Source organism: Helianthus annuus, chromosome 12 (assembly GCF_002127325.2).
Source record: "Helianthus annuus cultivar XRQ/B chromosome 12, HanXRQr2.0-SUNRISE, whole genome shotgun sequence".
Lineage (NCBI taxonomy): Eukaryota > Viridiplantae > Streptophyta > Magnoliopsida > Asterales > Asteraceae > Helianthus > Helianthus annuus.
The window spans coordinates 156,272,815-156,344,903 of NC_035444.2; the positions used below are offsets into that span (position 1 = coordinate 156,272,815).

The 72,089-nt window shown below is 35.8% G+C and overlaps 5 protein-coding genes and 2 long non-coding RNA genes across 7 annotated transcripts in view; 5 read left to right on the plus strand and 2 right to left on the minus strand.

Moving 5' to 3' along the window:
* Positions 1 to 19,202: 19,202 nt before the first annotated feature.
* On the minus strand, positions 19,203 to 21,183 carry LOC118484670. Its single transcript, XR_004873926.1, has 3 exons — positions 21,025 to 21,183; positions 20,445 to 20,511; positions 19,203 to 19,477 (listed from the first exon to the last, which is right to left on the minus strand). It is a non-coding gene; the product is annotated as an uncharacterized LOC118484670 (long non-coding RNA).
* A 4,655-nt stretch (positions 21,184 to 25,838) lies between these two features.
* On the plus strand, positions 25,839 to 32,504 carry LOC110909875 (replication protein A 70 kDa DNA-binding subunit E). The gene is made up of 15 exons (XM_022154611.2): positions 25,839 to 26,044; positions 26,168 to 26,292; positions 26,388 to 26,434; positions 29,343 to 29,502; positions 29,583 to 29,850; positions 29,945 to 30,044; positions 30,123 to 30,244; positions 30,337 to 30,421; positions 30,539 to 30,883; positions 30,966 to 31,086; positions 31,180 to 31,359; positions 31,468 to 31,536; positions 31,666 to 31,828; positions 31,910 to 31,968; positions 32,062 to 32,504. Exons 4-15 carry the CDS (start codon positions 29,350 to 29,352, stop codon positions 32,305 to 32,307), a joined length of 1,911 nt encoding a protein of 636 aa, XP_022010303.1. The 5' UTR covers positions 25,839 to 26,044; positions 26,168 to 26,292; positions 26,388 to 26,434; positions 29,343 to 29,349; the 3' UTR covers positions 32,308 to 32,504.
* A 2,395-nt stretch (positions 32,505 to 34,899) lies between these two features.
* Positions 34,900 to 38,501, plus strand: LOC110911246. Its single transcript, XM_022155845.1, has 4 exons — positions 34,900 to 35,296; positions 35,382 to 35,798; positions 35,849 to 36,601; positions 36,838 to 38,501. The coding sequence occupies exons 1-4, from the start codon at positions 34,900 to 34,902 to the stop codon at positions 38,499 to 38,501; spliced, it is 3,231 nt and encodes a 1,076-aa protein (XP_022011537.1).
* A 4,836-nt stretch (positions 38,502 to 43,337) lies between these two features.
* On the plus strand, positions 43,338 to 44,439 carry LOC118484671. Its single transcript, XR_004873927.1, has 2 exons — positions 43,338 to 43,614; positions 43,815 to 44,439. It is a non-coding gene; the product is annotated as an uncharacterized LOC118484671 (long non-coding RNA).
* Positions 44,440 to 60,625: 16,186 nt separating this feature from the next.
* Positions 60,626 to 61,137, plus strand: LOC118484672. Its single transcript, XM_035980469.1, has 2 exons — positions 60,626 to 60,918; positions 61,013 to 61,137. Exons 1-2 carry the CDS (start codon positions 60,639 to 60,641, stop codon positions 61,123 to 61,125), a joined length of 393 nt encoding a protein of 130 aa, XP_035836362.1. The 5' UTR covers positions 60,626 to 60,638; the 3' UTR covers positions 61,126 to 61,137.
* Positions 61,138 to 61,238: 101 nt separating this feature from the next.
* LOC110911249 lies at positions 61,239 to 62,828 on the plus strand. Its single transcript, XM_022155848.2, has 4 exons — positions 61,239 to 61,271; positions 61,488 to 61,849; positions 62,221 to 62,316; positions 62,417 to 62,828. Exons 1-4 carry the CDS (start codon positions 61,239 to 61,241, stop codon positions 62,826 to 62,828), a joined length of 903 nt encoding a protein of 300 aa, XP_022011540.2.
* An 8,261-nt stretch (positions 62,829 to 71,089) lies between these two features.
* The window catches only part of LOC110909876 (TORTIFOLIA1-like protein 4), a 5,092-nt gene continuing 4,092 nt past the window's right edge, over positions 71,090 to 72,089 (minus strand). Inside the window, exons 4-5 of the mRNA XM_022154612.2 lie at positions 71,897 to 72,089; positions 71,090 to 71,346 (exon numbers count right to left, since the gene is read on the minus strand). The exon at positions 71,897 to 72,089 is cut by the window's right edge and continues 203 nt beyond it. Coding sequence (XP_022010304.1) covers positions 71,903 to 72,089 — 187 coding nt within the window. The 3' untranslated portion in view covers positions 71,090 to 71,346; positions 71,897 to 71,902. The remainder of the gene's footprint in view (positions 71,347 to 71,896) is intronic.

Genomic DNA, 72,089 nt, shown 5'->3' on the forward strand with positions numbered 1-72,089 from the left:
TAGGTGCGTTGAAAGCAGGAACTTGCTGGCTGGAGGGCGCGAGTGGTCATGGTTGCTTGATGGATTTAATATTAGACATTTATTTACTATGATTGATTGGATAACATTTATATTACGATACATTAACGCTTCCGCTAAACTTATGGTTTTTGAATAACTTATGTTGGGATTTCAGTATCTTTAAATAATGAAGTTTTATTTCAAACTTGTGTTTCAATGTAATTGGTGGCTCATTGCTAGTTGTCACACGCCTAGCAGGGACACTCCCTAGGTGGTAATTTTGGGGGTGTGACAAGCTTCACAAACTTTCAAACCACAACGGCCAGAATGGTGGCGCTGGCAGGTGTTACACTTGGGCTGGGTGCCTATGTATCCTTTTCCTTTCTTCCCACTACCAGCTGTAACCTGAGCTGGCGTGCTTGTTTCTCCTTTCTTAACCACACCGCTAGTGCCTTGCTTGAAGTTCGAAAACTTCCGCTTGTTACCTCCTGATGACTCCACATGAGTCTCTTTCTTCTTTGGCTCAGCATCATTGAACTTGTTCAGGCGAATAGCCTCCTCTGTGAGAGCCACGCTCAAATCAATCGCCTCAGTAATAGTCGCAGGCTTGGAGGAGGTCACCATGCTTATGATTTGAGGAGCTAATCCTCAAATAAAACGTTCAATCCTTTTGAACTCTGGAGTGACCATGTAGGGTACCACATGTGATAAGTCATGAAACCTCTAAACGTATTCTGCGATCTTTGGACCTTCCATCTTTAAATGCCAGAACTCTGTTTCCAATCTTTGGATTTCAGCGCGGGAACAGTACTTTTTGCGCATAAGTTCCTTCAGTTCGGTCCAGGTCAGCGCGTAGGCAGCAGCTTCACCAAGTGTCTGTACTTGCAAATTCCACCAAGATAGGGCTCCATCCAAGAATAGCCCAGAGATATAGGTGACTTGCTGATCTAGTGCGCATTTGCTCATGCGAAGAACAGATTCAGTTTTCTCAGCCCAACGAACAAAGGCGACAGCACCTCCTGTGCCATCAAAGTTGACCGGCTTGCAGTCTAGAAAGTGTTTGTAGGTGCATCCATGAGGTGGGTTGTTGTTATTGCCAGTATTGCCTGAGTTGCTTCCACTAGTCACTCCTTGAGAGGTGGCGTATTGTGCGATGGCAGCAGCGATGATTTGCTGGAGTTCTGCCTCATTGGTAGGCATTTGCGGTTGTTGACGTCTTGGCGGCATCTTCTAAAGATGTGTTTACGTTGGTCAGGCCATAGTAAAGCGTACGTATATAATGATAGTAATAGTACATAACATCTCATGTTATCAATATATCATTCATATAACATCCCATGTCACAAAAATATAAATAATCAATCATACATCAAATATGATGAGAATACTGCGATTGCCATATATCGAGACCACATAGTAAGTGTACAAGTACATCACAGTGTCATACAACATCAATCGACTAAGGGCTACATCACCCCAGTCCAAAAACTATATCAAATCAGTGTCAATACATCCCATGTACAAAATCAACAAAAGTCATAATCAGAAAGTAGTCTCCAAAAATGATGTGCAGTCAAAAGCAATCGCCGTCTTCTCACCAATGTCTACCCATACGGTACTGATGAGCTCTAAACGGCTGGCGGTGGAGGAGGGGGAAAGTGAGTGTAAAACAAACGACGCAACTGGAGCCAGTCCTCCTCCATGGCTCTCTGGGTACGCAAGAAAGAGGCAACCTGCTGCTCTAGTGCGAGAAGGCGTGCAGCATAATCTGGTGGTAAAGGTCGAGAGGGCTGCAAAGGAGAGTGGGTCTGACCCTGGCACTGACACGGCGGCGGCTGAGCTCTCTCAAGCTCCTGAATGCGCTGTGTGTGTGCCTCGTGCTGAAAAACAAAAGACATCAAAACGTCCTCAATAGAGTGCACCATATGGAAAGGATGGTAGGGATCGGTCGGTGGCATGATAGGTGGTGATGACCAGAGAAACGGCTCCCTGGCTGGATCAAAAGGTGCCACATGAAATGGAGAAACAGGGGGTAAAACAGGTGGAAACTATGGCATAAAGGGAACAGACGTCGGCACATGCCCAAAGGGGTGGGCCGAAGAACCCTCTCCAGGTCGGGCTGGAGGTGTAAACTGAGGAACTGGAAAAGAGAAATCAACGTGTCGTGCATCAGTGGTATGAGGGGGAATAGGTGGAACCTCATCATCAGCAGGAATCCACCCGTGCTGGGCGTGCTCATCTCGTGGGTCCATGTGGGTCGCGAATAGTGCATGCTCGGGCTCTAGTGGAACGGGATCAGGTGGGGGAGCAACAAGAGGGTCAACAGGTGCATCAGCAATAAGTGGGGGATCAACGTGATCAGCAGCAATGTCATGATCGCCCTCCAATAATGGAGCGTCAACAGGATGGTCATCAACAGGTGGGTCAGCAATCACAGGCTCAATAGGTATGCCAACATGAACGGGGTCATGCTCAGGCACTGGGTCTAGAGCGGCTGCCTGCTCAGGGGCGATGGCAGGCTCGGGATCATCAAAGGCCATCTCAAAATCAAACTCAGGGTCAATGGGATCAACTGGGTCAGCTGGGTCGACCGGATCATCCATAGGCTGATCCATAGGTATAAACTCTATATCTAGATCCGGGTCGAATCCCGGGGGAAAGATAGGATCGGAATCCTCCACATCATCATGGTCGAAAGCAAAGCTAGGAATAGGGGCAACAGAGGATGCCTGGTCAGGATCTGAACCATGTGAAAAGTGTTGTGCACTCAGAGTGTGAGAAGGTGCGGAGGCCACATACTCGAAGGAGTCTGGAGCAGGAGAGTGGGCAGGTGACTCCGCAGCTGGAGCATCTGCGAGCAGTAAAAGTCCTCCGTCGGCTATGAGGGCCTCGCCCTCCTCATCGTCCTCTAGGAGATCATCGTCAAACAGATCAATATCGCCATCAGCATCGGCGTCAAGAAGTAAATCGTAGGCAGGGTAAGCGGCCAATGGTATAGGAGCAGGGATCTCTACAAGCGGTAGATCCCCAATAAGAGGGCCATCAGCGAGCTCATCAGCCTCGTCAGGTAGCGCGAAGGGCTGAAAGTCGTCCTCGTCCGTGCTAGAAACGTCGGATGTGTGGATCTCGCGCTCTGAAGATACTAAATCGTCTGATACGATCGGCCTGGGACCCGTAGTGTCTGAATCACCTGTGCCAGAGGTGTCCATGGTGTCTGTAACATAACCACAAATATGCACAAATAATCAGTCATACAATCAGGTAAACACACTAGTCACCAAGTAAGAATTCACATAATTCTCCTAGTCCCACTAGCCTCCCAGTCTCCTAGACTGACATTCCTAGTCCCACTAGCCAAATTCCTCCCAGTCTCTAAGACTGCTCTATCATCTACCTCGACCTCTTAGATCGAGCCTCGGACTCCAAGACCGAGCCTCAGCCTCCAAGACTGAGCCTACTCTTCTTAGTCTTACTAGCCATCTACCTCGATCTCTTAGATCGAGCCTCGGCCTCCAAGACCGAGCCTCAGCCTCCAAGACTGAGCCTACTCTTCCTAGTCTCACTAGCCATCTACCTCGATCTCTTAGATCGAGCCTCGGTCTCCAAGACCGAGCCTCAGCCTCCAAGACCGAGCCTCAGCCTCCAAGACTGAGCCTAAAAATAATAAAGAAAATGTGCTCAACATTTATTTGTAAAAACGTGTTGGATCTGGACTTAAATGGTATGCAGTAAAAATGTTTTCGTGAGAGCCCTAGTGATCATAGTCTAGACTCGAGAAGGAATCCTAGTTCGCTATGATCAGGGCTCTGATACCAAGCTGTCACACCCTGGCTTTGCGGAAGCGTGGTTAATTTGGTGTGACTTCTTAATACCATAGCTTAACCATAACAAAGCTATATGAATAAAAACCATGCAAGATCATCCATTCAATTAAGTTTTAAAACCAAATACAACAACATTGTTTTAACGGGAAAACACCCTAACGACATAATCACTGTTCAACAAACATAACAAACACAAACATAGCATAAACACAGTTTAAGGACTGTGACTTGTCCAGGAAAGAGTCACATTCCCTAAACCCGGATGACCTCGTAACTAGTGCAGCGGGAAAACGTGTCATACTGCGCCAGATCCTTTAATTCCCTGAAATACATGTAAGTTGAAAAATCAACAATAATGTTGAGCGAGTTCATGCGTAAGTGAGTAAATAAACCTTTGTAAGTATAAAAATCCTGGTATGTAGCAAATAAGGAAAAAGAGATCACCAATGGTTTGCAAGGCCATTGATATGTGTGAAATGCAAGTAGGAAGGCTCAAACCTAGCAGATTTATGCGTTGGGTACAAAGTCACCCAGAGGTCCGTTATGCTGGGCCTGGGGCTGGGCTCGCTACACCCAGATAGATCTATCGCTCCTGCCCCTCGGTCCTATCCTGAGGATTAATGACCTCAAGTTTCCGCCTACCCATTCACATGATCTAAGTAATAACCCTCCTTACGCTAACCATACCATGTAAGAAATATTCGTAATCATAGTAACATGTAGTTCACCCCCGCAGTTTAGAAAACTGAAAACAGTTAAGAGAAAAGGGGGACATGAACTCACAGCGGTGCGTCTCTACCAAGTATGTCTCCAAGTCAAGCAGCTGTGCAACGACCTACATGTACTAACTCTATTAGGCGGACGGCTGTGCCTTAGCTTTATGGTTTAAGTTTTGGGAAATAGTTAGACAACTATTTCGTGTTTACATTCTGTGCATACTTGGTAATTATTTTCCTTCCCAAGGATGGGGGATTTAATACATGTGTGTTCAAAATATATTATTAAGTCTCACTTAAAATATATCTTATTTCTAACTTCAAAATATAAATATTTTTCTCAAAAATATTATATTTTCTATTATATAAGATTTTCCCAAAATAATACCTTAACAAAAATACGTGTTCATAAATATTTCCGTAAAATGCGTAAGTTACGTTTTAACGATCGAGTGGTAATAATAATTACCGGTGTAACTTATATATTTATTGTGAAAGCGTTCGTATTATTTTGGATTCGTTAACGTTCGATAATATTATTTTTACCCTAAAAATAATATTTATACACTTCACAAAATAATTGACAAGTGACGTTGTGAAAAATATATTTACTAAATATATATTTATCACGTTTAATTTTGTGAAAATCCCACCTCCGATATTTGTAAATAAAGTCATGGCAAAACTTATATTTTGAAAACATGTCGAAAAGTATTTCTAACACTTATAGTGAAAATAATTCTAAGTGTTAGGTTTTTGGAAAAATTTCGCCAGAGTTTCCTCTGTAACTGGAGGTGGCCACGCTTTCAAGCGTATCATTTTCTTTTATAAATCAAATCAACCATTTTCTTACTCAATCAAAACAATATTCAACACATCAACTAGTTAATAAATATGTAAATCGCATAAATCACATGAACTTGCAGTTTTTCCAAAACTATGGTGTAAATCCCATCACTTTTAGCGGATCTTTATATAAAGCAATCCGATTTTGTAAAAACCTTGTTTTTAAAGAAATCCCGTCTTTACATCTTCTCGTCATCTTTTACAAAAATTGTTATTTTGTCGAAACTTTGTGCTACACAAGTGTTTACACACTTGTGTCTTCTAAAATCCTTCTTGTTAGCGTAAGATCCGTCTTTAGAAAACATGATTTCTTTAACACTCGGTCCTTTGAAAATACCACTTGTAGATCCGTAGATCTACTAGTTTTAAACACCATTTTGTAAGTAAAATCACTTTTACACAAGTTCATGATTCGTGTGTGGTAGAGTTTCATCTTTTAACCCTTGTCACTTCCAAAACTTCCTTATGTCATGATCCATGATCATGACCAACCCGGGTTAAATGATGATCCAAGCTACCACAGCATAGATCGGGTACAAATATTCACGCAAATCAAATACTACAAGTTTTACACACCAGATAAGCTTTTATCCATCATTACAAGCATTTTTAGTAAACTTTAGTGCATCAACTTGTAAGTTTACGAGTTTTAACCGTTACATATCCTTTTAACCACTTCAAAATAGTTTGAGAGGGTGATTTAAGTAACTTACCACTAGCTCGAGGCTAGGGAAGAATCTAGACGCAAAAAGGGTGGATAAAAGCAAGAGAGTGAGGTCCTTTAAGCTCCGAGTGCATCAAGCCTTCTTATACGCGATCCTTAATGCTTGTGTGATGTTGGAATTGGATGAACTAAACTCGAAAATATGATGGATGTATAGGGGATGTTCGGCCGAAGCCTTTGAGAGAGGGAGAGAGAGGGAGTGTTTGAGTGATGTTGGGGAATGTAAGTGATCTTGTGCAAATCCTTGTTCTTATAGACAAAATTGTGATTATGGTCCATTGGATTATATGTTCATTAGATATGGGACACACAAGATTTAAATAATCAAAATTGTACAAGTGTGGGTCACATTGTGACCGAAATCGGCCGGGGGGGGGGGGGGTTCTAGTTCATTTTCAACCAAAATAGTTAGTGTAAAGTGAGGTTAATCTAGTTAGTTAAGTGATTAACCCGGTTAGTTGTGCGTTGCGCTTTATGGCGGGTGTTAGGGTATTCAGGGACCCTAACTGGCTCAGAAAAGACAAATAGTGTTAATGGCAATATTTTCATGTTACGGGTAAAGTCCGGTTGTTCGGTTGGATAGTAATCCGTTAAAGCGCTTAACAAAGCTTTAAGGTGTCATTAATACCATTTTTAGTGACACAACTTATTCCTGACACTTTGGAATGTGTCTAGTAATATTTTTCTCATGTTTTGGCACTTTATTAGCTAGCTAAAAGCTGAATTGTTTATTAAAGTGCTGAGTTTTGTGCTTAGTGTACGTTTTAGGCACATCCAGTCATTGTAACTTATCCCTAGAGACGCAGTTCTACAACCCTTGTATCCCTACACTCACCACTAGTGTAGTAACTATCTCTGGCTTATACAGGCCTTAGAGGCAGTGTCTGCCTGATGCTGGCTTTATCAGCATGTTCAATAGGTTATCCGTTTGTAGTGCTACAGTGCTTTTGTGCATCATGTTTGTCACTAGAGTTCAGTATGAAAATAATGTAGTGACGGTATGTAAAGTATGATGCAGGAATATGCATGTATCAACATTCAAGTAGCAGTTTGTTCACAAGTTCAAGTAAGCACAGTAATCAAGCAGTAATTAATTATTAATTAAGTCGTACGGATACCTGGTTTAGTGAGGGTTGTCACAATTAAACATTGAACAAACTTACCTATTACACATAAAATCTTTACCACCATCACATTCCCCTTTCCATTTTGAAGGAATAGGACCAATGCCTTCATCACTAAAGCTCTCTGACTCTGGCCATATTCTGGTATCAATGACACCTATTATGTTGTCACTCTCCACTTCAGGGCGTCCCATGAAGTCCCATGACCTTGTTGTTTGTAACAACAACTTTCGACTAGGGAAGACCGAGACGACCCCGACAATTCCTATTGAAGACAATATTCAATCAATATCCGTTAGTATTACATTATTGATTCATATATTATGTATAACTAGATATCCAAGTATGTAAAGTAACTTACTTGTTAACTTATGCTTTTCTTCCTCGGTCAGATATGCACAAACCCATTGAAGCTTCTTTTATAGCTTCGTATCAAAGCATGGCTTGCAAAACTGTTTTTTTTTTCAAAGTATAACAGGAAATAATTATATATAGATTCTAATCTAAAATTTTTAAATAAAAGATAAGATATACCTAGGATGAATAACTTCTTTGATAATTTGTGAGTGATGCAATGAAGACGAGTATTCTCCCTTGGGAAGAGATCCCATGTATGCAATATAAACCTACAAAAAAATACCATTCATGAGCACTAAGAAGGAATATCATGTGTTTTAGGTGGCGAAGAAGGAATTAACCATTTATAATTAATGAATAACTAACCTTTCGTTCTTGATCAAAGGAGGAGACCCAAGAAATAAATATGCATATGCATATGGTCAGAACAATACTTAATGTCTCCATTAGCAACCAAACTACAAGACCCAAATACAAGTCATAATTAACATCATAACCCGAATGAGATAACATGTCAAATGACAAACGTGTGTAATTTAAACTTAAATACAATTTTCATAATTTAAGCCCTTCTAAATTTGTCTTTCTATTACTAAATATATGGTTTGGTTATTTGCAATGTTTTCAGAACCGGACCGGAGGTCGACCCGGTCGCCTTATGGGGTCAAAGGTCACAAGCTACATATGTGTAGCTCGTGGATCTACCAAAAAATCTTGTTTAAAAGTGGTTTTTCGGATATCCAAAATTTCGGATATTTCGGATACGGATTTTCGGATATTTCGTATTCTCGGATATTTCGTATTCGGTTTTAGATACGGATTTTTTTGAACACTCCTACCCTACATTGATTCGACCGATATAACTATATATCTTTTAATAGCCAAAACTAAAAACTAGTACAAGCTTCCTAGCTAGAAAGTACGTAGATGCTAACCACTAGAGTTGCATCGTTCTTGAGAAGGAGCTTATCGACAAATTTTCTATCAATATCACTTGCTGCAACAGTTAAGATCCATGGAGCATAATTTTGGATAGAAGAGAAATCAGGACCAGTATTCCCTGCAGCATTTACCGTCAAAATGCCCTTCTCGATTGCATGGAATGACCCAATTGCAAATGGGTCAGAAGTAAGCTCGAGTGCACCATCTGGATAGCCCATGGAAAGTGATATAATATCTACCCCGTCAGCAATGGCATGATCGAAGGCACTCAGAACATCTATATCGTAGCAGCCTTGCTCGCATACTTTATAAACAACAAGTCTTGCAGAGGGAAACTCCTCCTCTAGCAATTCCATGTGCTAGACCATAATAATTTGCATCCCTCACTTGATTACCAGCTAAAATTGATGCCACATTAGTCCCGTGCCCATCTTTGTCTCTTGCAGAAAGCTCCCTACTTTCAGAGCTAAATGAGCGAGCGCCGATTATCTTTCTATATACAAAATAAAAAACAATTAAAACTATAACAAGGCCTTTTTGTTATAAATAGACAAGTTTTTCAAGGTACATATATGTATATGAATGTGTGTGTGTATTTATAGGTTTTAGGTTCATGAGAAAACCAATAAATACTTTAAAACCGAGAAAATTACTACCAACCAATCAATTTTTTTTACTCTTCCTTTCTTTTAGTTATAAGTTTAGTGTTGTAAAAAACAAATAAATATATCATTTGTATACCTTCACAAGCTATATATGTGTAGCTCGTCAATCTCGATATATATAGCTTGTGAAAGTACACATATGTAGTTCACAAGCTACATATGTGTAGCTCGTGGATCTACCAAAAAATCTTGTTTAAAAGTGATTTTTCGGATATCCAAAATTTCGGATATTTCGGATACGGATTTTCGGATATTTCGTATTCGGTTTTAGATGCGGATTTTTTTGAACACTCCTACCCTACATTGATTCGACCGATATAACTATATATCTTTTAATAGCCAAAACTAAAAACTAGTACATGCTTCCTAGCTAGAAAGTACGTAGATACTAACCACTAGAGTTGCATCGTTCTTGAGAAGGAGCTTATCGACAAATTTTCTGTCAATATCACTTGCTGCAACAGTTAAGATCCATGGAGCATAATTTTGGATAGAAGAGAAATCAGGACCAGCATTCCCTGCAGCATTTACCGTCAAAATGCCCTTCTCGATTGCATGGAATGACCCAATTGCAAATGGGTCAGAAGTAAGCTCGAGTGAACCATCTGGATAGCCCATGGAAAGTGATATAATATCTACCCCGTCAACAATGGCATTATCGAAGGCACTCAGAACATCTATATCGTAGCAGCCTTGCTCGCATACTTTATAAACAACAAGTCTTGCAGAGGGAAACTCCTCCTCTAGCAATTCCATGTGCTAGACCATAATAATTTGCATCCCTCACTTGATTACCATCGAAAATTGATGCCACATTAGTCCCGTGCCCATCTTTGTCTCTTGCAGAAAGCTCTCTACTTTCAGAGCTAAATGAGCGAGCGCCGATTATTTTCTATATACAAAATAAAAAACAATTAAAACTATAACAAGGCCTTTTTGTTATAAATAGACAAGTTTTTCCAGGTACATATATGTATATGAATGTGTGTGTGTGTATTTATAGGTTTTAGGTTCATGAGAAAACCAATAAATATTTTAAAACCGAGAAAATTACTACCAACCAATCAATTTTTTTTTACTCTTCCTTTCTTTTAGTTATAAGTTTAGTGTTGTAAAAAACAAAGAAATATATCATTTGTATACCTTCACAAGCTATATATGTGAAGCTCGTCAATCTCGATATATATAGCTTGTGAAAGTACACATATGTAGTTCACAAGCTACATATGTGTAGCTCGTGGATCTACCAAAAAATCTTGTTTAAAAGTGGTTTTTCGGATATCCAAAATTTCGGATATTTCGGATACGGATTTTCGGATATTTCGTATTCGGTTTTAGATCCGGATTTTTTTTAACACTCCTACCCTACATTGATTCGACCGATATAACTATATATCTTTTAATAGCCAAAACTAAAAACTAGTACAAGCTTCCTAGCTAGAAAGTACGTAGATACTAACCACTAGAGTTGCATCGTTCTTGAGAAGGAGCTTATCGACAAATTTTCTGTCAATATCACTTGCTGCAACAGTTAAGATCCATGGAGCATAATTTTGGATAGAAGAGAAATCAGGACCAGTATTCCCTGCAGCATTTACCGTCAAAATGCCCTTCTCGATTGCATGGAATGACCCGATTGCAAATGGGTCAGAAGTAAGCTCGAGTGAACCATCTAGATAGCCCATGGAAAGTGATATAATATCTACCCTGTTAGCAATGGCATGATCGAAGGCACTCAGAACATCTATATCGTAGCAGCCTTGCTCGCATACTTTATAAACAACAAGTCTTGCAGAGGGAAACTCCTCCTCTAGCAATTCCATGTGCTAGACCATAATAATTTGCATCCCTCACTTGATTACCAGCTAAAATTGATGCCACATTAGTCCTGTGCCCATCTTTGTCTCTTGCAGAAAGCTCCCTACTTTCAGAGCTAAATGAGCGAGCGCCGATTATCTTTCTATATACAAAATAAAAAACAATTAAAACTATAACTAGGCCTTTTTGTTATAAATAGACAAGTTTTTCCAGGTACATATATGTATATGAATGTGTGTGTGTATTTATAGGTTTTAGGTTCATGAGAAAACCAATAAATACTTTAAAACCGAGAAAATTGCTACCAACCAATCAATTTTTTTTTACTCTTCCTTTCTTTTAGTTATAAGTTTAGTGTTGTAAAAAACAAAGAAATATATCATTTGTATACCTTCACAAGCTATATATGTGTAGCTCGTCAATCTCGATATATATAGCTTGTGAAAGTACACATATGTAGTTCACAAGCTACATATGTGTAGCTCGTGGATCTACCAAAAAATCTTGTTTAAAAGTGGTTTTTCAGATATCCAAAATTTCGGATATTTCGGATACGGATTTTCGGATATTTCGTATTCGGTTTTAGATCCGGATTTTTTTGAACACTCCTACCCTACATTGATTCGACCGATATAACTATATATCTTTTAATAGCCAAAACTAAAAACTAGTACAAGCTTCCTAGCTAGAAAGTACGTAGATACTAACCACTAGAGTTGCATCGTTCATGAGAAGGAGCTTATCCACAAAATTTCTGTCAATATCACTTGCTGCAACAGTTAAGATCCATGGAGCATAATTTTGGATAGAAGAGAAATCAGGACCAGTATTCCCTGCAGCATTTACCGTCAAAATGCCCTTCTCGATTGCATGGAATGACCCAATTGCAAATGGGTCAGAAGTAAGCTCGAGTGAACCATCTGGATAGCCCATGGAAAGTGATATAATATCTACCCCGTCAGCAATGGCATGATCGAAGGCACTCAGAACATCTATATCGTAGCAGCCTTGCTCGCCTACTTTATAAACAACAAGTCTTGCAGAGGGAAACTCCTCCTCTAGCAATTCCATGTGCTAGACCATAATAATTTGCATCCCTCACTTGATTACCAGCTAAAATTGATGCCACATTAGTCCCGTGCCCATCTTTGTCTCTTGCAGAAAGCTCCCTACTTTCAGAGCTAAATGAGCGAGCGCCGATTATCTTTCTATATACAAAATAAAAAACAATTAAAACTATAACAAGGCCTTTTTGTTATAAATAGACAAGTTTTTCCAGGTACATATATGTATATGAATGTGTGTGGGTGTGTTTATAGGTTTTAGGTTCATGAGAAAACCAATAAATACTTTAAAACCGAGAAAATTACTACCAACCAATCAATTTTTTTTTTACTCTTCCTTTCTATTAGTTATAAGTTTAGTGTTGTAAAAAACAAAGAAATATATCATTTGTATACCTTCACAAGCTATATATGTGTAGCTCGTCAATCTCGATATATATAGTTTGTGAAAGTACACATATGTAGTTCACAAGCTACATATGTGTAGCTCGTGGATCTACCAAAAAATCTTGTTTAAAAGTGTTTTTTCGGATATCCAAAATTTCGGATATTTCGGATACGGATTTTCGGATATTTCGTATTCGGTTTTAGGTCCGGATTATTTTGAACACTCCTACCCTACATTGATTCGACCGATATAACTATATATCTTTTAATAGCCAAAACTAAAAACTAGTACAAGCTTCCTAGCTAGAAAGTACGTAGATACTAACCACTAGAGTTGCATTGTTCTTGAGAAGGAGCTTATCGACAAATTTTCTGTCAATATCACTTGCTTCAACAGTTAAGATCCATGGAGCATAATTTTGGATAGAAGAGAAATCAGGACCAGTATTCCCTGCAGCATTTACCGTCAAAATGCCCTTCTCGATTGCATGAAATGACCCAATTGCAAATGGGGCAGAAGTAAGCTCGAGTGAACCATCTTGATAGCCCATGGAAAGTGATATAATATCTACCCGGTTTGCAATGGCATGATCGAAGGCACTCAGAACATCTATATCGTAGCAGCCTTGCTCGCATACTTTATAAACAACAAGTCTTGCAGAGGGAAACTCCTCCTCTAGCAATTCCATGTGCTAGACCATAATAATTTGCATCCCTCACTTGATTACCAGCTAAAATTGATGCCACATTAGTCCCGTGCCCATCTATGTCTCTTGTAGAAAGCTCCCTACTTTCAGAAATGAGCGAGCGTCGATTATCTTTCTATATACAAAATAAAAAACAATTAAAACTATAACAAGGCCTTTTTGTTATAAATAGACAAGTTTTTCAAGGTACATATATGTATATGAATGTGTGTGTGTGTATTTATAGGTTTTAGGTTCATAAGAAAACCAATAAATACTTTAAAACCGAGAAAATTACTACCAACCAATCAATTTTTTTTACTCTTCATTTCTTTTAGTTATAAGTTTAGTGTTGTAAAAAACAAAGAAATATATCATTTGTATACCTTCACAAGCTATATATGTGTAGCTCGTCAATCTCCATATATATAGCTTGTGAAAGGACATATATGTAGTTCACAAGCTACATATATGTAGCTCGTGGATCTACCAAAAAATCTTGTTTAAAAGTGGTTTTTCGGATATCCAAAATTTCGGATATTTCGGATACGGATTTTCGGATATTTCGTATTCGGTTTTAGATCCGGATTTTTTGAACACTCCTACCCTACATTGATTCGACCGATATAACTATATATCTCTTAATAGCCAAAACTAAAAACTAGTACAAGCTTCCTAGCTAGAAAGTACGTAGATACTAACCACTAGAGTTGCATCATTCTTGAGAAGGAGCTTATCGACAAATTTTAATTCAAATGTTTGTCTGTATGGTCCGAATGTAAAGTGAAGTATATAGTTGTCTTATGTTTTGCCCAAAGTATTCATCCAACATGTGCTGTATCCCTAAAGTCTGCGTGTATATTTTCAAGATGTGAATGATGATGGGCATTTAATTGATTCACTTAAATTCTGAATTTGTTAGAATGTGGGGAAGGTCTGAACATGTGATGATTGGAGTTATCAGAATTAATTAGGATGGTGCATGTGTTCGATAGGTGTATAATAACTTTTAAAAAATTTAAATGGACCAACTATATACATATTATTCAAATGGGAGTTTCAAATTAACTCCAATCATTTCAATTATGGCCGTATATGTTGTTTAGGAGTACCCATGTGAGCCACTAAATGGTGGAAATGATATAATAGCCAAACAACTATTAACTTTGTACTATCTTACTTTTAATTGTTATGTAACAATCTAGATTACAAAAATGCATCACATGCAAACTTAATTAAACATTGAACAAACTTACCTATTACACACAAAATCTTTACCACCATCACATTCCCCTTTCCATTTTGAAGGAATAGGACCAATGCCTTCATCACTAAAGCTCTCTGACTCTGGCCATATTGCGGTATTAATGACACCTATTATGTTGTCACTCTCCACTTCAGGGCGTCGTTCGATTCTTTGGGATAACCCCATGAAGTCCCATGACCTTGTTGTTTGTAACAACAACTTTCGACTGGGGAAGACCGAGACGACCCCGACAATTCCTATTGAAGACAATATTCAATCAATATCCGTTAGTATTACATTGTTGATTCATATATTATGTATAACTAGATATCCAAGTATGTAAAGTAACTTACTTGTTAACTTATGCTTTTCTTCCTTGGTTAGATATGCACAAACCCATTGAAGCTTCTTTTATAACTTCGTATCAAAGCATGGCTTGCAAAACTGGTTTTTTTCCAAAGTATAACAGGAAATAATTATATATAGATTCTAATCTAAAATTTTTAAATAAAAGATAAGATATACCTAGGATGAATAACTTCTTTGATAATTTGTGAGTGATGCAATGAAGACGAGTATTCTCCCTTGGGAAGAGATCCCATGTATGCAATATAAACCTACAAAAAAATACCAATCATGAGCACTAAGAAGGAATATCATGTGTTTTAGGTGGCGAAGAAGGAATTAAGCATTTATAATTAATGAATAACTAACCTTTCGTTCTTGATCGAAGGAAGAGACCGAAGAAATAAATATGCATATGCATATGGTCAGAACAATACTTAATGTCTCCATTAGCAACCAAACTACAAGACCCAAATACAAGTCATAATTAACATCATAACCCGAATGAGATAACATGTCAAATGACAAACGTGTGTAATTTAAACTTAAATACAATTTTCATAATTTAAGCCCTTCTAAATTTGTCTTTCTATTACTAAATATATGGTTTGGTTATTTGCAATGTTTTCAGAACCGGACCGGAGGTCGACCCGGTCGCCTTATGGGGTCAAAGGTCGGACTGGTCCGACCGGTTTGACCGGATTTAAGACCCGGTCGCCTTATGGGGTCAAAGGTCACAAGCTACATATGTGTAGCTCGTGGATCTACCAAAAAATCTTGTTTAAAAGTGGTTTTTCGGATATCCAAAATTTCGGATATTTCGGATACGGAATTTCGGATATTTCGTATTCGGTTTTAGATCCGGTTTTTTTTGAACACTCCTACCCTACATTGATTCGACCGATATAACTATATATCTTTTAATAGCCAAAACTAAAAACTAGAGTTGCATCGTTCTTGAGAAGGAGCTTATCGACAAATTTTCTGTCAATATCACTTGTTGCAACAGTTAAGATCCATGGAGCATAATTTTGGATAGAAGAGAAATCAGGACCAGTATTCCCTGCAGCATTTACCGTCAAAATGCCCTTCTCGATTGCATGGAATGACCCAATTGCAAATGGGTTAGAAGTAAGCTCGAGTGAACCATCTGGATAGCCCATGGAAAGTGATATAATATCTACCCCGTCAGCAATGGCATGATCGAAGGCACTCAGAACATCTATATCGTAGCAGCCTTGCTCGCAAGTTGTGGTATGGTCCAATATTCCTGCGCAAGGTTTTTGGGACCATACCCCTTCAAATACTATCATCAATTTATCTAGCATCGGTTTGCAGACGCGGTTCATGAGGCCCATGAAAGCGGCAGGTGCATTTGTTAATCCGAAAGACATTACTAAGAATTCGTAATGTCCATAACATGTTCTGAACGCCGTTTTCGATATGTCTTCTTCTTTTACCTTTAACTGGTGATAACCCGACCTTAAGTCGGTCCTTGAAAACCAACTCGCGCCTTGCAGCTGATCAAATAAGTCGTCGATCCTAGGAAGCGGGTATCGATTCTTTACCATGAGTTTATTTAACTCCCGGTAACCAATACATATTCGCATGCTTCCGTCTTTCTTCTTTACGAATAATACCGGCGCTCCCCATGGAGAAACACTCGGTCGGATAAATCCCTTGTCGAGAAGGTCTTACAATTGCGACAACAATTCTTATAGTTCTGATGGCGCTAATCGCTAAGGAGCCTTGGCTATCGGTTTCGCGCGCGGAACTAATTTGATGCCAAACTCCACCTCGCGTTCAGGTGGTACCCCCGGTAGATCTTCAAGGAAAACATCTTCAAACTCCCGTATGACTGGTACGTCTTTAATTTCTAGAGACTCTTTAGTTGAATCATGTATGTAAGCCATATATGCCTTACATCCATGTTGAACAAGCTTATAAGCTTTAATAAACGAGCAAATTATGGGGCTGCAACTTTTCTCCCCATAGATAGTAACATGTTTTCCGCTCGGAAACATTAGTTGTATCTCCTTACGGTTGCATATTACTTTCACGTGATATCGAGCTAGCCAATCCATCCCGATTACCACTTGAAGTTCTCCCATTGACATGGGAATTAGATCGACGAAATATTCTTCATCGTCAATGCTCAATTTGCAGTTCCAGCACATATCACAAACAATAAAACTTTTATTAGTACCTATTTCTACTTCTAGAGGCATAGGTAATTTCGTTAACATGAATGTAGGGTGTTGAATAAATCGATATGAAACAAAAGAACTATTCACACCCGTACCAAATAAAATTCGTGCTGGAATTGAATTTACAAGAAATATACCTGAAACGACATCAGATTCAGCTTTAGCCTCTGCGGCTGTCATGTGAAGACCTTGCCCTCGCTTTCTGCGCATCAGACTTTGCGTCAGCTGTGTCTTTGGTTCCAACCAACTCCGGACATTCAGACTTTTTATGTCTCGATTTATAACATTTATAACACACCGACACCTTCCCCAGGCAATTTGCAACCACGTGTCCCACTTTTCCGCAAGTAGGACATGGTTTGTTTTAAAAATAACATTCGCCCTTGTGAGTCTTTCCACATATTTTGCATTGAGGTAGTCCCCCTTTTGCAACTCCTTTCTTAGGAGCTTCATTCGGCTTTGATTTCTTTGCGGGGCTAGGGTTCACATCAAACACCCTCCTTTCACCCCTTTCGATCTGTTTCTTCGGCTCGATCTCTCTTTCACGTGCGGCATTTACTATCTCTGTAAGATGCCCAATTTTCGAAGGAGTCATAAACTCCCGATATTCTGTGCTTAACATGTTGTAGTAATAGTAAATTTTCTGTTCTTCATTTTGCACCAGCTCATCACAAAACCTGAGCTTGTCAAGAAATACTCCCGTGATCTTTTCTATCGACTCGCCACTATGCCTCAGCTGAATAAACTCTTCTTTAATCATGTTGATCACAGCTTTTGGGCTATGGTGTCTAAGGAACGGTGTCTTGAATTCTTCCCACGGCATAGTTCTCGTGGCCTCAATTCCTTGTTCCTTCTTCAGATTATCCCACCAATCCTTAGCGTGGCTTCTTAACTGACCGGTTCCGTGCGCCACGAAATCGGTCTCATCACAATGGATTCTTTCAAATACCCCTTTCATATCGCTAATCCATCGTTGACAAACGATCGGATCAACTTCGCCATTATAGATCGGGGGTTTGCATGCCATAAATTTATTATATGGACATGCTTTCGATTACCCATATCTCTTTCTTTCATTTCGTTCATCTTATCATCTATTACCGATAAGAGTGTGGTTTGTAGTCTGTTGGTGCACTTGTGTCTGTACTTTGTCTGTATTCGGTCACGATGTAAACGATGTTTCGTAGTCTTGTAAGTTTGACCAAGTCAACCATCCTCCGGTTTGACTTGGCCAGACAGTTAGAAGATGTTTGTATATGGTTGTCTGTCTCGAAGGATAAGAGATCGAAGGATGATGTGGATCCTTCGATCTCCTCGAAAGATATGCTTCGATTAATGGACCTCGAAAGATCATCCTTCGAGGTCCCTGTGAATCCTTCGAAGGCTTTGTGATCGATAGATGATCCTTCGACCATCTATCGGATCCTTCGGACAAGGCAACCTGTGCTGGGTATATATATACCCATGCAGTGTGTTAGAAAGATAGAGATGCACACAGAAGGATAGAGAGACACTTGAGAGCATTCTGTCCGAAACACACACACACACTTTGAGAGTTTGCAAAACACATTTGTGAACATTGAGCTTGTAACCGGAACCTTTCATTCGTATTAATACAAGTGGTGTTAATCGGTGAACCTTGTGTGTTTGTGTTTATACTTGTCTCATCCCGGTTTGCTTGCTAGCTTGGATTCCGCACTTGCTAGTGGGTTAGTATAACAAGGTTTAGGTTCGTCATCCTCCGAGAGGGACCTACATAGTCTATCGACAAACTGCGGTAGACTAGCTTCTAATGCCTTTCCGACTTCCTCGGAAATTGTAGCTTTCATCTCTTCAGTTACATGAGATGCAAAATCACCTCCGATTGCACCGGACATTTCTTTAACTGAAATGTTCATAATAGTTAATCAATAACTATTCAAATTCATTTCCATTTCGTTACATGGAAATTTATATCACACACACTTAATCATAAGTAACGTATTATTCTTTTTCGGTTTGGTCAAGTATATAACTTGTCTTACCTTTCTTAGTGTATTTCCCGGGTTCGAGCATAATAATACACTCCTCCCATACACTTTTGACATATTTTACATCATTTAAATCTATACACTTAGACTTGTTTATAAATAACTCTTACCAGATGTCTTGATCAAGCTTTGAACCGAACACACTTTGTCTTAACGAGGCTATGATTACCAACTTGTAAGACCCTTATCACCCATACAATATTTCATATAATATATAGCACATTTATAATGCCAATATTCCAAAAACATCGATAACCAATATTTACATAGTGTTCAACCCTTTAAACGAGGTTTACTAAGGTTTCAAAAACATATTGTTATAACAAAACATACTTAACTTTCAAAACATGCAAACCATATTTACAAAAGTTTGATAACACAACACCAAAGTGTTTAGTGACAAAAGTAATAGTTTTCATTTGCGGAAGCTTCTTTTAAGCATGTGTTCGGTTCTTTAGCCATGCTTGATCGTCATCCGCAAGTTCATACCCTTTACCTATAACCAAAATCATCAATTATTAGTTATAAGAAGTTATAATGTGCATTTACAAGTCCCTAAGCTGAAACAAATACACAAAAACAACTTTTGCTGGCATTTTGGTTTGTCGTGGGGTGCGACAAGGAGAGCTTTGGCTCTCGCGGGCCGCGAGCAACGTCGCGTTGCGCGATAGGCATAGGGGTTTGCCGTCGCGTGGTGCGACTCCCTACTTTCGACAGAAAGTTCAGTTCCAAGACCTGCATTTTTCCAGCTCAACTAAACTTTACGTAAAAAATCATAATTTCTTCGTTTTTTATCCGAATTGGGTCACGTTTCTTCCTACGTGATCGTAATTCGATCCTCTATAACATAGAATTAAAATCTAACATTTACATGAACAAATTTCTTGAATTTAAGCCCTCGGCTTATAAAAATTTTCATAATTATTCGACCCGTTCACAAGTATGAACAGTAAACTTAGTTTTTAACTCCCAAACTTCTATACAACTAACATATATAACATACCTAAAATGACGGTGCGTTATACATGCAATTTATGTACCCTTACTTATATGGATATGTTTAAATCCGGTATCATTTCGACGTCTTTATTCATGTAATCTTTCCAGATTACATCAAGACATCCTATTGACCTGTTTAGCTTTATTAGCGAAATTCATCGCTTCAATTCACCAAAGTTTCATTACTTTAGTTGTTTTGACCCGCTTGGTTTCCTTAAAGACATCCGTCGCTTTATCTTACCAAACAATCACCAATTGAGTCAAATTGACCCGTTTAACTATTATAGTGAAATCTATCACTTTTATTATATAATCATAACTTTAAACTCTTATTTAAATTGTTCAGTTTGTCTATACGGAATCCACCGTTTTGACACTCTCTGAGCTTCATAACGATACATTTATCATTCAATAGAATTGGAATTAAATAACTAACAATTTCTACGAAGCGTATAGCCACGTACCTTTAAAGCTTTCCTTTCAACCGATTATCCGCTCCTCCTTGATTACTAGACGATCCACCCAAATTGCCTATAAAATTCCAATTCGGACATATCGCTTAGAATTCATATTTCTATATTCAACATCCAATGCTTTCAACTAGTCAAATAAGTGATTATTTCATAATTCTCACTTAATTCAAATTCATTCAAGCATTTTATCAAACATCTTGTGTGCGTTAGTATCCTAACACTATCATGTTCATGATTAATGACTTTAACTATGTTAAAGCATAGTATTTAAAGTCATATGTCAAGAATACTATAACCACACTTAAACTTACTTCCAAACATTCTGGTAACACTAAATCATCTGTACAATTCAAGTGTTCTTCAGTCTATTCACAAAACCCATATAATCACCCATAGGATAACATTGAAATCAATAGATTATAACATGAATCTATCAAATTCTTGTCTAAGACTTGTTCTTAGGATTGTAATCAACTTAATTTAGTCATAACATCAATCAATTCTTCAATAATTTCAATTATGAGAATTCAAGAATAATCAAAACATCACCATATATCAAAATTGAGCATACCTTGTGATCTCCTAAGGTTGGTGACCATGATTTTAGCTTAGGATTGATTCCTAATTGAATTCCTTCTTTGATTTTTTTGAGAGTATAGAGTGAATTTAGGGTTTAGATGAAGAACTCTGTTTCCCTGTAGTTCAGATCGAATACAAGACACACACACAAGTGTGTGTTTTGTAGTTATCTTGTGTTTTAAAAACAAATTTCCATTTTGTCAAATTTGCTCCCTCTAGTTGTAAGGTTTATAATTAAGATGAAATTCCCTTGTTTCTTTATCATTTATCATAGATATTAAACTAAGTTAAATACCCTAGTGTTATTTTCACTATTTTTAATATTAACAATATTAATTATACATGTTTACACACATATATAGTTTAATATTTTTTTAGGGTGTTACAAGAACCCATGGGGATTCGAGTACTTAGCGGGCGTTCAACTGTTTAGAAGTCTTAGCTCAAATACTTCAGCTGTGCAATGAAGATACCATTCGGATCACACCTGGCTCTGATGTAATCGATTTATCGGGGTGTGACAGCTTCTTGTTCTTCATTACTTAATTCTTCGGTGCTTGGTTGGCTCATATCCTTGTAATACTCGCAAATTGCGCGTCCCTCGTCCTCCCAAATCATGTTATGCAAAATAACGCACGCGTACATCACATATTGAATTCTAGGTTTTTTCATAATTCTACATGGCACTTTCAAAATGTGCCATCTTGATTGCAAAACACCAAACGCTCGTTCGACATCCTTTTGTGCCGCCATTTGAGCCTCTCTAAACTTACGTTACTTTTCGTCTAACGTCGTTCCTCGGGTAAATGATTTTATGAACACAGCCCAATCCGGGTATATACCATCGTTAGATAATAACCATATTTATACTTCGCACCGTTAACAAAAAAGGATCCTTTTAGCCCCAACACCGTTAACAAAAAAAAATCAAAAAAAATGTTTTTCGTGCATAGATTAAAACTAAACGCGTATCCGATTTTTTGAATTTCCAACATTGAAAATGAAAAAACATTCGTAAATCCACATCCGAATCCAATTATATTTCAACCTAAATATAATGCTCATATACTAAATATATTTATAAAAAAAAACTAGTTTTCGGATATCGGATAATCGGATTATCCTAAATTTTTGAAATTCATATCAGGATCCGAAAATTTGGATTATCCGATTTTCGGATATTCAAAATTTCGGATATTTCGGATTCGGTTTCGGATCCGAATAATTTTGAACACCCCTAAAGCTAGCTAACATGTTTAAGTTAAAAAGCACTTGTATCTGTTGTTAGAGATAAGAGGACACTAGAAAATGGCTACATTTTTATTTATCGGATCTGTATATGTATATTTAGCGATACTAGGCACAGTTACAGGTGAAAACGATAACAATAAAATCCTAAACTAAGCTAATAATTCACAAAAAAGATAAAGACTATGTCTAACTTATGATTTGCTCCCTGTTGGAAGGATTATAGAAAGAAATTCTGGTTTTTAGAAGTCAAATATAAAAGTCTAATATAGTAATGCCAGCTGCATGCCCTTTTAACATTTTGGTTTTCTTTGTTTCCATCTTCATATTCCCCACATGAACCCTAGCTACCTTTATCTGTGATAGTTTCTCCACACGACGAACCCTGGCTTTCCATCAAGCCATCTTCTCCGCACGGTCCATCTTCAACTTTGTGAGGTAAACTTAACTTCCTGTTCACTTAGATGCAATCAAAGCTAGCTAACATGTTTAAGTTAAGAGAATATTTTGCAGAAATAGGTGGTTTTAACAAATAAAGATTGCTTCTAGGTGACCTTAGATTATCAAAGTGTTAATAGGTAAATCGTTGATTCAAACTAAGACTTTAAGAAAGTCGCTGATTGAATCTGCCATCTAAGTTCTCATAACTCGTATGAGCTTTCCCTTGATCCGAATCCTATATATATTTTTAAACCATAAATGATAGCTCGGTTTAAAAAGTCTTAATTACTCCACGTATTGATAAACAAAACACTGTGCCACATAAAGTTAATGACTCCATTTTAACTTATGGTTGAATTAATCCGAATATAAAAGTAAATATTGGTCAAAACTTACCGAAAGTGTGTTTATAAGAAATCACTTTATTTTGGTAAAAATGGAAAGATTTTGTTTCCACTAAGCTAAAAATGGGTTATTTTAACTAAGCCTGTGACTGCGTGTATGACTGGTTTGTACAACTTCCAATGCAAAATGCACTTAAAATTCAAAATATCAATGTATAGAAAGCAAACGGTAAATATCAGCTTAGGGTTGAGTTAAGTGTTCTGCACAACCAACGTTATGCATGTCTAATATAGTAATGCCAGCTGCATGCCCTTTTAACATTTTGGTTTTCTTTGTTTCCATCTTCATCTTCCCCACATGAACCCTATCTGTGATAGTTTCTCCACACCACGAACCCTAGCTTTTCATCAAGCCATCTTCTCCACTCGGCGAACCCTAGCTAGCTTTCCATCAAGCCATCTTCTCCACACGACGAACCCTAGCTAGCTTTCCATCAAGTCATCTTCTCCACACGGTCCATCTTCAACTTTGTGAGGTAAACTTAAGTTTCTGTTCTTGTTGCTGTCACTTAGATGCAATCAAAGATAGCTAGCATGTTTAAGTTAAGAGAATATTAACTTAAAATCACACCAAAAATGTCGATTTCATCATCTCTAGCAACACCCATATTCCCATTATGCAACTCTTCCTCAATTTCTCTGACACCCAAGTTTTCTACCGTCCCATTTCTCCCAAATGTCTCATCACCCTCAAGAATTCAGCTTCAGTTTCAATCTTCTCGTTGTTCTTCCACCAGATGTTTTGCTGCTACTGAAGCTTTGAACAAACCCTTGAGGTGTGTTTTTGGATAATGTTGTGTTGGGTTATGTTATTGATTGTGTTTGAATTGATACGAGGTTGTTTCGATAGATTGAAGGTGCTGAATCGACGGCTGTGATTGAAAGTTCTGATTCTGAAAAGGTAATTTTGTTACTTGTGATTCTTCGTTTGGGTTGTTGAAATTTTAGAAAATTTAGGGCGTTTGGGATTTCAAAAAGAATGTGGTACTTATTTCAAAAAGAATTTATTTTGGTAAAAATGGAAAGATTTGTGTATCTACTTAAGCTAAAAATGGGTTGTTTTAACTCAACCTGTGCCTGCATGTATGACTGGTTTGTACAACTTCCAATGCAAAATGTACTGAAAATTCAAAATATCAATGTAAACATCTATAGAAAGCCAATGGTAAATATCAGTTTAGGGTTTAGTTAAGTGTTCTGCACAACCAATGTTATGCATGTCTAATATAGTAATGCCAGTTGCATGCCTTTTAACATTTTGGTTTTGACTTTGGATTTCTTTCTTTCCATTTTCCCATCTTCCCCAAACCCTAATTACCATTTGCCAGCCCCATCTGTGATCGTAAGTTCTTTCTTTCCATCTTCTCCGGTCTCCACGAACCCTAGCTTTCCATCTTCAACTTTGTGAGGTAATAAACCCGTTATCGTTGCTCTTACTTAACTTCCTGTTCTTGTTGCTGTAACTTAGATGCAATAAAAGCTAGCTAAGGGTGTTCAAGATCGGATTATCAGGTTTTTGGATATTCGAAAATCGGATGTCCGAAAATTTCGGATAGTAAATATTAATATCAAAATTTGTATCCGAAATTTCGGATACAGATTCGGATATCCAAACGGATATTCGAATTAATAAAAAATAAAAAAAAGTTTTTTCATGCATAGATTAAAACTAAACGTGTATCTGGTTTTCGAATTCCAACATTGAAAACGAAAAACATTCATAAATCCACATCCGAATCCAATTATATTTCAACCTAAATATAATGCTCATATAATATATATATATATAAAACTAGTTTTTGGATATCGGATAATTGGATTATCCGAAAATTTTGAAATTCAAATCCGAATCCAAAAATTCGGATTATCTGGTTTTTGGATTATCCGATTTTTGGATATTCAAAATTTTGGATATTTCGGATTTGGTTTCGGATCCGGATTATTTTGAACACCCCTAAAGCTAGTTAACATGTTTAAGTTAAAAAGCACTTGTATCTGTTGTTAGAGATAAGAGGACACCAGAAAATGACTACATTTTTATTTATCGGATCTATATATTTAACGATACTAGGCACAATTACAGGTGAAAACGATAACAATAAAATCCTAAACTAAGCTAATAATTCACAAAAAAAAGATAAAGACTAGGTCTAACTTGTGATTTGCTCCCTGTTGGAAGGATTATAGAAAGAAATTCTGATTTTTAGAAGTCAAAAATAGGATTAAAAAGTCAAATTGTGCAGATTTGGAATGTGATGATCAAGCAAATGGTTATGAAGGTTTATTATGTTAGGGGTTGTTTAGTAGCCTCTTAATGACCATTCAGATGCTACCTCTTAATGGTTTAAAACATCTGAATGAATAAGAGGTAACCTAAAGTCTGAATGGTTAAGAGGTAACCTCTGAATGGTAAATCATCACATGTCACATTCTTCTACCTTCTCATTGGTAAAATTCTTAATGGTTCCATTAAGAGATAGCCTTTTAATGACCATTCAGAGGCTACCAAACAACCCCTTAGTTAGTTATAGAACGGTTATTGAACTGCTAATTGTAAGGGTATAAATACCCCAAACTAATCTCATTTGTTAGTGCGATATATATATATATATCTTCCTATATAATAAAGGAAAAGATTAACAGGACACGTGTAAGCATTACAAGCCCCCCCATTTCTTCTTCCCACGTGTCGTCTTCCCGTTTTTTTTTCTTTAACCCCAAAATACATATTTGACCGGATATCATACGTCGCTTTCTCTCTTTCCTGCAGGTCAATACCTCACACGCTGATAACCTTCTTTCCCTTTTCTTCTCCTCTTCTTCTTCCTTCCATTCTTCAACCTTCTGTATGTATTCCACTTCCAGCTAGGTTTCAAAAAAACCCAAAAGATCCGTTATGTGTCTCACTTTTTCTCTGAGGTATGTTTCACACAGTCCCATCTTTGCATAAACGCCAATTCCCTTTCAAGAAACACAGATCTCACACAAGAAACACAGATCCTACGGTTATCCCTGGTTTTTAAACATAATCTGACGGTGTAGATTAGCTTTCACACGGATCGACCTTCGAATTTGGGTTCATCTTTGCATATTAATCTTGTGATGGAGTCTATAAAGTCATACTACATCATACTCTCTCTTCTACTGGATCTGGTTTTGTTTTTCTGGTAAGTTCTTGTATTTTTTGTATTTTTTATAGATGTTTAATTTTAAATTTTATTTTCTGTAATTTGTCAAGTTAATTATTGAAGTGTATTTACAGGTTGTTGTTTAGTGAAGGAAGTTTTTCTGTTTTTTTCACGAAATCAGGTTCGTCAATTTCACCTTTCACCTAATTTTTGGTTGAATTTGAATGTTTGTTTCACTTATTAGGGCAAAATTAGCATAATAGGATTTGTTAATGAATCTGCTAGAGCAATTTGTTTATCACATATATAGGCAATGGGTAGTGATTGGTTTCGAGGAGCAGAACACCAAGTGGGATAACCACATGAATGAGAGAGAAACTTTTTGAGTGTTAGTTTTGAGTGTGGTTTTGCTGTTTCCCAAATGTGTATAGTGTTTCCCAAATGGATATGAGTTTGATTGTGTTGAATGTGTGATGTGATGGTTTGAATTGAAGAATTAAGTTCTGTGGTTTGCAAACGGTTTGATGTGTTCCTCTTTAAGTTCTTTTTTATTTCACCCATTTCAAACGGGTATGGGTATGAGATTACCAATACCCGACCCGAACCGAGAACCCGACCCATTGTCATCACTTTCCTGTGCGAGGATCATGTGGCCAAACTGTGTCCCACCCATTCTGCACATTATAAAGTCTTCAGACAAAAATTTACATAATGGAACATATAGCATATAAAACTAGCACATGATTATGTATTATTTCAAGGACTCCTCAACTTTGTTATTCTCAACTCACTATTTTATAGATTCACATTAATAATCATAGTTAAATTTTTTTTATATTAGAACGAACTCTTTATGAGTTCAATTTAACAACAGGCAATGAAAGGTGAAAGAGTATACATAGCTGAAAAAAAAACCTCTTCAAAATTAGACCTGGCAAACGGGTCGGGTTGGGTCATGGGTCAAAATGGGTCATGGGTCAAAACGGGTTAGTTACAAAAAGGGTTGTTTTGGTTCGGGTCGTAACAAGTTTTGGGTCGGGTTGGGTCGGTTTGGTTAAAAAATTGGTTTTTTTTAAAAGAGAGTTTGTACATCAAGGGGCAATTTTGTCGGGTTGAAACGGGTCCGGGTCGGTTCGGTTCTGGTTGAAACGGGTCCGGGTGTGTTTTTAAATAGATCTTTCTCATTCCACCATGATTTGTTCAAGTAAGCATCTATCTCTACACATATACATACATATACACCACTTTATTATCATTTCACTTGCTGTTTACCTTATCTATGCACTAGAGTTAGAACAAAGTGTAGGGAGTTTGAGAATTGTTACAGCATAGATTTAGAATTGAACTGGTTAAACCAAAACGTGGATACCAATTGCTGTTTTATGCTAAATTTTGTTTTAGATAGTCCCAAAATTTCAACTGTTATAGAACATAGGGAGTTAGTTTCTGATAGGGGAGTAACGTAGCCAAACCATGAGATTGTCTTGCTACAATCTTGAGTCGAGCCGAGATTAAACGAGTTGGAGCCTAAAAATAAAGGATGGAACTGAAACACGTCTCATGCTAAAATCCGTCCCGACTAGAAACTCGCCCCGTGCGAAAACTCATGTCGGCCCGAAACCCGTCCCGTGAGGAAACCCGTGCCGACCCGAAATCCGATCCGAACCAACTGCGTTCCGTTTCGATCTGAAACCCGTATTGGCCGCCCGAAACTCAATCCAAACCGAACCCGTTTCGATCCGAAACTTGTCCCGTTTCTTTAAGACACCAACCCACTTGATCCATTTCTTTGAAGTTGTCGACCCGTTTTGACCGGAAAATATATTAGATGAAATTTTAATTGACCCATTTTAACCCATTGAGGGAAAATATTTTACCCAAACCAACCCATATAATTTAAAAAACAATCCAAAGTGACCCACTTGAAAATCTTTGGGTCAAGATTGCCCCCTCTATTCAAAATTGACATTCATACATCTAGAGTTTGTTATTCCCCATAGATTATGTCTTTAACTACGTTCCTTTATAAGATTATACATGATCAAATAAATATGAAGACTCTTACATGCTATATATTAGAAAACAATTTCATTCAAGTAACATACTTGCTCATGTGAATCAAACATATCCAACTAAACGACCTTTTTTTTTGCAAAATAGTAAAATAGGACATCAATCAATCTTTGATTCCAAAAGCGTCATCCATGTTATAGATGATTGGCCCATTAGGAATGGGTCCCAAGGCCAAAGTCTCGAATGTTCAAGTCAGTATATTTGTCATGGATCTAAACATGTGTATGTATATGTCAAATAGTATCTACATAACAGATGTGTACGGGTAGATAAGGTAGAGTGAGCTTCTAAAAAGAAAAGAACCTAATTTCCTTTTTATTGAGAAGTTGTTGGATCCATTCCTAATGGGCCAATCATCTATAACAGTTAGATTTTAAGATTTAGTCACAAAAGATTTTTTAGTGAATTTAACCCTATAATTAGTATAGTTCACATTTATACTATATAATAAAATGGCTGTTGTATGCAAATTATATGTTGAGCCTTAAAAAGATCCATAACCATTTGAATATAAAAAGTCTTATGTTTAAGTTGAAAATTATATGTATACCTCTTTTTAGGGGTGAGCAAAAGGAAAAACCCGACCCTACACGACCATTACCCGACCCGACCGAGAACCGATCAAACATAAAATAAAGAATCGATTCAGTACCCTAAATATAGGGTCGGTTCCGGTCCATAGGTCCAAGTCGGGTTTCACCATGAAAAGAACCGAGAACCGACCCGACCCGACCCTATTTTATATGAAAAATTGGAACCGACCAACCCTATTTTTAGTGTGTTTTGATTAAAAGAATTCTCTTTAGTTGGTTAACCTCAATGGATTAATGGATTTTGAGTTAAATTGATTGTGTCTATACTAGCTCAATTATTTCGGTGTTCTGTTTTATATTGAAGTTCTGCATATGCTAGGGTATTTACCTTTGGAATCTGCCTCATCTTGGTATATTTATAACTTGGTAACTTTGTAAAAAGGCAGTTTCTAATTTAATGTATTAAAATATTTAACTATAAAGGTCAACAATGGTGGATCCTACCATTACCTCTCTTAATCAATTGGATGTAACCAAGACAAACGTGACTATTAAAGTCCGCATACTCAAGCTTTGGAAGCTACTATCATTTAAAGTGAAGAATGCAATTCATGCTGTAGAATTGATCCTCATGGATGAGGAGGTACTTTATAAATTTATAACACATTCATTTATATTAATTTTATATTGTAGGTTACACCATAAAACTTTATTTTTTTATAGGGTTCCAAAATTCAAGCAACTGTGGCTGGTAATTATCTCGTAAAGTATGGAAAACTACTTCAAGAAAAACGTTGTTTCTTGGTTACTAAGTTTGAAATTGGCGACAATGTGTCTCCGTACCGTCCGACTAACCATCCACATAAACTGTTTTTCAATTTCTCTACCGACATCATGAATTGTGATGACTTTGGTGGATCAATTCATGGATTCTCTTTTACTTCTTTTGATGTTCTTCGCAATCGTGCTATTCCACAAAACTCTCCTGTTGGTAAGTGCATATTCATTTGATGTTTAGTAACAAATCTATTTTACTTATATTACTCCCGTTCTATTATACTAATTATTTTTTTGTTTCTTTATAGATATAATTGGTTACGTTGATGGTTGGTTTCCTATGGTTGATCATACAAGCAGAAATGACAAACTGACCAAAAAAATGAGCTTACAACTTCGTGATTTAGAGTTACATATATTCTTTTTTTGAATTTTTTTATACATTGATCAATTACGTCAAGTTTTATAGATTTTTTTTTTGAATAGGTACCGTAATGTTTATGTCACTTTGTGGGGAGATTGTGCGGTGCAAATGTCAAAGTTTATGGAAAACAAACCGAGTGATGTTTTTGTGATACTGCAGTTTGGAAGATATACCTTTCATGAAGGTTTTTTACTTATTTAATAACCTTATCTTGCTCTTTAAGATTCTATATAATTTTGCATAACTTTTTTTTATAATTTTTTCTTAACTATCTAGGTAAGGCATATGTCTCCAGTTCTTTTCAAAACAGCACATTGTATCTGAACGAAAGCATTGATGAGTTAATTGATTTCCAAAAGAGGTAATGCACACAGTTTTGTTTTTTTTGGAAATTTATTTGTTTGATTTTATTATTTTATGTCACAACTTTTTAAGTTTTCATAATTTATTGACCAATTATATTTTTAATCATATCAAGGTTACTTGAAAGAAAATCGGATCTCGGTTCTTCAGGCCGTCCTTTGGGTTCATCTCAAGCTGGCAAAAGTATTCATGATGATTTTTTGCTTGAAACTGAGTTCAATAACATTGATGAGGTTAATAAAATCAAACAGCAAAAGAATGTGATTGTGCTTGGTACAATCATAAGTTTCCCTCCTGGTGTTGAGTGGTATTACAATTCTTGTAAGGATTGTATGAAGAAGGTTACTGTCTTGTATTTTATAAGTGATGATGATGATGGATTAGATTTAAGTGAGGACAAACAGACCATTCGATGCATAAATGATGTTTGCAATGAAAAAGGTGTTTCTGTGGTTCCCCGGTAAATTCATAACCTTATGATAACTTTAACAATTTTATACTTTAGAATGTATAAGTTAACTTCTTTTATTAATTTGTTTTAGGTTGAAACTTCAAATTAGGATACAAGATGGTACAGATATTGCATCTCTAACTTTGTTAGACCATGTAGCTCGAAAATTGCTTGGAAAGAGTGCTCAAGAGTTGGTTGATAAGTTTGTTGATGTATGCGTTTTGGTTTTACTGTTTTCCCATTTACTTTTAATTTATAAAAACTCATACCTTACCACTGTTTTTGTATCTTTTGTTTTTATATAGGGTGAAACGGATAATTTGCTCCCTGATGAAATTAGTAATTTGGTTGGCAAAAAGATGGCGTTTAAGATTGAGATTTCTCACTTTAACGTGGAGAATAACTATAAGTCATTCACTGTCAAAAGATTTTCTGATGATCCTGCAATAATTTCCCAGCTTGAATCAAAGTTAGGGATTGACCATGTAATTATCTAACCTTTTTTATACTAAGTCGTTACAGTTATACCGTATTGGACCTACATTCTTGCTTCATCAATTTTAACACTCCTTTTATTTGTTTACCAACTGTAGGTTGACCTTTCAAACTCGGTGAATATCACATCTGGTGATTTTGAAAGTACCGAAACTGTCGATCTGAAGGTATTTTTTTCTAAACAAACTATTTGATAAAGCCTATTTATTCTTTTACTTTCATATTTAAAATTACATATTACGGATTGTGATTAGCGATTTTAGCAAATAATATATTATCTTCATATCAATATTAAGGATGATACCCCGATATCACTGATTGGTTCAAGCACTGGATCATTATCTGCTGCTGCAAAAAATGCTGAAAACATAAGGGTACATTCCGAGCTGAAGCGTAATCTTGCGGAATCATATGATCATGACGAATCAGCAACAAAAGCTCCTTTAGCTTGCAATGAAGGTCTACATTTTGTATTGTTTTATCAGTCTTTTTTTATTTTGTAACTTTATATTTCTAATTCAGGTTTTCTATTTAAATTAGATTTCAACACTTATAGCAAAGAGAAGCGCAAGACGAGAAAACATACTACTTACTCGAAGGTATTATGTTTTTTTTTATTATTTTAAACACATTGCTATTTCAAAATACAAACTCTTATCTATATTAACAAATCTATTTACCTTGATATGAAGGATTCTATATCAGTCACCACTGATTATCAGACCCCAGTTTCACTGATGGATACAAGGGGTTCGTTGATGGATTCAAGTGCTGGTGGTATGGCTTTGCGTAACAAAAGGGGAGGAAAGATAAAGACACCACTTGAGCTGAAGCGTACTCTTGCGGAAGAATTTGATTGTGAAGAATCTGAAAGTAAAGATCCTTTATCTATAAATGAAGGACCTAAGTCACTTTTGATTCCCAAGAAGGAAAAATGATCATATCTATCTATTGTTAAGACTTTTATTAATCCATGTTTAGGATATCTACTATCTATCTATTGTTAAGACTTTTATTAATCCATGTTTAGGATATCTACTATCTGTTTTTGAAAACTTATTTTGTTTAAGATCAGCTGTATTTTTGGAAACTTATGTTGTTTAACTCAGTCGTATGAATGAATGTTTAATGTTTAGATTTGGTTGTTTAAATTTATCCTAGGTTTTAAATCTAAAAAGTTGAGTTTTGAACAATATTTTCTAAACTTGTCTTCATTTTATTATTGACATGTATAGATTTTTTACCGGTGTCTACAACCAAATAAATGAACACAAGTTTAGAATCTCAAAGATAATATCTCCAAAATTAAATCATTGCTATTTTAATGTAAACGTTAATTACTAATATGATTCCTCTTTCTCAAAGTTAGGATATATAATTTTTTAATTAACTACTTTTTTATTATTTTCACATATATGCATCATTATTCCAGCATAAATACAACAACATTGTCAAATATTACTACAATGTCTATTAACACTCATCGTAAGTTATTTGTTTAATGTTTTATAATATTATTTTTTCAACTAATTTCTTATATCTTATAGTTATAATATTATCTTTTTTATAGGTTTAAACACAGACACTACCAAGTCTGAGAGTCAGGACAGGAGAAAATTACGAAAACTGTATTTGGATTCAAGAAAGGCTAAAAACTGTTCTGTTGCAGATCATGTTTTTAATAACAAAGAGAATGTCATAAAAAATTCACTATCTTTTAGTAATTGTACCAATGGAAGTATCAAAAGCCCTTTCTCTGACATTAAATCAGGTAATATATTAAAATTCTTTTCCCCGTAGCACGTACAAATATATTCGTAATTTTATTTTCATTATCATAGATATGGCCGGTTTTTTTAATGATTTATAATATTATTTTTTCAAGTAATTTCCTATATCTTATAATTATAATATTATAGGTTTAAACACAGACACTACCAAGTCTGAGAGTCAGCAAAGGAGAAAGTTACGAAAATTGTATTTGGATTCAAGAAAGGCTAAAAACTGTTCTATTGCAGATCATGTTTTTAATAACAAAGAGAATGTCATCAAAAATTCACTATCTTTTAGTAATTGTACCAATGGAAGTATGAGAAGCCCTTTCTCTGACATTACATCAGGTACTATATTAAAATTCTTTCCCCACAGCACGTACAAATATATTCTTAACGTAATTTTATTTTCAATATCATAGATATGGCTGGTTACAGAAGCAGAAATAATTCCATGGACATTTGTAACAGTCAGCATAGGCAAAATTTAAGCAAGAGTATTTTTGATGAAAGAAATTTGAATGACTTATCCATTGAACAAGTTCATGAAAGTGATATTAAAAAAGACGAATTTGTCGGCATTTCAAAAGGTACATGTTACATTAATATATAGTGTACAATTAATATTAATTGTAATTTGCATCCAACTTTAAAAATCTAATTACAAGTATTTTTAAAATAATTTTCAACAGATTACGTTGATCACTTTGATCAGAATGTCACTTGCCAAATATGCCAAGCAAAATTATGGGGTGACGAAGCTCGTAGAATGAGTACAAAAAGCCAATTAAATTCAAGTTATTCAATGTGTTGTGCATATGGTAAAGTTCAACTTCCTAACATGAAGGAACCACCTCCGAGTTATCAGTGTCTTTTTAATTCTTTAGATTCAAAAAGCAAGGCATTCCTGAAGAACATCCGTCGATACAATTCCATGTTCTCATTTACGTCCATTGGTGGAAAAGTTGATTCTACCGTTAATAGAGGCAATGCTCCTTATATATTCAGATTGGGTGGTCAGAATTACCATAGAATGGGAAGTCTTCTACCAGAAGATGGATCTAAACCAAAATTCTCCCAGCTCTATATATATGACACTGACAATGAAGTTTCAAATAGACAAGCCATTTTTGGGTACGTATTCAATGTTACCATTACATTTGTTAAGAATGTGTTATATTTTGAAATAAAACCTAAATGTGTTTATTTTTTAGTGAATCTAATAAAGCTTCTTCATCAACATCTCGAGATCTTGATCTTCAAGTTATACAACATATACAAAATATGTTAGACTCGGAGAATGTTTTGGTTAAAACATATCGGATTGTAAGAGATTTTTTTAAAGAAAACTGCCAGGCTGACCTAAAGTTGCGGCTCATTGGAAGAAGGCAACAAGATGGAAGAACATACAACTTACCAACCGCTTCTGAAGTGGCAGCTTTAATTGTTGGTGACATTGGCGATTCCTTAGAAAATAGAGATATTATTGTTGAAACGAAATCTTGTGGTCTACAACGTATTAGTGAGTTACATCCCTCGTATCTTGCTCTCCAGTATCCTCTTTTGTTTCCTTATGGTGATGATTGCTAAAAAATTGACATTCCTCATAGAGGTGTTACTCCTTCGACATCAACCAAACGAACATATGTCACTATGAGAGAATTCTTTGCATACAGGATACAAGACAGGCAGGGTGTGTTTTCATTAATTCTAAATTCACGTCGCCTATTTCAACAATTCTTAGTTGATGCGTATACCATGATTGAAACTGAGAGACTAAATTACATACGTCATCAACAGAAGGTTCTAAGATGTGATACTTATGAGAACCTTTCCAATTTACGTAACCATGGTAATATAAATGTATCCACCACTGGAAAGCGTGTCATATTGCCTTCGTCATTTACTGGAGGTGCTCGGTATATGATGCAGAACTATTTGGATGCAATGTCTCTATGTAAGTGGTATGGATATCCAGATTTTTTTATTACAGTAACATGTAATCCGAAATGGCCTGAAATTAAAAGATTTCTTAAGGACAGCAATTTAAGTCCTGAAGACCGGCCTGATATCCTATCGAGATTGTTTAAAATCAAGCTCAATGCTTTGATTAAAGACTTGAAGGATAAGTCATTACTTGGCAAAGTGTCAGCAGGTATTCACTATGAAGACTAATTTTTTATGGATATTTAAAATTTAAATACAAACATTTAATATCTTATTTTCTTTCATTTTCGTAGTTGTTTATACTGTGGAGTTTCAGAAGCGTGGGTTGCCGCATGCGCATATATGTTTATTTATGCATCCCGATCACAAGTTTCCAACTGTTGAACACATTGATCCCCTCATTTCCGCTGAAATTCCCGACAAAAACGATGATCCAGAGTTGTATACTCTTGTCAGTGATTTCATGATTCATGGTCCTTGTGGTGATGACAACATCAACTGTCCATGCATGGTAGATAATAAGTGTTCGAAGGGCTTTCCAAAGAAATTTCGTGATCATACATCTATCGATAGGGATGGTTTTCCTCTCTACAGAAGAAGAGATTCAGGAACATTTGTTGAAAAATCTGGAGTTAAGTTAGATAACAGAAGTGTTGTTCCTTACAACAAAACACTTTTGAAGAGATATCAGCCCACATCAATGTTGAATGGTGCAATCAGGCTGGATCTATAAAGTATTTGTTTAAATATATCAACAAAGGTCCTGATCGGGTTACCGTTTCCATTGTTGAAAGTAACACATCAAACGAACCTGACCCGCCGGTGGATGAGATCAAAAAATACTATGATTGTCGATATTTGTCTGCATGTGAGGCATCATGGCGTATATTCGCATATGATGTTCACTATAGGTATCCTGCTGTTATTCGTCTTCCATTTCATCTTCCGAACCAACAAAATGTCGTATATGGTGAAGACGATGATATTGATCAAGTCCTCAACCGGCCGTCAATGAATTCTTCAATGTTTTCATCTTGGATGGATTGTAATCAAAGTGATGACGTGGCCCGAGAGCTTACTTACGTTGAATTCCCTACAAAGTTTGTGTGGAAAAAGGATGAACGGTGTTGGAAACGAAGGAAAACTACTGGTTTTTCAATTGGAAGAATTCACGCTGTTTCTCCTACTCTTGGCGAGGCTTATTTTTTGAGGATTCTTTTGAACAAAGTTAAAGGTCCCCGATCCTTTGATGATATCCTCACTGTAAATGGTCGTAAATTTAATACCTTTAGAGAAGCATGTTATGCTCACGGTCTATTAGATGATGATATGGAATATATAGAAGCTATCCAAGAAGCAAGTCATTCAGGCTCTGGTTTTTATCTTCGCACATTGTTTGCTACGATGTTGACGTGCCACACTCTGTCTTTGCCGGAACGTGTATGGCAAAAAACATGGGAATTATTATCAGATGGCATCCTTTATAAACAACGACTTATTTTAAAGGCTCCAGGTATAAGTACTTTATAATAATTATTATTTTTAGGTTTATTTATAATCTTTATGTTTATAATTCACATTCACATATATTTATATATATAATAATATATATACTTCTTTGAATAAAATTTAAATCACGTTAAAATGTTATATTTTATCCAATCACTTCTTTTAGATTATAACAAATATTTGTTTCTTATACATTGGACTATATTAATCTAAAAATATATCTTTAATGTGTTATTTCAGATTTATGCCTTACTGATGATCAAGTTAAAAATCTCACATTGTACGAGATTGAGAAGATTTTAATTCGTAATAATTCCAGCTTACGAAATTTTAATACAATGCCTTACCCTGATCATGAGTTGATTTCTACTTCAAATAATCGTTTGATTACTGAAGAGCTGGATTATGATAGAATTGATCTTCAAGAGGAGTTTAAGAATCTTTTAGTTTCATTAACCGATGAACAAAGATTTATTTATAATGATATCATGAACGCCGTTGAAGACAACAAAGGTGGTGTTTTTTTTGTTTACGGTTATGGAGGTACCGGTAAAACATTTCTTTGGAAAACTTTATCTGCATCTCTAAGATCGAAAGGGGAAATTGTTTTAAATGTTGCCTCAAGTGGGATTGCATCTTTGCTTCTTACAGGAGGTAGGACAGCTCACTCTCGATTTCTCATTCCGATTAATCTGACCGAAGACTCAATTTGTCCTATAATCCCTAACAGTGATGTTGCAAATCTATTAAAGAAAACATCATTGATTATATGGGACGAAGCACCAATGATACACAGACATGGTTTTGAAGCTTTGGATAGAACTTTAAAAGACATATTGAAATGTGATGGATCTCATAATTCCGAAAGTCCATTTGGAGGTAAAACAATCGTATTTGGTGGAGATTTTCGACAAACTCTTCCTGTCATTCAAGGTGGTACTAGACAAGACATTGTTAATGCTTCGTTGACTTCTTCGTACATATGGGACCATTGCAAAGTACTCACTTTAACCAAGAACATGAGATTGAGTGCAGGAAGTGGAATGCATGATGTCAAGCAAACACAAATCTTTGCTCAGTGGTTGTTGGATTTGGGTGAAGGGAAACTAGGCGGATCTAACGATGGTGATGCGATTATAGACATACCCGATGATCTTTTAATCATGGATTCCGTTGATCCAATTTCAAGTCTTATAGATTTTGTTTATCCTTCTCTTCTTCAAAATTACCAAAATTCCGGCTTTTACCAAGAAAGAGCCATTCTTGCACCGACGAATGAAGTTGTTGATGAAATTAATTCTCAGTTGTTGTTGATGTTCCCAGGAGATTCCAAGGAATACCTAAGTTCGGATAGTATTTGTGAGACAGAAAATCTACAGGATGGTTTTGATCAAAGTTTATACTCTCCTGACGTACTAAATGGTCTTAAGATCTCAGGTGTTCCAAATCACAAATTAGTACTAAAGGTCGGTGTTCCCATCATGCTCCTCCGAAATATTGATCAAAAAAATGGGTTGTGCAACGGAACTCGCTTAAAGGTAATATCACTTGGAAATCGCGTTATTGAAGCAGAAGTGATATCTGGAAGCAACATTGGTGCTCGAATTTTTGTTCCTAGAATTGGTATAATACCGTCGGATAAGAAGGTTCCTTTTAGATTCCAAAGAAGACAGTTTCCTGTTGCTTTATGCTTCGCTATGACAATTAATAAAAGTCAAGGGCAGTCATTATCCAGAGTTGGTTTGTTTTTGAAAAATCCAGTATTTTCTCATGGTCAACTTTACGTGGCTTTGTCGAGAGTCAAGAGCAGAGACGGACTCAAATTATCAATTCTTGATAATGATGGTAACCTTACTAATAGGACATCTAATGTTGTATACAAAGAAGTTTTTACTTATTTGTAATTTGTATTGGTATTTCTATATGTATTTTGTTTTGTTATCAAAAGCATAGTTTTGATATATTATTGTTTCATAGCATAACACATATTACTACAATCGATTAGTGTTTCATAGTATAACATATAAACGATTACAAGCTAAACATATGTATAATAATTAGACAAAAATGAAGTGGTACCAAAATTCTTCATATATTTTAGGCAACACCATGATAAAACTAAATCAATTCATTTTATAGATATAGATCTTTTTAACACAACTCATACCCCGTCAAACATGTGTCAGTAAGGTCTGTCAAACATGTGTCTTACTATAATTATTTTATAGATATAGATTTTTTAACACAGCCCATAACCCGTGAAACTCACGGGTATATAACCTAGTATATATATATATATAGAGTAAGGTTAACATACAAAAAGCCTTATCATACATCACGTAGGAGACAATGGTAACCGTTGGATCAAGGGTATAATCACGCATGGGACCACATAATCACGCATGGGACCACATAATCACGCATGAGACTATAATCACGCACGTTCTATGATAATAACGCACGTTATAATTTTTGTCATGTATGTTAATGTAGGTTAAGCCTTGAAGTACATTATACTTTCTCTCTCTCTCTCTCTCTATATATATATATATATATAAGGGAGGGTTATCTTGAGAACGCTAAATATTGCGAGAACCGTGAGAACGAATGAAAAAACCAATCAAAACCAATTTTTTTTTATACAAACCTCATTGTAATTAATTAAGATACAACATCAAAACAAGAATTTATAACATCAAATAATTCATTTCTCATTTCAAAATAATTCTTTTTAGATTTTTTACACATGTGTAAATTTTCTTTATTTATGAATTCACGTAAATTTAAACGTGTAAATTGAATTTCTAACATTGTATTCGAATAATAATGATAAGTGTAGAAAAAAATTTTGAATTTGAATTGTTTTTGACCAAGTTCTCATGGTTTTTTCATTTGTTCTCACGGTTCTCACAATATTTAGCGTTCTCATTTAAACTCTCCCTATATATATATATATATATATATATATATATATAATATTGTGTGCATTGTGTGTTTCGTCCCTGATCTTCAATGGAGTCCCTACACACAATGTTTTAAAATCCGGTTTTTATACCGTGTCGGACTGGCCTCAGAAATGGTTTAACTGGGTGTATCGGGCGGTTCAACTGAGTGTTCCGGGCGGTTTAACCGGTTCTACCTGACGGTTCAACTGGTACTACATTCTTGTGCATACTCATAATATCATAATAGGAATTGTTCATTCAGATTTGATTATCCAACACTCCCCTTTCTAACTTCTTCATGCTTGACACACGTGGGAGCTTCCAACGGTCACACGTTTTTGTTTCATACTTTGAATTACCCGTCAACACAGGGGCATAGCCAGAATTCTTTTCCTTGTAAATTTTCAAAGAACGGACGAACAATGGTCTATCACTAAGTTTCCGCTTCTTTTGTTCGGTCCGGTTAAGTGGTTCAGGTTGGGTCATGTAATTAAAGTAGCAAAACTCATATTGAAAAGCATATAAGTAATAAAAAATATGTCAGTCGATATTAGAATATTAGAAATTCATTAAAGTTTCCCGAGGCTTATGCGGTGGGCAGAAGCTTTAATAAGCTTTTGTTTTTAAATGTGGGCTAAATGAGTTAATGGGTTATTGTCTTTTTAATTGAAATGTGGGCTTAACAAGTTTTTAAATTTTAAATTAAATGCGGGTTAAGGTTTGTTGTCAAATTTTCTAACGGTTTGGTATCTTGTTTTTTAGTGATCTAAGTAGCAATTCAAGTCATGTATCTCGGGTAGAAAATGGCCTGAAATATTTGTCAATACCCAATTTATGTGTAATAATGTATTTAGAGATACCTGCCATATCTTCATGTGTTTAAGCAAAGGTAGACTTCCTTCTCTTCAAGAAGGATACTAGATCCTGTTCTATATTATCAAGGATCCTGGATCCTACAAGAACTTTGATGTCAGGATCCTCAGGATCCAGTATTACATTCTTGATGTCTTGTTCTCTTGCCTCCATGACATCCCTTGGAGGATGCTGTAATTGCTATGTTGCCCTTGATTTTGGAGCCGGTTTCATTGAAGAGGTATAGCAATTCTTGGCCCCTTGTTGATCGCTCTCTATCTTTACTACTCCCCAAGGGGTCAGTAGTTTTACACATTGATGGTTGGTTGAAGGTACAACTTTCATTTCATGTATCCAGGGCCCTCTCGATATAGAATGGAAGTTTGATGTCCCCTAGTGTGTTCTTCGTTTCATCGCTGAATCCGACAAGGACCGATGATCTCAGAATTATTTCTGATTCCGGGATGTTCATCTTGTTCAAGACATCAAGTTGGATGATGTTCACAGAGCTTCCACCATCTATAAGGATCCTGCGAACAAAATGATTAGCAATAAACAAAGTAATAACTAAGCCATCATGATGAGGATCCTGAGGATCCTGAATGTCAACACGATCATCCTCATCAAAGGATATAACTTTCTGTTGAGTTAGAGTGGAGGTCCTAATAGGCTTGTCTCCGTTTTCCAGCTTGGTTTCTTTGGCATGCGTCTTTGCTGTCGAGAACGAGGTTCCACAGATATTTGATCCTCCGAAAATAAAGTTAATGATTTGGGCATCTGCAGGTGGTGGAAGAGCACTTTCTGGTATTTTTCAGGATTCTGGATCCTTGATTTCTTCCTACCAATCAATTCTTTCAAGATATAGAACGAGATATAGAGAGAGAAAGTGGGTGATGAAGTGAGGAAGAAAGGGATCTGATTGATTTTGTTATATATGCTTATCTTTTTTATTTTTATATCAACAAAAAGGCAAAACAAATGGATTTTAAAAATCAATTTAAATACATATTTATACAATTACCATAATACCCTTATCTTTAACAAACATTTTAGACAGAGTTAGGGGCGGGGAGTGAAATAGAGATAAGTTAAATAGATTAAAAAGTAAAATGATTTAGTTAACTGTAGTTAGGTTAAAGTAGTAACCTGAAGTTGCGGGTTGTCACAATATATATGAGTAGTATTAGCTATTTTTATAAACATCCAGGGCTTAGAACTTTGCCTGAATTCCACTTGGGCTATGTTAAAAAGAAAAGTTTAAGTTTAGCTTTGGCATCTATCTCAGACTCTTGGTGATCAGTTTTCTTACGGCTGTCTCTCATCTAATTTTCAACCTTGTTACCCTTAACGAAATAAAAGTTATGACCACTATGTCAGGCTCAATACTGATTATCACTTCAAATGCACATTCATTGTTTAAAATATAAACCCTTCATATAAAAGGATGGATGTGCTTTTTTACCATTTTGAACAATCGTCCAGTATTGCTGGTTAAGAGATTGATGGTCACTATAATATAACTTTAGATTAGGATGCATAGCTGCTTACATTGTGAAGTTAGAGTTGGTGCTTAATTTTAGTACTTCTATGGAGTAAAGTTTTCTTTGTATCCTATGATCAATCCGTTAGCGTTACCTGATGGTTAGTTATAGTTATAGTTTTCCAGGTGACTGATGTTGCATAGAAGGACGACTACACGCACTAAGAGGAGTGGTCGTGTGGTGAAATAGTACCTGGTTGATCGTTTTTATAATAAGTAATTAATGTGGTATAATAATATTTAAAATCTTCAGAAAACCATTTTGGATCTCTTTTAGCTTTAAAACATTGATGTAACATGAGACAACTAAAGTATAATACGTCATACGTAAACATCATCATTCAATAAAGAAAGAAATCAAGAACTCGCTTCATACGGATCTTAAAGACCACATTGCCAAATAGCTCCACCAATGAATGGACAGAACTCTATATAGTAATTCCAACAACTTTTATGTTGTCTTAAAGCATCACAACACTCATGGGACGGTACTGAGGGTTCACATCTACACTTAGGCCTAACATCAGTACTATCACAAACAACTTCCAGTGGATGTCCTGAATGTCAACAACAACATGGTAATAACTAAAACACATAGAAACTTCATTATGTTGTAGGAGGAGAACAATATTGAAAAAGAGAATATGAATGATTCTTTGTAGGATGATTGTCTAGTATTTATAGATGTGAAAATTGAATAACCCACTCATGTATTTCATAATGGGATTGAGTTTTCGTTTATTTCTAGTAACTAGTAATACAATTTAATGCATTCTTAATTCCACTAATATCTTACCATTTGCATATATTTCTAATTGATTTTCATATCTTTAAGTAATTGTTTGCCAAAATTATTTAATTCAATTTGTGTGAAATATTTATGAGTATATAATCATTTAGGAAAAATTACAAGTTTTGTCTTTACCTTTATACCACTTTACAGTAGGTGTCCTTTTTAACGAATGTTGACAGGCGGTGTCCTTTACTAGCTATTTTGTTGCAAGTTTAGTCCTTTACACCCAACCCAGTTAAAAAAACCCTGTTAATTGTTGGGTGTAAAGGACTAAACTTGCAACAAAATACATAGGTAAAGGACTAAACTTGCAACAAAATACCTAGTAAAGGACGACGCCTGTCAACAATTAACAGGGTTTTTTAACTGAGTTGGGTGTAAAGCACTAAACTTGCAACAAATTACCTAGTAAAGGACACCGCATGTCAACATTCGTTAAAAATGACACCGCCTGAAAAGTGATATAAAGATAAAGAACAAAACTTGTAATTTTTCCAATCATGTATTTAATATATGGGGAAAGTGAATACGGTGCTGCTAGACGCATAACCTTACGCGCCAAACCCATCAAAACTACGTAGTTTTGATTAAAATCCTTAAAAAGATAAAATAAACCTTTATGCTGAAACAAAAAGTACGACTGACGAAATCCCCAAATCCAAATCGCCTACAAGGCTTCTCTAATACGAATCGATCAAGCTTCTGATCAATTTCTACCTCCCCCAAGTCTAAATCGCCTGCAAAGACATCCCCCTTTATGTTCCACTCTCAATTAATCGACCAGGCTTCTGATCAATTTCTACCTCCCCCAAATCCAAATCGCCTGCAAATACCTCCCCCATGAATCGACTGCAACTGCAAATCCCATGGCTTCTTGTTCATATTTGGTAAAGTATTCGATTCGAGCAACTTCTTGTTGTGTTAACTTGAACATACATATGGTGTTGAATTTAGTTTGTTATGTTCCAAGTTGGATTTGTAACTATGAATTTTTTGTTGATTTGTAATTTTGATTGAATTATGTTATTTGTAATTTTGGGTGAAATAGTAATTTACTCTTGATTTTTTTTTTTTTTGTGGGAATTAGGATTAGCTAGATGTGGAAGAACTGTAGATTGAGATGGATGAATTATCTTCGACCGACGGTTAAACGCGGTAATTTTAGTAAAGAACAAGAAGATTTTATCTGCAAGTATCATAGAGAAATGGGAAACAAGTATGTGTGATCGTATTGTGCCGCAGATGGTCAGCCATTGCTGCAAAATTACCTGGAAGAAGTGATAACGAGATTAAGAACCATTGGCACACGCACCTGAAAAAACGCATACCTGAACACACGTTCTAGATGTTCTGAAAAAAGAAGAGGGTTCTGGTGAACAGATTATGCAATTTGACAGATTATGTGCTGCTTCATAAGACGCTCATGGGGTCGATAATGGAAGACATTGTGGCGACCCTCTTTGGCTGGCATTAAGAGAGAAAGAGAAGCAAGGTTGCAAAGAAAAGCGGATGCAACTATTAAAAGAGAAAGAGCCATGGCATACGCAAGCCGATGGATAAAGCAAGAAAAGCATCTTTTTTTATTGATTGTTATGGTTTCAGTTTTCTTTTTTTATTGACTGTGTTGTTTTAACAGGGGTGTGTAGTGCTATTATTGTATATGATGGATGAATTGATGTGAGTGTGTTAATAAATAGAGAATAATTTTTGTGCCTTGGTGGGTCTGAATTCAGAGCCAATAAATTGCTTATTGTATCTTTATGATGGATTGATGAGAGTGTACTAAATGCTAATGTATGAAGGGATGCACAAAACTAAAATAATAGGCAAAGATCAAAGTTGATGCATAATGTTGTTTGAAGCTTTAAACCACATAACTGCAGTCTAATAATGACAAGCTTTAATGTTGTCTATAAAAGCCAGTTACCTTAGCTTTGAAAATTTGTTTTTTGGTGACAAAATCATCATCCCAAACATAGAGACATTGACTCAAAACAAACAAAGTGATTGAAAAGTGAACCAATGAATACTACAGTGGGGTCTGTTTAATAACCATTTCATTTTGCTTACTATATTTTGGCCCATTTCATATTACTTAACTATATTTTGACGCGTTTCATTTTCATTCACTATATTTTGACCCGTTCATTAAATTCACTATATTTTGACCCGTTTCATCTTAGTTCACTATATTTTGACCCGTTTCATCTTAGTTCACTATATTTTGACCCGTTTAGTTAATTCACTCTATTTTGACCCTTTTCGTTTTAGTTCACGATATTTTGACCCGTTTCATTTAATTCACTATATTTTGACCCGTTTCATTTAATTCACTATATTTTGACCCGTTTCATTTAATTCACTATATTTTGACCCGTTTCATTTAATTCACTATATTTTGACCCGTTTAATATTAGTTCACTATATTTTGACCCGTTTCATTTAATTCACTATATTTTGACCCGTTTCATCTTAGTTCACTATATTTTGACCCGTTTCATTTAATTCACTATATTTTGACCCGTTTCATCGTAGTTCACTATACTTTGACCAGTTTCGTTTTTGTTCACTATATTTTGAACCGTTTCATTTCAGTTGAATTCACTAAATATCATAACCATTGTAATAAAGAAATTGCAAAACTATAAAAATAAGTTTACTTTCTACAATACTGAAACAAGTGCCACCATAACAAATTTGCAAACTTGCTGATTCTTCAAGCCGATTCACATTTCATCCTTCTCTTTCTAGTAACGACTCTTCTGTTGGTGCACTTGTGTCTGTACTTTGTCTGTATTCGGTCTCGATGTAAACGATGTCCTTATCAGTCTTGTAAGTTGACCAAGTCAACCGTCCTCCTGGTTTGACTCAGTCAACAGTTAGTTATTGGTTGTCATTTGTCTGGCTCGAAGGATGAGTGATCGAAGGATAATGTAGATCCTTCGATCACCTCGAAAGATATGCTTCGATAGATAGACCTCGAAAGACAATCTTTCGAGGTCCTTGCTGATCCTTCGAAAGCATTATATTCGAAAGATGATCCTTCGGACCATCTATCGAATCCTTCGACCATGACAACCTGTGCTGGGTATATATACCCATGCACTGTGTTTCGGATAAGTGAGATGCACATAGACACACACACCCGAGAGAGAGAGTTCTTGAGAGCATCTTCCGAAACACACACACTTTGAGAGTTTACAAGTTAGATTTGTAAACATTGTGCTTGTAACTGAAACCTTCATTTGCGTTAATACAAGTTGTGTTAATCGGTGAACCCTTGTGTGTTGTGTGTATACTTGCTTCATCCCGGTTTGCTTGCTAGCTTGGATTCCGCACTCGCTAGTGAGTTTGTATAACAAGGTTTAGGTTCGTCATCCTCCACGACAAGGGACCTACAAGTGGTATCAGAGCTAAGGCTCTTAACCTTGTTTAAAACCGGGTTTGTTCAAGTGTTTGGTGTGTTTGGACACTTGGTTTAACAACCGTTTTTGTTGGTTTTTCTACACTTTTAAACTGGAAAACGTGTTTTTAAACCTACCGGGAGTGTTCATAAGCGGGTTGGGTAACTTAAAACTTGTTTTTGAGTGATTTGGTGAATTCCGGCAAAATTCCGGTTAAGGTTCCGGTGACCGGTTTCTGGGTTAAATTTACTATTTTGGGTAAATTTTTGTTTAAAAAATTTGGGTTGGTAAGAAAGTACTTTCTGACACTACCTTTTGCCGAAAGTTGACCTTCACCAACCCATCACCTTTTCACCTACCCGTCACATCAGTGTCAGTGTGTCAGTGAGCATTCGAAAGATATCCTTCGACATCGAAAGATATCTTTCAACATCGAAAGACCATCCTTCGTTCAGAGACAGCTCGATAGATAAACATCTTTCGAGTAGTCCTCCTGAGTCCGAAACATATCTTTCGATCAGGGAATCTTTTCGAAAGATAGTTGTTCGAAAAATAGTTGTTCGAAAGATAGTTGTTCGAAAGATAAGGATTTATCTCGAAAGATAAGGATCTTTCAAGTGTGAATCTTTCGAGATTTTGAATCTTTCGAAGCCAGTGCTCGAAAGTCAACAGTGATCTTTCGAACACTGTTGATCATTCGAACAAGTGTGATCTTTCGAAAGTCAGCTATACGAAAGATAAGGATATATACTCGAAAGATAAGGATCTTTCAAATAGTGAATCCTTCGAGCTTGTGAATCTTTCGAAACCATTGTTCGAGATACAACAGTGATCTTTCGAGCACTGTTGATCCTTCGAACAAGATTTGATCTTTCGATTGTGGTCTGTTTGTTGTTAACAAGTTTCTGTGATTTTAGATCTTTCGGACAGGATCCTTCGGCTGTGTGATCTTTTGGGTGGCCATCATCCTTCGTGACTTTGACATAGAATTTATTTTTCTTGTCAAAGATGAATCCGAGTTGGTGGGGAACTCCGGCTCCAGACAGTGGAAAATATACAAGTTCAGGTGTTACTCCTTCATGGTGGGGTACACCGGCTCCTGATAGTGGAAAGTACACGTGTACAAGTCTATCACCATCATGGGCCGAATCTCCAGTATCTACATCTTCACAAGCAAATGCTTTACCATCAAATCAATAGGCATTAGTAACGGGTCAAACTCCGAGTGTACAAAGTATCTTATTAAGCGAAAGCGAAACAGGAAGCTTGAATCGACCCCCAAAGCTGATGCATTTGAATGAATATCCAGGATGGGCTGAGAGGTTTAAAACATATGTTCTTGGTCAAAATACGGAACTGTGGATACGTTTCACCACAGATTTCGATCAAGCCATAGAGGTTGCTGCTTCAGAGACTGCTTCATTTGCTGATCTTCCTGAAGATAAAAAGAAAACGTATGATCTGGAAAAGAAAGCATACGCCATTCTCACCCAGGCTTTGAGCAAGGATATTTATCACCAGTTTGTCAGCTTCAAGACAACTAAGAAGTTGTGGGACGGGTTGAAAACAAGAGGAGTAGGGAATGAAGCAACACGTCAGTTGCGTCATGATCTGCTCAAGAAAGAATTTGACTGCTTCGCTTGCATGGATAAGGAGTCTCTGGGAGACATGACAAGTCGTTTCTATCACCTGCTTACTGAGTTGAACAATTTTGGAGTTACAACAACTCAAGCAGAGGTGGTAAAGAAGTTTGCTGATACCTTACCTCCTCAATGGAATAGTTTCTTGGAAATCCTTAAGTATAACGGAGCGTTGACAACTACAAATATTAACGACTTCGTGCAGCTTTTGGAAAACAAGGATCAGGAGGAAACATTGAAGGCGAAGAGAGTTCCATTGCCACAAAATCCAGAAATGTATTATGGAACTTCCAGCTCTTCGTCTGCAAGAACTGGTTCACATGCTCCAATTCAAACGGCGTTTGTCACAAGCACGGATATGTATGGCAATCCGGTGCAAGTTCCTGTTAAGCCACCTCCCACCATAGACATGTATGGAAATCCAATCCAACCTCCTCCTCCTCCTGCTCAACAACAACGTGCATGTTATGGAGGAACATCATCTGCTGGTCAACAATCAAAGCCAAATACAGTACAGCTCGACACTTCAAGCTTCTCTAAAGTCAGTGTAGAAGTAGCCAAGGAACACATGGAGCTACTTAACACTATAGTGAGCGCGTACTGTGGGTTGATAGAAGGTCAGATTGGTAACATTAATCTGACACAGGAAGACTATCGGCAGATAGATAAAGAAGAGATGGACTTGATGGATATCAAGTGGGCCTTTGCTAGTGCTGTGAGAAGAGCAAAGGATTGGTTGGAAAGTACTGGCAGAACCAGCTTGGAAAGTAAGAGAGACACTAAGTATGGGTTCGATAAACAAGCAGTAAGGTGCTTCAACTGTGGTGAACGGGGTCACTTCAAGAGGGAATGTGCAAAGCCAGCACAACATGGAAACCAGAACTCCTTCAGAAACCAGGGCAACCAGCAGAACCAGAACAGAAATAGTGAACGTACGTTAGTGCCTGTCAACAATCAAGCCAACCGGGCACTTGTAGTTCAGATGGATGAAGGTTGTGACTGGTCAATCCAGTTTGGTGGTGATGCTCCTAATGGTACAGCTTGCTTTGCTCAAGTTGTGAAGGATGTAGTTAACACCAGTGGTGGAGAATCTTCCTCCAGTGGTGGTGAATCTTCTGAAGATGAAGACTCTTCTGGGTACAGCAGGAGTGTTGATGAAGATTCATCTAGGTCAGGCGATGAGAATGTGGGTGAGACATCTGGTGTCTCGGTTGATGCTGATATTGATGAACGTTTGGATGAAGCTGCAGCACTAAGTGGTGGAAGATCTGTTCTGGTGGATCAAGCTGCTTGTACTTCGTCTTCTCTCCATTCAGCCTTTATGGCTAATGTCGACAGTTCTTCAAGTCAGGTATGTGTCGATGAACCCATTGCTGTAAACTGTGATAACTATGATAGCTTGCAGGCTAAATGTGCTGAGTTAGAGGCAAACATGTCTGAGTTACAAGCCAAACATGATGCTTTACAAGCTAGTTTGTTTGACTTGCAAGACAAACATAGTTCCTTGAATGCTGAGTGGTGTGCATTGCAAAGCAAACACGAGGCTTTGCAAGAAAAATATGATGTGACATTCAGCCACAATCAGAAGTTGACTGTGGATCTTTCAAAATGCACAGAAGCCAATATGTTTTATGAAAACCATGAAAAAGAATTTAAGTCAATGATTGAGACATTAAAGAAAGATAAAACTGAATTGACTAAAATGGTTTCCAGAAAACAAACGGACATTAATTTGTACATCTCACGTCTTGAGACAATGCAAAAAGAAATGGTCTGTGTAAAAACGGAAAGTGAGGCAATCCAACTCAAGCTAGACAGTTATTTGAGCTCTAGCTATGTGTTGGATCACATCATTGACGTTCAGAAAGCGAAGAAGGATGTCACATGCATAGGATACAAAAAATGTCCACCACCAGTCAGACACAATTATGATGCCATGCCTGATGAGGAGGATAGAGTGTTCTTCGAACCATCTGTTCCTCTTGATGTGAAGGAGTTTGCAGCAGGACTCGGATACCAGAAGGAAGTATCCTCAGATTCAAATGTGTCAGCAGATACATCTGTAACTGCTGAACAGAAACAGGATCCTCCGTTTGAGGTTGAGGATGCTGATTCTTCAGATGATGAATCTGATGATGCTGCTCCAACAAAGTCTGATGCGGTAGTCAAAAATGAGGACATACCTCTTGAGAATCACATTCTATGTGATCCCCCTGTCAAACCCGCTAAGACTGTTGCAACTGAGTCCTCGTCTGAGAAGGAGTCGGAGAGTGTGACCTTGCTGTACACTTTGGTTGGTGATGATAAAATTTACTCAGACAAAGATTTTCCTATTAAGAACGTTAATCAATCCTTAATCAGTAAAGTCTTTGAAAATTCGACAAGTAAGTTTTTGGGGAAGAAAGGACCACATGTTACAGTTACACAGTGTCCTCCAATCCCAAAGGCTGAAGTTCGAAAACAATTTGGCAACAAGAAATTACCAGCAATGCCAAAACAGCAAAATCACACCAAGCCCAAAGGAAAGTCACCGGCTCAAGTCCAGAAGAAGCCGAATCAAAAGAAGAAGAAAAATGTTAACTTTGTGAAATCGACGGGAACAGACAAAATTGAGACGTTTCAAAATAAATCTAACTTAGATTTTGTCAAGAAAGCTACTGTTTTGAAAAGAAGTGAACAAAACAGCTCAAAGCCTAGTACCTCGAGTTCACAAAGTTCAACATCATCGGCTAAGAGAACACATGATTCTTCGGGGTATGTTGAACGAAGATCATGTTTTGAGTGTGGAACCATTGGGCATATAATTCGAAATTGCCCTTATCTTCATAAGCAGAAAGAAAAGGTTGATGCTCCCCGTGATCACAATGACCGTAAGCGATCTGCTTCTGTCAGACAAGATCCCCGCCTTGTAAAAGAAAGGGAAAAGAAGCAGAAACGCCAACAGGTCAAAAAGATTGAAAAAGCAATTAAAACTGATGTGGTTCAAAAACAATCTGTTGTTGTAAAACCAGAAAATTCCAAAACTTCAAACAATCAAGAAGTTAAAATTTTAAAGAAAGACACTGGTAAAACAAAACAGACATGGAAACCAAAATCGGTTACTGAATCAAGGGGACCATCACAATTCACCAACCATCAAAGACAAGAAGTTATTGTCATTGATGATAATGGAAGACCCAAGACCACAATGGCTTGGGTCCCCATCTCCAACTAATTCATTTGAGTTCATGTGCAGGGTGTTCCAGGAGGAACTGTCAGTAGTCATTGGATTGTTGATAGTGGGGCATCCAGGCACATGACAGGCGACATGAAGCTTCTCTACGACGTTAAATCTATTAGAGGAGGTTATGTTGCTTTTGCTGGAGATAAAGGTGGATATATAACGGGTGAAGGAATGATATCCAACGGGATTGTCAGCTTTGACAAGATCAACTTTGTGCAACAACTTGATCACAATCTTCTTAGTGTTTCTCAAATCTGTGACAAGCAGTTCTCAGTACACTTTGATGCTAATGGATGTTATGTGCTGAAGCCCGGCTTCAAAATTCCAAAAGAATGGATTCTCTTGTCGGCTCCAAGGATAAATGATTTGTACGTCCTTGACATGAGCCAAGCTATTACTACGTCTGCACAAGCAACTTGTTTCGTTTCCAAAGCCACAGAAAAAGACACTATCTCTTGGCACAGACGAATGGGTCACATTCACTTACGCAAAATGAATCATTTGGTTTCAAATGAATTGGTGAATGGTGTTCCCCTCAAAAATTTCCATCTTCAAGACGTCTGTGTTTCGTGCCAGAAAGGAAAGCAAACAAAAGAAGAAGCACCCTACAAAGAAGATCAACACGGTGGCAGTTCCTCTTGAACGTTTGCACATGGATTTGTTCGGTCCTGTCAAGCACAAGAGTATTCGGGGTGATCAATACTGTCTAGTGGTAACTGATGATTATTCAAGATTTTCTTGGGTGGCGTTCATGGCACACAAGAGTGAAACCTTTGGCATTATCAAAAACTTGATCATTCAGATTGAGAATTTGTATAAGTTGAAGGTTAGGCGGATACGTAGCGACAATGGTACTGAATTTAAAAATCATTCCATGGCGGAGTTCTGCACTTCAAAGGGTATTCTTCATGAGTTTAGTGCAGCTTATACTCCTCAACAGAATGGTGTCGCTGAACGTAAGAATCGCACATTGATCGAGACTGCTAGGACAATGTTGGTGGAGTCACAGTTGCCCATTCCATTCTGGACTGAAGCTGTGGCCTCTGCATGTTATACATTGAACCGAGTTCTTACAGTCAAAAGGCACAACAAGACCTGCTTTGAGCTTCTTCAAAAACGGAAACCAGATTTGTCTTATCTAGAACCGTTTGGAGCTCCATGCACAATCATCGATCCTAATGGAAAGTTTGGGGCAAAAGCAATTGATGGATACTTTCTTGGGTATGCCACCCCTAACTTACGAGTCTAGAATCTAGAGACTAAAAGGGTCGAGGAATGGTCTGAGGTCAGAGTACAAAGGCACACCTTGCCAGTCAAAAATCCGGGTCAACCTTGGATGTTTGAGTACGATGACTTCTTCAATTCGATCAATGTTGAAGCCGTTGAAGAAAATGTTGCGGCTAGGATGTTTTTCGAGAGTGACAATGCAACAGTTTCACCGGTGGTTCGTCCAATTCTTGTTAATCAAGAACCATCTTCTTCGGTGAACAATAATACTCTCAACAATGAGGATTTTCATGATGCAAACGAATTGAACGAATCTTCAGAGGATGATGAATTTCTAGATGCAGATCAGGAAGCTCCTACAACAGCAGTTCATGGTACTTCAGAGGGTACTCCTCCAGTGGATGCCCATAGAACAGCTGAGGCTACTGCATCATCCTCTTCGTCAATTCCGGGCCTTGAATTGGTTGTTGATCTTAATTTGAACAACCTGGGTATAAATGTTCCAGTTCCAGATAATCCAGGAACAAGGATTCATAATACCCATCCTCAACAAAACATCATTGGAAATGTGCAAAGTGGCGTTCAAACAAGAAACATGTTGCGAAACAACAACAATGCAGGCTTGTATGCAGCTATTCGAGAATCCGGGCAACAAAACGATTGGTCCTTCGCGTGCTATGTCTCACAAGAAGAACCAAGAACTTGGAAAGAAGCCTTGAAAGATAACGCTTGGGTTGAAGCAATGCAGGAAGAACTGCAACAATTCCAGAAGCTGGGTGTCTGGAAACTCGTAGAGAAACCTGCTGGATACAAGAAGATCGGTACCCGTTGGGTTTTCAAATGCAAAAAGGATGACCGTGGAGTTGTTATCCGAAACAAAGCACGTTTAGTCGTTCAAGGTTTTCGTCAGATTGAAGGGATCGACTACAACGAAGTGTATGCACCAGTGGCACGTCTCGAAGCAATTCGAATCTTTCTAGCCTATGCATCCTTCAAAGGATTCAAGGTTTATCAGATGGACGTGAAAAGTGCATTTTTACATGGTGTGGTTGAAGAAGAGGTATACGTCGAACAGCCTCCAGGTTTTGAAGATCCTATCCATCCCGATCGGGTTTGGTTGCTCAACAAAGCTCTCTATGGTCTTCATCAATCACCGCGAGCTTGGTATGCAACCTTATCTCACTATCCGCTGGCGAACGGTTTTCGTAGAGGTCTTATTGACTGTACTCTTTTCATCAAAGAACAAGATGGAGATCTTCTTCTGGTACAGGTATACGTTGATGATATTATTTTTGGTTCTACTAATGATGTCTTGTGTAGGGAATTCGAGCGCATCATGCAGGATAAATTCGAGATGAGTGCTATGGGGGAAATGACCTTCTTCTTGGGCCTACAAGTACAACAAACAGAGTCTGGGATATTCATCCATCAGACTAAATATGTTGGTGACATCTTGAGCCGGTTCCAGATGTCTGATGCAACGCCCATTGGTACCCCATTGCCAACGAATCACGGAATTACTCCTGACTTGAAGGGAGAAGCTGTTAGCCCCTCAAACTATCGCGCAATGATCGGATCTCTTATGTACCTCACAGCATCAAGGCCAGACATAATGTATCCAACGTGCCTGCTTGCCAGATATCAAGTTAATCCGAAGGCCTCACATCTTGCAGCTGTTAAAAGGATTTTTCGTTATTTGAAGACGTACCCTGACACCGGTCTGTGGTACCCTAGGGATAATAACTTTGAATTGGTAGCTTTCAGTGATTCTGATTTTGGCGGATGCAAAATCGACGGTAAATCCACAACAGCTGGATGTCAGTTTTTAGGAAATCGCCTAGTCACATGGCAGTGCAAGAAGCAGACGTGCGTAGCTACATCAACATGCGAAGCTGAATACATTGCTGCCTCAAGTTGTTGCTCCCAAGTTCTTTGGATCCAACAACAAATGCGGGACTACGGTTTTGAATTCCTAACTACTCCTATTTACGTTGATAATTCTGCTGCTTTAGATATCACTAGAAATCCTGTGCAGCACTCCAAGACCAAACACATCGAAATCAAATATCACTTCATACGTGATTGCTTTGAGAAAAGGCTAATTGATGTTGTTAAGGTCCACACCGATGACCAACGTGCCGACTTATTTACCAAAGCATTTGACAAATCAAGATTTGACTTTTTATTATTGGTAAACGGCATTAAGGTCAAGCAAGAGTAAAACCAACATCGGGAAATCATTTTTGTAAATACCTTTGTGTGTTTTTAAATTTATCTTAGTTTATTGATTTTAGGGGGAGTAAATCCAAAAATCTGAAAATCCAAAAACATCGAAAAATTTCAAAAACACAAAAACAATAGAAAATCAAAAATGAGTTTCCTGGCGAGCAAAAGAGAAAATGATAGTACATCAGTGGTCTATCCAAACCTCTTTAAACCTTAAATGAAAAACGATAAGCAGCTCTATATAAGATGTATCGGTAGGCTCACAATCATTTTAAAGTGTGCAGGGTGATATAAATCTTAATCGACTGAAGACCAGGTGGGAATCATTCATTGGCATATGGTCTTAGTACCGAAATTTCGTTTGATAGATTGCCGAGGTTCTGAGATATTCGGTCTTTATGCTGCTTATCATCTGGGTATCATGGTTGTATCTTTTACCAAAAAAAAATAACGGGGACGCAAGTCTAGATCTTCCATGATGCTATACATACGTGTACATATTACATACTGCATTCGACCTCAATAAGTGATAAACAATCACATGTCCAATCAAATAAGTGATAAAATATCACATTTATCCGGGTGTCAAGTTCGTCTCTCTGCTGTACGGAAGTACTGACCTGTTCACGGACTTGCACCTGTGCCCTCATGCATATGAAAATCAAGTTCCTCATAAATAAGTGATTATATCACATAGGGCTTGTTTTCAAATCAAAATAAGTGAGAATCTCACATTATATACGGTCAAACAGATGATAATCGGTATACTCACCGGTAAGATGAACTCTTGTGCATACCTTGATACGGGAATGTGTCGTGATGTGGATGAACACCGGTCGGTAAGTATAAATCATACCTTAACGTATCCCCTCGCCATGATTACATCTGATAAGTTGAGCTTAAGTGGACAACAATACCGATAATTGTTATAGGATGCTTATCTTAATGTTAACTAACTGAACAACAAGAGTGTTTTGGCAAGACCGTACACTGATATGATTCTCTTACCCTCGAAACTCGCAAAAAGAATGTCTGTATATATTTATTTACTGCTTAACTTTTATTGTTTTCTTTTAAACAGTTTCGTCGTTTGGTGCATATCAGCACGACATTAGCGGTGATGTCGTTTGATAACACTCAAAGGATTTTAAATTGTTGTCTTTTAATTTCAAAAATACCAAAAAGATTTTAGGCGTGTTTTAATATAAACTTTATAAAAGCCAAAAAAATTTTATTTCTGCTTTATTTTCGATCGTACGATGTTGGAGCTCGAGTCTTCGTTACCTGAAACCTGACTGAAAACCGAACTGACTAAATCTTCATAAACGGTCAAAAATTTGCATGTTTGAAAGTTAAAGACTAAAATTGGCAAATTTATTAAACTTTCAAACTGTCGGACGGGGTTTGATTACGACATGGTCATTCGTGTGTCATTTGGTTATACTAACTATTCCAAGCAGTTGTTCTCATTACGTGTTTAGATTTCTTGCATGTGCAGATTCTAAAGGCTAGGAGAACATGGTCGATGACACGCTTTGGAATGAAGACACGACGAGAAGGCGCTCAAAAGATGAAGGTGATCGAGTTGCCGCTGGCCATCATCAACACCACAAGGATCTCACTTCATAAAGATCAAGTTATTCACGAGCATAACTCAAGGGGGAACTTATGTTAAGGGGGAGTTTGTCAACACACTTCCTACATGATACGGGTAGTTTGTTGATACACTCTCTACTTTCAAGACGTGAAGACTTTGAAGATCCTCCGACTTTGAAGACTTGAAAGGACATCCGAGTTTTGAGAACTCGAAGACCAAAGACCGTCGAAGTTCGAGACGAGTCTACAACTATAGAAGATAAAGACAAAGCTACAGCCAAGGGGGAGTTTGTTGGTGCACTTGTGTCTGTACTTTGTCTGTATTCGGTCTCGATGTAAACGATGTCCTTATCAGTCTTGTAAGTTGACCAAGTCAACCGTCCTCCTGGTTTGACTCAGTCAACAGTTAGTTATTGGTTGTCATTTGTCTGGCTCGAAGGATGAGTGATCGAAGGATAATGTAGATCCTTCGATCACCTCGAAAGATATGCTTCGATAGATAGACCTCGAAAGACAATCTTTCGAGGTCCTTGCTGATCCTTCGAAAGCATTATATTCGAAAGATGATCCTTCGGACCATCTATCGAATCCTTCGACCATGACAACCTGTGCTGGGTATATATACCCATGCACTGTGTTTCGGATAAGTGAGATGCACATAGACACACACACCCGAGAGAGAGAGTTCTTGAGAGCATCTTCCGAAACACACACACTTTGAGAGTTTACAAGTTAGATTTGTAAACATTGTGCTTGTAACTGAAACCTTCATTTGCGTTAATACAAGTTGTGTTAATCGGTGAACCCTTGTGTGTTGTGTGTATACTTGCTTCATCCCGGTTTGCTTGCTAGCTTGGATTCCGCACTCGCTAGTGAGTTTGTATAACAAGGTTTAGGTTCGTCATCCTCCACGACAAGGGACCTACATCTTCCATCTGAAAAAATTTAATATAAGTATTATACTAACATCAATTAATTATAAATATATAGATCTTACCTTCTTTTTTGGACAACTGCTGATGTAATGACCTAGTTTCTTGCAGTGAGAACAAGCTCTCTTTTTTGGTGCTTCAAGGGATGATTTGATTCGAGTTGCACTTTTAGGTCGACCTTTAGTATTAGTATGGACTAGTGGATCCCGAATAGAAATCTGAGGTATCATGTTCACTTGAGAGCTTCCAGCCATAGAATCTTGTGAAGCAGTCTCTAATTGTTTCGACCTTGTTCGAATACTTTGCTCTTCTAAAAACTTCAAAAGGATAATGTTTAGTTTCTTTATCTCAGTCGGGGAGTCTCTTGCTTGTTCGATCGGTTTTCTAAAATTTGATTGAACATACCATAAAGTTAACCCACTTACTTCATTCTCATTATGTGTGTCTTCGAGCCCAATAGTGCAATTATCCACCTTATACCTTGCATCTAGAGTCCACCTAGGTAAAATATAATGATCAGGTAGAGTTTCAACATGTCTCTTCTTCAAGACATACAAGATATGCTTGCATAATATCCCATATGTTTCAAACTTTGCACATGAACATGTAACATCTATCTTATCTGAGACATGAAAGTTAACATTTCTCCAATATATTTTATCTATATCCAGTTGTCCAACCTTATATATGATTTCTTCAGAAGTCTTGCTTATGGTCTCATGAGTTAAATTGAAGGTAGCTTCAATCCATTCCTTTTTAAATACATCAAAGAGATTTCTTGTGTAACGTGAACTCGCTTTTGCCTCTATCAAATTAACTGAAGAAAGAACTGGCTTGGAGTTCATGGTCATGTATGTGACATCAAACACAACAACATCTCCAAACTTTATATATGTGTCTCTTGATCTCCCATCAGCCCAAAAAATATTTCTTGGAGATCCATCCTCAAATAAATCCACAACAAAATAGAGGTTTCGATCTTCTATTAGTTTATCTTGGAAATGCTTAATAAGCCCATAGAACTCCTTGCCTTTGTATTGTTTCCGTTCAACAGCTAAGATATCAGCACATTGCTTTGATGTGACATCGTTTTCACATGGACTTTTCATGGTGTTCACGACCTTCCTGATTTGACTAGGTTTCAACCCGGATTGACTAAGTTCCGACATTAGAGATTTGCAAGCTTCTGCACGGTGAAACTTCCCATGAGACCGGTGTTTCATAACTTTGGTCGGAGTAACAGTTAGTTCATGATTGTGTGAATCATTAAATTTATCTACTACCCATTTTCCATCTTTACCTTTTGAAATCCTAAGAAATGCTTCACATCCGGTCCTTAATTCCCTACGACGTTTGACATCTCCTTTTGAACTATCACGCTTTAAATCTTTAAACCCCTCTTTGTTGCATACATATTTCCTCCTATAGGGTTCATTTGTTGTCTTATCCTTAAAAGTCGAACGAATACGTATTCCAAACCCATGTACAAATGCATAGCGATTGTAGAAATCATATGCGTCACCAAGAGTATCAAATACCTGCCCGATCACATCATCATCTACTTCTTTCTCAAACTCAAAATCTTTTATATTCTCTAGTTCAACATCGGAATCGCTATGTACGACTAAATACCCATTTGCATCAATATCGTCAATCAAATTCGATTCTAAAGCTTCCTCCTCTGGTTGAACTCTTGAATCCATTAGCTTAGCTTCTGAATATTCTGCATCAACAAAAATACAAACATGTCGAAACCGATAAATAGATGAACGAACCTCGGAAAAAAGCATTCTAAAAAACATGTCGGATTATGATATTTAACGTAATTTTAGTCAAAACATGGAGATTTATTAAGCAAATCATCACCAGTACTAAATCCATTCTAAGGAACCTTTAAATAAAAAACATGGAGATTAATTAATTGAATACATGATCAATGAGCAAATACCTGATCGATAATTGAGAGCGGAACACACCAAAATTAGAGAAGCCTGATCGAATCGTGTCTTCAGATTCGTATTAGAGAAGCCAGATCGATTCGTATTAGAGAAGCCTGATCGATTTGGATTTGGGGATTTCGTCAGTCGTTCTTTTTGTTTCAGCAAGTTAGGGATTTAAGAGATTAAAGGTTTATTTTATCTTTTTAAGGATTTTAATCAAAACTACGTAGTTTTGATGGGTTTGGCGCGTAAGGTTATACGTCTAACAGCACCGTATTCACTTTCCCCTTAATATATAGGGAAAAGATCAAATAGGAAGTTAATTTTCGCTAGGAAGGATAGGAAGCAATCTCAGCCGTTCATCATCTTTTTTTAAATTTTTGCACGCGTGGGCTTTTTCGTCTTTTTAAATCATCATATCTTCGTTCTAATTTATAGATTCTGTTACTTCTTTTCTTAGTTCATCACTCTCATAACAGAATTGAAGATTCAATAACCCTAAATCGCCATCGATCGCAAATTCATCTCTTTTCAAACATTAATCTTCTTTCGTTTGTCAATTCGATAACTTCAATGTCTTCGTCAGACTCTGCTGGTATGTTTAGCTTCAATTTGAGTAATTTTTTGTTATTTTGTCCAAATTTCATTATTTTACGTTTTATAATTCGTGTTTTCGTAATTAATGTTTGATTTTTCATAAGTTTAATTGTTATTGTTGTATAATTTAACATAATTTGTTTGTTTTGCTTCTTCATCATTTATTGCGTTTTAGTGAATAGTTGCGTTTTATGTTATTACTTAAATTATATTCATACAAACTTTTAGTTTAAGATTTATGTAATAATAAAGCTATAACTGTTATTGTTGTACAATTTTTGTTTGTTCATCATTAGATGCGTTTTACTGAATGTATTGCGTTTTATGCTTTTATCCATAATAGTTGATATACAAACCTTAAATGTCTGTATTTCTAAATTATTATTAACATATTTTGAGATTTAACAGTAAACACATTACTATATATGTTGTATTGCTTTTTATGATTTTTTGTTAAGTGTTTCAGATCACATGATGTGTTTTACTGAACGTATTGCTTTTTATGCTTTTATAAACTTTAAATGTTTGTATTTTTTTAAATTTTTATTAATATATTATTCTCTAAGAGATATTGTGTTTTAAAGTTTTTTTAATTGTTTCAGATATTATTTCTAAGTGGGAGGAACGTCTATGCACAAAGAGTGGAAGAAAGTTTTTCAAACCTAAAGTCAGTGGATCTATTACACCTGCTGTTGGAATGTTTTTTAAGTCATTTGATGAGGCTTTTGCATTTTATCAGAGATATGCACTTGCTGCAGGTTTTTCTGCAAGAAAAAATACTTCTTGGAAAAATGTTGGTGGTTTAGTGACAATAAGGTATATTGTCTGTTCAAGAGAAGGATTTCATGTTAGCAAAGAAATAGATTCTGGTTCAGTTGAGAATAGTGAAAAGATTGTTAGACGTAATAGAGGTTCAAAAAGAGTTGGATGCAATGCTCATGTGAAACTAATATTAGAGAACAATATGTTTAAAATCTACTACTTTGAAGAAGAACATAATCATATCTTTGTTGAAGATGAAGATATTCATTTCTTGCCGGCTGCCAGAAGTATCGATTATGTGAAAGAAAGTTTTATATCTGGATTGTCTGCAATCAACATTGGACCTGTTAAAGCATTCAATATTATGAAAACAATGTATGGTGGTTTTGGTGAAGTTGGTGCTAGTAAAGTTGATTGTAAGAATTATAGAAGGGATTTGAATCTTTACATCGGAGAGTATGATGCTGAAATGGTAGTTAGGCGTCTTATTAGGAAGAAAGAATGTTGTCCTGGTTTCACATGTGATTATGTTATTGGTGAAGATAGAAGATTGAAAGGGCTTTTCTGGGCTGATGAGCAATCAAAAAAAATTATACAGTGTTTGGTGACATATTTGGTTTTGATGCTACTTATAAATCAAACAAGTAAGTTTTTTTTATTTATTGCGTTATATATTCTATTGCGTTATATATGATGTTCTAATTTTTTTAATGCTTTTTTAATTTTTTTTTTATTCAGGTATGATTTGGTTTTTGTACCATTTACTGGTATTGATAATCATTTTAGGAATGTCACATTTGGTGGTGCATTACTTGGTTCGGAGACTGCAGATTCTTATAGATGGCTTTTAAGGTGCTTTGTTAATGCTTTTGGAAGTGAGCCTAAAGTTATTGTTACTGATCAAGATGCTGCAATAAAGAGAGCTATTAAAGATGTACTTTCAAGAAGTAGGCATAGGCTATGTATGTGGCATATATGGGAGAAATTGAAGACAAAGGTATTTACTGCGTTTTATGATATAACAAACTGGAATTATATATTGTTTTTATTATTGCGTTTTATGTATTATACAATAAGATCCCCTAACATTTTTATCAATAGAATTACAAAACAATTGTGTTTTACCATTAATGCATTCTGTTTATCATTTTCAATATATTGGTTTTTAAATTATTGCGTTTTATGTTTAATAATTTTATAACTTTTTATTCAGGTTGGTCCTGTTTTGTCAGCAAACACTGATTTTAATACAAGAATGACTCATGTTGTTTGGAATGATACTATTATTCCAGAAGATTTTGAAACTGAGTGGCATTCAATAATGTCTACTTTTGGATTGGAAAATCATGAGTGGTTAAAAGATATGTACGATCTTCGATTTGATTGGATTCCTGCTTATTACCAAGGAGAGGATTTGGCTGGACTTATGCGTACTACGTCAAGATGTGAAAGCGAGAATTACTTCTTTGGTCAGATTTGCAATCCAAGATGTACACTTGTTGAATTTTTTACTCATTTTGAGACTGCAATGGATATTCAAAGGCATGAGCATAGGAGGAATGATCATGATACAAGGTATGTTCAGTGTAAACCCTAGAGTGACTTTGTATTGGAGAAACAAGCATCAGAAATATATACCCAAATAATTTTTAAGGATATTCAGATTGAAATTGATGCTGCCATTACAAAGTGTATGTCAAAGTCTGTTGATACTGTGGGTGATGTTCAATATTTTGAAATAAAGGATTTCAGACAGCCATGCACATCTTTTTTCAAGGTATTTTTTAAATTTATATTGTTTAAATATCTATTGCGTTTTATTTTTCATCTTTTATTGCGTTTTATCATTATATTATCATATGGTTGTATCTGTATTATATTTACTATTCATTGCGTTTTATATTACATTTCACTAATTTTATATAACTTTTTAATCTTTTTTACAGGTGCAGCAAACAAGAAGATGGTTTAAGTATAAGTTGTTCTTGCAAACGGTTTGAACAATTTGGTATATTGTGCCGCCATATATTTTACGTATTACGGTATGAAGATATAAGTGAGTTTCCTAGAAGATATGTTCATAGAAGATGGATGAGAGATGTGGTTAATAGAGAAATTGATAAAGTTTGATGAAATTGGTAGGAATAGTGCAATTGATAAAGTTTATAGAGAAATTGTTGTTGCAAATGAGTATGTGGTTAATAGGCTGGTTGGCGATTTAGATGAACTGTGTCATTACAGGGATCATATTAAAAGTTATATTGATAAAGCAGATGAGGTTATGGTTGCTGCGCCGCCTCCTAGTCGCAAAGAAAGATTTGCTGATATTGGAGGGAACTTAGAAAAATCAGATTCTATGATTCGTGTCCCGATAAAAATAAGGACCAAAGGATGCGGTGTTCAAAAAAGGATCAAGTCTAATCGTGAGATTGCAATTCAGAAATCATCAAAGATCCAGAAATCGTGCCGTGTATGTGGTGGAAAAGGACATAACAGTCGCACATGTAAAGATAAGGTTTCTTCTAATGCTATAGGTTCTAGCAATGGAATGTAATTATGTATACAAATTCTGTCAATATTAGATATCAATAAGTAAAAAAAAAATTTGTCATTGGGTTTTATGATATATGGATTTCATCTCTTTTTGTTACTACGTTTTGAGATATCCTTCATAAATATCAGTTTGTTATGATTAATTAAGTTTTATGATAACAACAATATATTTTTATTGCGTTTTATAAATAGAACAATTACTTTAACTGGTATTTTTTGATTATTGCGTTTTATTGTAACACAGATCATATTAAACAAGAAATGCAAGTGGATATCATAAAGATTGCGTTTTATACATAGAACAATATATTTTAAATTGTATTTTTTTTTATTATTGTTTTTTATTGTAACACATATCATATATCAAATTAAACAAGAAATGATGAGAACATTAATCTTCCATCAGGGATATCCAAATCACATATCAGCTTTTTTTGGTTATTCCGTTTTATAATTATCACACAGATCATACATAAAATTAAACAAGAAATGCAATTGGATATAATAAACATTGCGTTATATAGATGATGATCGTTTTTAAACAAACATGATGTTTTCAAACTACAAAATTAAAGAAAAATTACTAGCATAATCAGCTTCATGGATCAAAGTTTGTTTCTTCTTCGGATGAGAACCCTAAGCTTCCATCAGGGATTTCCTCATCACTTTCAGATTCAACCCAAAGTTTAACCTGAGAGACCACTTCGTTTTGGAGCTTCTCTGCAAATTTGCTACCAGAGTTGTTGATGATTGGTATTTCAGATAACTGCTTCAAAAACTTTAGATCCTCACTGTTAGATATGTCCTTTGGGTCATACATCTCCACTTCACCATCGTCCCAAGTGACTGAAACTTTGAATGTTTCCTTAATGAACTCCCAAAATGTAACCTGGGTATCTTCAGTTTCAGTTTGATTCGGATTACCATATCTCTTGTTTAGAATTCTGAACAGTGCGGCTGTTTGACTTGTGTAACAAGAAGGTGGTATACCTATTTCGTTCATCCTTTTCAAAACATTTTCATTGCAGTTTTGAAGAACAGAAGCAACGGAATGGTATTTTATTTTTTTTCCATCAAGGAATTGAAGAACGAAATTGCCTCTTTTAACCCACCAAACTGAGAGTTGTTGATTAGCCATTTTAGGGTTTGTTGTGTTGGGTATTTTGGTGTATTTTTTGGTGTATGATGAGAGCAATGTGAAAATAGTTTAGGGTTTATGTTCTTATATATTGGTAGAGGAATTTGAATCAACTGTTTTAATAACCCATAAAAATGATTATTTTTTATTTTTTTCTTTGAATTGATTGTTCAATCATACAGTATTTGGTATCAGGAATCCAAAAGGCTTTTAAGGCTTTTTAAGTATTTTGGTCTAATCAACTGTATAAATTTCAATCATACATACAGTATTCATATATTGTATATTATTTTATTTTTTTTATAACATTTCGTTTTAGAAGATTATAATATATTTTTTTTATGATTGTCCTTTGTTGTAACTATGTTTTAAATTTGTTTTTTGTGTTATAAAAATTGTAAAAAAAATTTCAATGCGTTATAAATTATATTGCGTTATATGTTTAGAAATAAATAATTAGAAAAAACATTCCGTTTTATATTCAAAACATATTAATAATTAAAATTGATAATGTTGAGTTATAGCATACTATTAAAATGATGTGTTTTATAAATTGTATATATATTTTATAAATTTTTTTCAAAATAATGTTTAAATAATTTTAAAGGATACATATTGGGTTTTAAAATAACAAACAAATAAGTGCATTTTAAAATATCATCAAAATATTGCGTTATATGAGAAAACATTACATTTTATAATAAATAGCATTTCTAAATCAAAGTAACTAGCAAGATCAAGAAAATAATGAGTTATACTAAAACATGCTAAATCGAAAAACATTGCGTTTTATAATAGGTAGCATTTCAAAATCAAAGTAAACCAGCAAGAGAAAGCCTGTCTTTAATCCTATCTAAACTAGTGTCATAGGATTGTTTTTTAAGTTTCACACTGAGGTCTCGAAACTTCTTTGAGTCCTGAATAACATAATCTCTTTGTTCGTTGATTTCGTGCAATAATATCTTCGCAATGAACTTTCTTCTTAAATCTTCAAGTTGTGTGGTCTGCTTGTTGACTGGTTTTTTGTTTTTACCCCTTGCAGGTTCTTCATACTCCATGTTAAACCCACAATCCCATTTTTCAACCGGTTCTCCATGATAACATTCCATATGACGCATAGTGAATATACCACAGTCAATGCCGTTATATTGTGTCCTCCATTTCATCTGCATTCTAACAGGGGTTATTCCCTTTATATCATCTGCTTTTTCATGTCCAACAGATTTAAGGTAAGCTGCCAAAGCATCCCTCTACAGAAAAAAAAAATCAAACAAAAAGATTAGGTGGTTTATATTTGTGTTATAAAAGCATAAGTAAGAATACTTACTGTATTTTCAGGCACATTCCCATATTTAGCTTCATTTGTTTCTTTTTTGGCACTGTTGTCAATGATGAATATTTGTTTCTCTTCAAGATTGAAGGAGATCACAAAGAAATGTTGTATATAGAGAATCGGGACTAGGATAATTTTAAAATCCTTTATGCTTTTTAGCTTTGCACCTTGAAGAATTTTTTCTATGTTCATTGTGAATGCTTCTATCATCTTTTCTTTATTTTCAGTTTCTTCCTTATCATTCATTAGGAAAGCCTGCGTAAAATTAAACAAATTAACATATTATTGCGTTTTATGAAGTTAATAAAACATAAAGCTGCGTTTTATGAAGGTAATAAAACATACAGCTGCGTTTTATAAAACTTCATTCAAACAAAGTAAAGATTGCTTTTTATGCTTTTTATTATAGAAATAAAACAACAATTGCGTTTTATAAAACTTCATTCAATCAAACTTCAAAATACATCATTATATGAATACAGAAAAATTGAGTTTTATATATCATACCAGCATTCGAATAGTACAGAAAAATCTTAGAGTTTTGTTGTCTTTTGATCTTCTTTTTTCTTCTTCATTCAAAATATATGACCAACAATTGATTACTTCTCCTGTGATTTCCAATCCTGGCCTCATTGTTTCAGCAGCATATCTATATAGAAATACATGATTTTTAATTTCAAAGAGAGTATCCCTGCAAAAAAAAATTAATAATTATATTATATTTTTCAAAGAGAGTATCCCTGTGTATATAAATGAATTTTTACATCATTTCTCCTTCTGCATGGAAAGCATATCCCGATATGTTGTTTTCATGTGCCGTTCTTGCTTCCTTCATTGCTACTTGTCTTAGATAATACGGTGAGCAAAATACTTCTGGTAAATTTTTCTCACGATCAGGTCGTACCATCCTTGTGATTATTTCTTCTGTTTTGCTTATATCTGTTGTTGGTTGTTCTTGATGAACTGATTTTGCAGGTGTTTTATACGGATCTTCTTGTGGGTTGAGGAATGATGTGTTTTGAATTAGATCACTGATTTGCTTTTCAGTATTATCCTGTTCTTCAATTCTATCAAACATTGTTTGGATTCCAGTAATTTGAACTTCTTTTTCGATTGATCTATTTTCAGACTCCGCTTGAATTTCGGTTTGTGCAGCGTGAGGAGTAGCATCAACTTCAACTTCATTTTCATCAACATTTGAAGACAACTGAGAAATTTTCAAATCAAAGGATGGTACCTCATTATCTTGAATTTTCATTTGATTTGATTTTTTTTCTTCTTCATCTGTCTTTTTGATCATCTCCAACATTAACGATGGAGTTTCTTCGCTAAATGATGATTGTTCAATTGAAGGTTTTTCAATGTGTGTTTGCAGAATAGATGCAGGGTCATTGCTACTGATTTTTTCTGGATTGGAGGACTGGACTACAGCTGTGTAATCCTCATTGTGTTTTGCTCATCATCATCATTGCGTTGTATAATCAATGGAGTTGAAATGATTTGATTTTCAGTGTCTTCATTTTGACTCAAATTTAGAAATCTTGATGGTGTTTCTATCATAGTTGAATCAATATCAACTTTCTTGTGCTTTTTTACTTGATGGTTTAATTTTTCAATCAATGACACCCATTCGTTTACTTTGTTATGAAGAGCCTCACTGTTTGGATATTCTTCGACAATCTCATCTACACGTGATTGGATTTTTTCAAAAATTTCTTCAAATCCTTTTATATGATCATCCAAAACATTCACAAGATATTCTTCATTTGATTTTTTATCTTCAATGTTCTTCATATTTTCATCGCCAGTTTTTGTTGAATGAATGTCAGAAAGACCTTCACTTTGATTTTGTGATGGCATGAAATTACGCAGTCGGCTTTGACTGTCTACCCACATTTTATCTTTATTTCCTATTGATGGTTTAATGAAGAATTGCCCCCATGAACCTCCACTTTATGTTGGTGTTTTCTCAGTTTCGTTGGTTTTAATTGGGCTGTTTTGAACATTTTCTTGATTTTCTTGATCAATCCAGTCTGTTGCAGCTTTAAGTAAGGTGATTGGTTGTTCTTCAGCATCGTCTTCATCATTTTCTTCAGATTCATTTTCAAAAATTTCTTCGTTTTCATTCTCGGATTCAGTTGGATAAACATAAAATTCATCCTTTTCATCTTTCTTTTTTTGTTTATTCTTTCTGACTTTTTTCTTTTTATCCATTACAAGACATCTCCCCTCATTTTGTGCAGCAATTTCCAATTCATCTTCAAATTCTTGTAATGTTGTAGAGTCAATTTTATCAAGAGAGAACTTTTCAGTGTTTTCAGCATTGTCAAATCCTTGTTTTTTGTAGGCATATAGTATCTGTATGAAACATTGCGTTTTAGAAATATAATCAATTCAAATTTTGATGTGTTTTAAAATATAAATCATTGTAAACAACTTACAAAACTAATGTTTTGTAAATTTAAATATATTGCGTTTTACAAAAAACATTGCGTTTTACAATAGCAAAGAAGTTTAACAAACAAAGAATATAAAGAAACAAAAATGAAAGATCATTGCGTTTTATAATATACATTGCTTTTTATAAAGTATAGTTTTAAACAAACAAAGAATATAAACAAGCAGCCTAAACAAGCATTAAGCAAATACGAAGCAATAGTGAAAGATCAGATTTCATACCGCTAACAATGCAATAGGTCCATTGAAGAGCTTCTCATTTCCAGGCCATTGTCTTCTTGTACGCCTTAAAACCGACAGAATATATTCACACCAATTAAAATCCTGGGTTTTTTTGTCACTTTTCATTGATGGCAAGAATCTTTGATTAACATTACTACTTTGCATTGCCTCTGCCATGATCGTAAAAAATATAACCAAGAAATTTAGTTTGAACAATCTTCCAAGCTCATTTCTTGATTTTAAATAACCAATCAAGTTGTGCGCATACATTCTCTTCAATATATCTTTGCTGAATTGACCGCGCCAGAATTTAATTATAAGATCAGTGTCTTTTGGTCTCAATTTTTCCTCAATCTCTGTTTTTCCATTTGGTATTTGAAGTACCTTTTGGATAAATTCAGCTGTGATCTTAATCTTTTCATCTCCGGTATTTATCTCATCATTTTCAGCATCAAAGTTTTTTACCAGCCAATATCCGAATTTGCGTGGAACTGAATGCAGATTGAATTTTAGTATGCTCTCAAACCCTATTTCTCTAACAGCATTCCTTTGCTCTTTTGACAATCCTTCAATATAATCTTTTAGATTATTGACTGCACATCTTATGTTGATTTTTTTTCCGTCGTAATCATAATATGGTTGTTGTTCTGGTTGTTCTTTTGTTTTCTCTTTCCTCAGTGATCTCTTTGGTTTGATTCTGCCTTTTCCTTTTTTTGATTTTTTGTCGGGTTAACTCTTGGTTGTGGATCAACAAAATCATCATCTGATACATTGAATTGTGTTAAAAACATATATTTTTTTCATGAAATTTGTTAAATGCGTTTTATGTTACCTGAATTTACTTGTTGTTCGGAAGTATGCAGAACAATAGCTCGACTAGATTTTTTATCATTGGAATCAGAAACTGTCTCTTCTGATGATTCGATCACCACTTTCCTTCTTCTCCTTTTTTGTTTTTTCTCTTATTTTTTAACTTTAAATAGAATAATGAAACAATCTCAATTAACAAATTTATGATAAAACGAATTAGTTAACACTCTAAAGATAAAAAGCAGTAATTAACAAGTTTAAGATAAAACGCAATAATTTACATCTTATTATTTAACAGGCAATAGTTAACAACACATGTATCTCAGCAAATTCAAAGATAAAACACAATGTTTTAAAATTAGATTACAATTATGATAATAATAATCTCTTTGTTTCTGCAACTTTATTAAGGTATAACGCATTAATTGACAATATATAAATCCCATTAGAAGCATTAGCATCTTAGATCATAGTTTTAACATAAAACGTAATGTAGTCTCTACACTCTAAAGATAAAAAGCAGTAATTAACAAGTTTAAGATAAAACGCAATAATTTACATCTTATTATTTAACAGGCAATAGTTAACAACACATGTATCTCAGCAAATTCAAAGATAAAACGCAATGTTTTAAAATTAGATTACAATTATGATAATAATAATAATCCCTTTGTTTCTGCAACTTTATTAAGGTATAACGCATTAATTGACAATATATAAATCCAATTAGAAGCATTAGAATCTTAGATCATAGTTTTAACATAAAACGTAATGTAGTCTATACTAACAAAAATGTTAAGATAGGGGAAGATATAACTCATTAACCATTTTTCAGAACGGATATGATATATTAGGTCTACTGTACTTCATAAAACGTAACTTGAATTCAGTTAAAGAGCAAAAGTAGATAAAATTACCATTGCTGAAATATCTTTTCGTTTTCTAGTTCTTTGTTGTTTCATTGTTGATTTTCGGCTAATATTTTCTTGTTCATCTATGTTCTCTTCTGCTGATGATGTTTTTTGCTTCTTTGATGATTTAGGGTTTTCTGAGATGGATTTCTTTTGAGTAACTCGAATGTAAACCTTCAAATTATCTCTCGACGACGCCATGAACTTCAATGGAGTATGATTTTCTGAAATTTCTGTATGTGTTTGATCGTTCAATGGAAGTGTAAAACGTAATGCACTTTTTTTCGAAGAGTTTCTGTGTATATTCAACGGCGGTTATTTTGGAATTTGACGATAATACCCCTGAAACCTCGGAGAGCGTGTTTAAATGACAGTTTTTAATTTGATTTTGATCTAGGCCGTAGATTTTGCAATTGGACGGTTATGATTGCTTCCTATCCTTCCTAGCGAAATAAACTTCCTATTTTATCTCCACCCTTAATATATAATCATTTATTTAAAGTCAAAAAATATTGTATAATTCCATAAAAATCTGTTGTTGTTGATTCTAAAGCATGATTTTAGGGTTGGTTTTGATTTTGAAAATTGAACATGATTTTAGTAACGATTTTAATTTTAAAACAGAATTTGTCTTTTTTATGATATTTATTATTTCCTTATTTGAAAGAGAAATTAGAAGAGTTATCTTGAATTATGGATAGTATTGTCAGAAAATTCAAACACTTTAACCTTGTATTTTAATTCATTCGCCTTATCAAACGTGTAGTTATACTTTTGCTGTTGAATCATGATTAAACTCTTTCGGGGCAGCACATAGAAGAAAACTTCAATAGACAACCATCAGTGAGTTAAACTCACTGGAACTTAAAATCAATTTATGCCATCACAGTGGGTTTTCTTTTTCTTGAATTTTGGCAGTTTTGATTATGGATTAGAGTAGATTATCACATAACAATATGTCAAGTAGGATGTTTACTAAATTGTTTTAATTTTTAGACTGTGTGGTCAACGAATCATCATATACTAATATACTATGATGTCAATTACACCCAATATGATTCCCACGTACAAAATGTCAAAATGTGATGTTGACTTAACTAGATGTCCTACATAATACTTTAACTGGTCATACGGTGGGTCCCTGTAGGTGCTCGACCGTAGACATATGTTGCTCTGCTGCTGTGAAGCGTTTCGTGATTATTTTTAAACGTATATAAGTTAAACTTTCAGGTTTAAAACCTTTTACACACATTTAATGTATTTGATTTGTGTCCGTGTCTTGTAAAACGCCTAAAAATGACGAGAAGGATTAGAAGAGACTCGAGATTGGATCCAAACACTTTTGTATAAACTCATTATAAGGTGTGTACAAACACAACGTAAAAGTAACATGAATAATTATTTGTGAACATTAAATCTTTAAACTTTAAATCATGAATATAATAGCCGAAGGTGCGTATATGGAAGGAAAGAAATTTATAAAACAAAAAAAAACAAAAAAAAAATCAGGGCTCATCTGTACAGAATATATCTCAGTGACAACGCGTGATATAACATAACCTAAATGTATGTACCTGATCCTCTAAAGTGCTGATACTCTTGGTAAATCAAGAAATGATTTACTGATCTTCTATCACCTTATACAAATCTGAGACAATAATCAAAAATAAAAGTTAGAAGTGTCAAATCTTAACATCAGAAGACCTTTTTTTGAAAATAGATAAAATGTCAAAATCATCCCTGAGGTTTAAGTACGTCGTTTTTGCTTGTTTCATCCAAAATGATATTTTTGTGTATTTAAGTCCTTCGGGTTTGCGTTTTTTGGTCATTTTCATACTTGAGTTTGGCAAATTATTGCGACTTTTTGGATGAAAATGGCAACTCATGCACGAAAGTCGCAAAAGTGGTCAAACCTCAGGGACAAAAATGGCATTTTACTCTTGAAAATATTTAGAGGGTCAAATATGAATAGAAAAAAGTTACTGTTTCTGATAATACAAGACTTTTAATAAGATGATTTAAGAGGTTTTATATGCTAAAATACATGTTAGGTGACTTTCGAGTTTAAACACATTTGGCTGATTTACTTTAAGATCGTTTATTTGATTTGATCGGGGTTGACCAATTCCTACATAAAACATAACCTGAATCGACCATCTAAAGGCAAATGGGTAAAAATGGAATAGATATTTAAATACCTGGCTTTACATTCTCTGTTGTATGCAATTGGCCAAAAAGCCCCCATCAAATCTATCAAAATTACGAATCTGCCCTTGTACGGCTTTCTTCTTCCGAGCACTGGATAATGTCTCAACGCCTCTCCCTTGATTTTCAAACCCGCTTCTTGGCAAACACGTGTCAATGGGTGATTGGTTACCTCCACGAAAAGGC

Bases quoted from the DNA above. Each gene is read 5' to 3' on its own strand.
- LOC110909875 (XM_022154611.2), top strand. From the start codon at position 29,350: ATGGTGGATCCTACCATTACCTCTCTTAATCAATTGGATGTAACCAAG. The intron at 31,360-31,467 runs GTAATTATCTAA...TACCAACTGTAG, and splicing joins CAAAGTTAGGGATTGACCAT to GTTGACCTTTCAAACTCGGT. The intron at 31,829-31,909 runs GTCTACATTTTG...TATTTAAATTAG, and splicing joins TCCTTTAGCTTGCAATGAAG to ATTTCAACACTTATAGCAAA.
- LOC110911246 (XM_022155845.1), top strand. From the start codon at position 34,900: ATGATTGAAACTGAGAGACTAAATTACATACGTCATCAACAGAAGGTT. The intron at 35,297-35,381 runs GTATTCACTATG...TCATTTTCGTAG, and splicing joins ACTTGGCAAAGTGTCAGCAG to TTGTTTATACTGTGGAGTTT. The intron at 35,799-35,848 runs GTGCAATCAGGC...ATATCAACAAAG, and splicing joins GCCCACATCAATGTTGAATG to GTCCTGATCGGGTTACCGTT.
- LOC118484672 (XM_035980469.1), top strand. From the start codon at position 60,639: ATGAAAACAATGTATGGTGGTTTTGGTGAAGTTGGTGCTAGTAAAGTT. The intron at 60,919-61,012 runs GTAAGTTTTTTT...TTTTTTATTCAG, and splicing joins GCTACTTATAAATCAAACAA to GTATGATTTGGTTTTTGTAC.
- LOC110911249 (XM_022155848.2), top strand. From the start codon at position 61,239: ATGTGGCATATATGGGAGAAATTGAAGACAAAG. The intron at 61,272-61,487 runs GTATTTACTGCG...CTTTTTATTCAG, and splicing joins GGGAGAAATTGAAGACAAAG to GTTGGTCCTGTTTTGTCAGC. The intron at 61,850-62,220 runs GTATGTTCAGTG...TCTTTTTTACAG, and splicing joins AGGAATGATCATGATACAAG to GTGCAGCAAACAAGAAGATG.